The sequence below is a fragment of the Dermacentor albipictus genome, unplaced genomic scaffold (genome assembly GCF_038994185.2).
Source record: "Dermacentor albipictus isolate Rhodes 1998 colony unplaced genomic scaffold, USDA_Dalb.pri_finalv2 scaffold_15, whole genome shotgun sequence".
NCBI lineage: Eukaryota > Metazoa > Arthropoda > Arachnida > Ixodida > Ixodidae > Dermacentor > Dermacentor albipictus.
Genome location: NW_027225569.1, coordinates 12,379,347 through 12,451,435, shown reverse-complemented (window position 1 = coordinate 12,451,435; position 72,089 = coordinate 12,379,347). Strand labels below are relative to the sequence as shown.

Sequence of the window (72,089 nt, the reverse complement as noted above, 5' to 3'; positions counted from 1 at the left end):
CCTTTAAGGCCCCCCGGCAGAGGCAACACACCTCTTTGGCCTCTGCTTCACGTAGACGGCACCTCCAGGCTGACCCACCTGGGGGAAGTCGGCAGTCACCCTTTCCTGTCTCTCTCTCCTCAAATCTTCGTCTTTATCTATCACTTTCTGGCCTTTCCTGTCTTCTCTCCTCCATGTACTTGCTTTCTCCACGGCGGCAAGGGTTAAACCTTGTGTGGATATCCTACCTTGGGTACACCATATTTGGTTATAGCGACAGCGTAGCTGGCGTCGTGCAGGCTTGTGCACAAGCTTTGCCGCGTCCCCTCGTTAGGCTCCGTGGTGGACGGTCGGCGCTGTTGCCGAATTTTTACGTATTTACATGGAAACTTCTTTCCCCAAATTTCCTGATCGCCCTCAGAAACGAGGGTGCACCGAAGATTTATTCCAGTTTTCGGACGCCAAATCCAGAACTTCCCTCGATTTCACGTTATTCACTCTGAAAAGTCAAACAAAGCACTGCGAACCATATCACCGTTCCTTGTTTCAAAGTCCATGACTGATGTTTTTGCTGCTGGTTACAGGGTGTCGACGATGGAAAGCGGTGACCTCCTCTTGGAGCTACGCGATCAGAAGCAATATGACAAACGATGGAAACTAGTGTCATTTGGGGATACTCACATAAGAGTAACCCCGCACCGTACAATGAACACCACCCGTGGTGTTGTGTCGGATGATGAAATGCTTGAGCTGACTGAAGCGGAACTCTTGGAGGGATTTAGTGAGCAAAATGTGATAGATGTCAAAAGAATTAAGATGAGGCGAGATGGCAAAGAGATTTAGACGAAACACCCAATAATTACCTTTGGATCAAGTGCATGAACCAAAGAGCATGTGTCCAGAGCCTCACTAGAGGCAATGGACACTACACCTGTCATCAAGGCGCACCAAACGCCTAAGGAGTGGCGATGCTCCCTGGAACGCTTCAGGGAGGGCAAAACCCCGATTTCAGGGCCTCGAAAGAGCTCTGTAATCGAACGCATAACTTCCGTTTCCGTACACACAGCACCTATTTACTTCCAATATGGATACACAAATAATTCAATGGAACGTCAACGGTCTTCTTAGGAACCTTGATGATGTGCAGGAACTCGTCCAGAAACACAATACAAAAGTGCTGTGTCTACAGGAAACACACATAAAACCACAACACACAAAATTTCTCCGACCGTATGTAACATTTCGCAAAAATCGCGAATACGCTGTCGCATGACCAGGCGGTGTTGCCATTTTTATTCATAAAAGCATTTCGTGTCAGCGTTTACAGCTACGAATGATCCTTGAAGCAGTGGCAGTTCGAGTTGTTCTCCTAAATAAACTCGTCACCATTTGCTCGCTTTAAGTGCCCCCACACTACAAATTACACAAACATTAATTTCAGTCGTTTATAGATGAATTGTCAGAACTTTACGTTGTTCTTGGCGATTTCAATGCCCACAGCTTCCTGTGGGGCGACTCTCGTATAGATGCGCGAAGTCATTTTGTTGAACAGTTCCTTTTTTCTTCAGGCGCGTGCTTGCTGAATTAAGAAGGAAGCCACATATTACTGTCTTGCAAATAGAACTTTTTCTTCAGTAGATCTTAGTATAGTTCCCCGCCTAAACTGCCCGAACTCGAATGGGAAGTTACGAACAGTCGTTACGGGAGCGACCACTTCCCCATACTGCTAAGAACATCTAAAGAAAACGAATATCCTCCACAAGCTCCTAGGTGGAAGATAGATACAGCCGACTGGGAGAAATTTCGACCTCTCACTAGCCTCTCATGGGCTGACATGTGTTCCTTAGAAATTGATGCTACTGTGGAGTATCTTACAGCATTCATAATAGCCCAGTTGAAAATGACAACAGAGGTTGTGTTCAGTACTACAGAAATTTCTGTTGTACAACAGGATTTCTCTGTAGTAACTACATATTCCTGATGGAGCGACAGACTTTTCTGATGTACAACAGACATTTGTTGTTGCTACTACAGAAGTACAGTCTGTCGTATGTCTGTTGTTACATCAGAAAGGTGAAGCTCTACAACAGATTTTTGTAGTACTACAGAAAACTTTGTCATCACTATAGGCACCCTGTTGTCCCAACAGAAATGTTCCTGAAGTAACCCGAAAAATGTCTGTAGTGCTGCAGAGAGCTGTTGAAATACTACAGAAACCTATTGTGGCAACAGGCCCCCAATTGTCTCAACAGAAGTGTTCCTGAAGTAATGCGACCAACTTCTGTTGTACTACAGAAAAATGTTTTTGTACGACAGAAACCTATCATTGCAACAGGCCCCCAGTTGTCATAACAGAAGTGTTCCTGAAGTAATGGACAAACTTCTGTTGTACTACAGAGAACTGTTCCACAACGGAAACCTATCGTCGCAACATGTACCCAATGATGACAACAGAAGTGCACTGAAATTGTGCGATGCGACAAGCTTCTGTAGTGCCCAGTTGAAAAAGACAATAGGAATTCCTGTCGCAACTACAGAAATTCTGTTGCACGACAGAAGTTCTTGACATTTCTGACGTTACGACAGAAATTTCGATGTCGCAACAGAAGCATTCTGTCGCGAAGGCCGATAGTTATGAAGTCGCAACAGAAACGTTCTGTCGCGACAACAAGAGTTCTGAATTTGGAACAACAGCTTTATATCCTGACAGCGACTCCGACGTTACGACACCAATTCTGACGTCGCAGCAGAAACATTCGGTCGCGACGGCCAAGAGTTCCGAAGTCGCAACAGAAGCGCTTTCCGTTGCGGCCTTTTAAAATTGTATGTAAGTTTCGCATCGGTGGTGTACACTGTACTTTTCTCTTGCGCTGTATTCAATCGCGCTTCTCTGATGCCGGCAATGCTGATGGCGCCGACACCGGTATTAAAGTGGACGTGGCGAATAGCTATAATTGTGCCGTGACGACGCGGCACCAGCAACGCCCTACCGGCCTCCTCAATATCGGCCGCTGATCAAAATCATACCATCTGCGGGAATGGCTGCGTATCCGTTTTTTTTGGTAAGATGTGGCACACAGGCCTGTGGACTTACATGTGCTGTTACACTGACACATTTGTTAACCCTTTATAGGGCAATGGGACATATACATCCCACTTTTTACGCCGCCGAAAAGGGCTCTTCAAAGGCATTGGGAAGCATGCATCCCATTTTTTACTGTGCTGCCATCTATCTGCGAATACTGTAATTACTTTTGAAAGTAGTTTTGCTGCTTTCTGACAAGTGGTACTAGGCGTCCGTGGTTTGGAAAATTGTGTCTCCGTTCGGGAAGGCGAAGGAATTTTTTTCTTGTTGTGTCTCCAAACAAGAATAATTCGAGATGTCAGGTGAGCATTTCCGTTTCTCTGCTTCAAAACAAAGCCCACTAGCTTGTATGAATCGCGTTTTTTGAGGAATACAAGCAATATTTAGCCTGAAAATCTTGTATAAATAGGACCACCCTTAGAAAACAGCATGAGTTATGCTAGGACTAACTTCCCGATTTTCGGGGACGATGTGTTGAGGAATACGTTACTCAAACTTTTATATTTTGTTTGTTCTTGAAATGCAGATAATCGATTTCTGACGGCAGCAGAAGCGCTTGAGCTATATTTTAGCCTTCCGGACGACCCCACGTCGAGTGACTCGGATGGGGATACAGACGTCGACTTCGTACCAGAGCTCACTCCGCCAGACTCTGATGACGAAAGCGGCGACGATGTAGCAGCAGCTTCAACAAGCAGACCTAAAAAGCGCAAGGCTACTTACACGAGAAAGACAAGGAAACGACCGAAAGCGCCTGCAGTTTCTGCTGAAGAAGAAGTCGAAGAGGAGCCTGGAGTCTGGGGTAGCAGCGAACCGGAGCACGCCGTCCGCGACCCGAAAATTTAGGACCCACAGTTCTCATCAAAATCACCGACGAGGCCGTGTGAAGCTTTTGCTCTATATTTTCACGACAGTGTCATGCATACACTAGTAACAGAGACAAACCGGTTTGCAAAGCAGAAAAACCGCAAGCACTGGAAAGAGCTGACAATTGATGAACTTTGCGCATATTTCGGCATACTGCTGCTGATGAGCACGAATCCCAGGCATCAAATGTATCTGTACTGGAGCAGCGACAGTTTCTTCAATTGTCCCGAAATATCAAGGGTCATGTCTTTCCGCCGTTTCCAAAACATTATGAACTGTTTACATATCAACGACCTAAGCAAAGAAAAAAAGAAAGGGGAAGACGGGTACGACAGACTGTCGAGAGTACGCCCTCTCATACAAGCGCTGAATGCCAGCTTCAAAAGGCAATACACTCCGTCAAGCCATCAATCCATTGATGAGAGCAAGGTGCGCTTCAAAGGACGGTCTTCGTTGACGCAGTACCTCCCTATGAAGCCAATAAAACGGGGATATAAGGTTTGGTGCCACGCTGACTCCCAGACAGGATACCTTATTGATTTTCAGGTTTATGAAGGGAAAGCTGCTGACCGCCCAGCCAGCATGGGTCTTAGAGAACATGTTGTGCTCTCCCTGCTTGATGGTGTGGAGCCTGGTACACAACTATATTTTGATAACTTTTTTACATCCACACGGCTAATGGAGGCCTTGAAAGAAAAGGAAATTCTGGCAGTGGGGACCATTCGAACAAATCGCAAGAATCTCCCTGAAGAAATCAGACATGATAACAAGCTGCAGAAGGGTGACTATATATGGCGGACAAAAGGAAGCATCACGGCTTACCAGTGGAAGGATACGAAAAACGTCCACGCACTTTCCAACTTTCATCACCTGAACGACACTGCGGACGTTGTTCGAAAGCTTGCCAATGGCTCGTCCGTGTCTGTCCAATGCCCAAAGGCCATCTCAGACTACAACACCTGGATGGGTGGAGTCGACAGGTTTGACCAGAGGAGAAATGCGTATCCGGCAGACAGAAGATCTAAAAAGTCCTGGTACCGAATTTTCTACTTTCTGCTGGATGCAGCAGTAGTGAATGCTTTCCTCCAAATGAAAGAAGACAATCAAATGAGCTACCTGTGGTTCCGGCTTGTCCTCGGTCGCCAGCTGATAAACGGCCAAACCTTCAAAGGCTCTAACAATCGGCCTCATAAAGCCAACAAAAAAGGCAACAAAAATGGCCAAAAAATGGTAGGAGTTCAGGACGAAGTCCGATTTCTGGGAGATGGACACCACCCTCAGAAAGTCGCGAAAAGGAGGAGATGTCGCTGGTGCTCCAGTGCCAAGAAAGAAGCCCGCACCAATTTTTTGTGCTCTGCATGCAATGTGCCACTTTGCGCAACATGTTTTGGGCCTTTTCATGCTGGTCGAAAGTGAACTGAAAGCCCTTGAGAGGCGATGGGACAAATACGTCCCACTTTCTGAAATTTCATTGAGTGTCAGTGGGACACATCTGTCCCACTTTTTCTGAATAAACTACTTGTTCTTATGGCTTGAAATTTCGTGCAAACTATTTCTGTTGGCTTCATTTAGTCAGATAACACAACATTTTTCTTAGTTCTTGAAAAAACTATACCTTGCCTTACAAAGGGTTAATTTCCCAGGAATATTTCACAAGCTTATGCGAACCGGAAAAGAAGGTTTGGGTTGTTTCACAAAATTACGTGAAAAGCTGTCTCGCTCGGGTCTCATTAATCTGGTACAGTGCTGCCGTGAGAAGCCAGTATGCTGTCAGAACGAACTCTCATCCACGAATGTTTATGTAGCTATTTTGCATTGAACACACGAATTATATGCGCGCTCAAAAGTGTAAAGAATGAGAGACAACTGTCGAAACTAGCAGTAATAACCCTAAAAGTCAACGATGTCTATTTCTGAATTTCTTATTTAATATGAATATCGTACATCAAAATCGATGTTCTAGCACTCCACGATGTACCTGTCGATGGTACGAACACTCTTGCTCTTCTAGAGATGCGGCACTTGACGCGGTGGAGTGATAGCGGATCTTGGCTCTTAAAATGCAAATGTAAACATCAGCGCATCAGAACGTCGTACTATTGACATGGCCAAAATGTACACTCGAAAAGCATGGCAGGGGTGGTACCAGTTTAATTGTTAGTGGTGAACTCTCACAACGCATACAAGTACTCTCTTCTGTTCGACGGGGTTGTCCGTTAAGTCCTTTACTTTTCGCTTTATTTTTGGAGCCGCTCTGTAGAAAAATAGTTAATAGTACAGAAATCAGGGGTTTTAAGATACAGTCCAGTGAAGTACGTGTTCTTGCTTATGTGGATGACGTTGCCCTATTTGCTGAAGATAGGGAGAGTCTTAGCGCATTATTAAGAATTACTGAAAGGTTTTGCGAGAAAAGCGGTAGTGAAATCAATAAGCAAAAGTGCATTGGTCTCTGGCATGGCCACTGGAGTGCCACGCCCGGTGTTTTTGAATATATCCGGTGACTCACGACACCTAGCTCTTACCTAGGGGTGCCTTTGGATGGGTATCGTGAAAGCGAGTCACTCTGGCGCGAAAAAACGGATGAAATGCGTGCGATGGCCGATGCATGGGGTGGCCGCGAATTCTCGATTTTTGCACGTGCCACTATTTGTAATGTTTTTCTCGCTGCGAAAATTATGTATCTTCTGCAGGCACTGTATTGTACACGTAAGCACATTCAAAAATTTCACCGAATCTTCGCCACGTTTATCTGGTGTTCTACATGGGAGCGAACATCAAGGACAAATTTATTTCGTCGAGTAAAGAAAGGTGGTCTGTCGGTGTGCCACTTGTTTCTTCAGCAAGTTGTATCACGTTTTATATTGTTAAGGGACGAAAGAGACCCGTTTTTGTGCAGTTTTTTTCAAACTTTGTTAGCAGTTTCTATGCCTGATTTTTTTGTTTCTTCAGCCATTGGCCCTCATTACACAATTTCAAGGTTCTTGCGTGAAGTTGTAACGTCCTATCGTTTCCTTAGGGCGCGATTCTCTCTTGAGTACCTCTCCAATGTAAAAAGAAAGCATCTTATGAAGGATCTCATTGAAAGTGTGTTCCCTGTTCCATTGTATCGGTTAATGTTTCAAGAAGGGCCTGGGCAAGACGTACTTAAAAGGGTTAAAAATATGTGGATACCGGCAAACGGTAAAACATTCTTCTTCAAGCTTCTCATGGGAACCTTGCCTGTGAAAACGTGTTTGGAGGAAAGAGGAATTTATGTGGCATGGGGAAGCAGATGCTTTCTGTGCAACACAGCTGAAATGATCGAACATGTTTTAATTGATTGTAATAATGCCATATTCTTTTGGGATATGTTACAGAGAACGTTAAAGATAGACCTACCCCTCAATCCACATGGCATTCGTTTTTTACCACCTGAACACGATTTTGAACAGATGGATGTCATCTTTTTACTTGGAATGCACGCAATCTGGCGTAGTCTGTTAGCATATAGACTTTGTGATGTTAAAGGCCGATCTGTGTATGAATAATTTGTGGAAATGGTTGTGAATGTACGTGACGTGTACAAGACGAAAGACTGTGATGAAGCTGTGGTGTCAATGCTTGACACTTTGACACATATAAAACGAGTGTGGTCTAGGATCACAAACTCTTTTGAAGCTTGTAGCCAAGCTGGAAATGAAGGGAAAAAAAAGGCACGGGTGGTGCAGTGTAAGATGCCGGGCTCGAAATCGTGAGGTCGCAAGTTCGAATCCTAGGCGGAGACGTTTTCTTTTAAATTGTTTTTTACTTTTACATTTTTCTTTTTTGTACTAACAAATTTACATATCCTTAAGGAGGTCTATGGCAATTTTTAATTAAATATTGATCAAGAACTACAGAACTTTCTACTACAGGACGTCACACTACAAACAACAGAACTACAGACAACAAAACTACAGGCAACATAACTACAGAAACAACGTCCCAAAATACGACAGACTGTGAAAATTTCCTGTTGTGTTTTTCAACTGGGAGATGCCCCATCTAAATGCATATCTGAAGGAAGTGGCTCGGCATGCAGACGGCGTGTCCCGTGGTGGAACGACGAATGTAGAATCGCTCGTAAGAGACAGCACAAAGCGTATACCCGCACAAAAATGAGTGTTGATTAACGATTGATATATTGTTGGGATATTGTTGCAACAGCGGACTTCAACAAATTTTCAAAAGCAATTGAGTTCACTCAATGCTTGCACAACAATATTACCGTTGAGTGCTCTCAATAAAAAATTTATTGGGTAATTTGTGTTGATTTTTCTAGCTGTTCTTTTGTTGTGTAGCAGTTGAGTCCAGTATACAATAATTAGGACTCGCATATGAAGACATTCCAAACATGTTTCGCGATGCGTTCCAACCTCATTCCTGTCACTTTGCGGCAGATAGGTTCTTCTTTCGCCTCGCTTTCATTAATAGAAAATTATGTGTCCCCGATGGGGTGGAGTCGAACGTCGGCCGTCGAGCCCGGTACTCTAACCAACAGGCCACGAGCGCGCGCATACTCCTCTCATTCGAAAGCCAGTAAGCTCTGGTGGTGGTGGTGATAAACTTTATTGAAAGGGGGAAGGGTAAAGAGGGACGTGGCTGAGTGTTATGGCTCAAGTAAGGCCCTGGGCCTGCTTGGCCTTTTCCGCCCAGTCCACCAGTTCAAGTTGTCGGTCGACGTCCCCGTAACTGAGCGAGGCTGTCCAGTCCAGTCCAGTCAGTGGCACGCGGCGCGTGTGCGCGCGTGCCACTTCCTGGTGCTGTCGCTACAGCTGGCGCTTTGAAGCGCCTATCTCCGGGACCGCCCCACTTTCGTAGCCATTTTCGCTACGTAAAAACTGCAACGTTAGACTAGATTCATGACCGCCCAAGTTCATAACGATTTATTTCTTCGCCGGTGTACAAATGCCTCGTGAGGCTTATAGCGCGTTAAAAAGACAAGGACGAAGGTGAGACGTGACACACACAGGCGCTAACTTGCAAAAATCTTTATTTCGAGCAAGGGACCCATACATATATACAACTTTTTCGCGTACATCATACATTCGCTGTTTACAAAATACCTTTACACACTATTGCGCAGGTACGATATCTCTTTGTGGGAAAGGGAAATGGATGGTTTGGACACACAGTTATCGCCAAGCCTATCAATCAATTCCGCTTCTATAATTTCGCGAGTTAACCTACCTCGGGCTTTTACCACAATGAAGCAGTCTTTGTATGCTGGAGCACACGTCGAATAGTCGCCATCATCCACCCCGGCAACAGTGTAGCTGCAATGCCTGCAGTGGGCATCAAGAAACCCGCCCCGCTTTTCTGCTACATTGTACCGGTGTTCCTTTAAACGCTCGTTGAGGCACCTTCCGCTTTGCCCGACGTAGTTTTCCCCACACTTTAAAGGAAGGTTATAAACAACTTCTTCCACACATTCAACAAACGGTTCCTGCTGTTTCTTTTTGCACGTGCGCTTATCAGAGAGGCCTGGTCTGGTCAGTCTGCACAGGCATTGCAATTTTGTAGCAGCTGAAAACACAACCTTGACATTCGCACGTTGGCCTACTTTTTTTAAACGATGCGACAAGCCGCGGATATATGGGATGACAGCAACGCTCCTCTTATCTACACAAGGCACGCTATCAGCCTCACGATGTCTTACCAACAAGCCCAAATCACTGCTTTACAGTACAAATGCCATCGTCGTTTTAACATACACTAGATGACATAACCATTGGTACGATCCGAAATGAGCACGTTTCGGGGAGCAGAAGAATGCGAAATTCACTTGCCAACACGGTGACTACGCGCATGTGGAGTTCCCCAAAAGTAGACACGGCGGCAGCGCGGCCGGCGATAAGACAGGTGCCGACAGGCGACGACGCTACCTTCGAGCACCGGACGCACTGTGGGAACCGTAGGATGCAAGCGCGCACACGCTACAAACATACACGGGTGAGGTCTTCGAATTTCCTGTGACGTACCCTCTATCCGTAAAGCAAATATAGTTTTTGTCCAATGTCCGTGGTACTAGAGATCAAAGAATGAAGGCGCTTCGAGATCGCAGCGCGCAGCCGCTATAACCATTGACTTCAAAGAGCTTCAGATTCAGCAACAGCCGCTGCAGTATCACAGCTAATCGCTGTGTCTGCGGCTGCTCCCGTTTCTCGCCTTGCAAGAAGCAAGCGATTTATTTGAGCCTCACCGAACTGTCGTCCTTTCCTGTTCCAAGCCTGCAGGTCTCGTATGTTCAGTTAAGAACACCAAAGGGAAATGAAAGAAATACAGGTAACGGACTCTTATTGCACCTTACTTGTCACCTCGTCATCTGCAAAAACGCTACAAACTATTTTAGAAACTTTATTTTTGTAAAAATAGCAAAACTAGTAGTAATTTTTATTTCTAGGTGGCGCGACAAACGTTAAGGTAGCGTTCGGGTGTGTATGTGTGCACGCAAACGGGCGCAACCTAGCTTCGTTTTGCGCACACTTTTTCAACAGTACACATGGTTACCGCTAGTTTCGTAGTCGCATTTTTTGGTCGTAGTATTTATTGTTTACACTATAAATTAGGTAGTTCTTAAAAATTTATGAAGGTTAGTTGATGCAAAATTATTGCTAATCGATTAGAGGTTCTTAAGTGCCGTTATTTTGTGTTTGAAAGGTTTTCATAACTGAATACGATAGTGAAGCCATGTGAAGCTGTGACCGGCTTTCGGACTCAGTTATTCGGCTGCAGTTGTGCGGTGGTTCACGCCTCGTGCTTCTTGATGAAAGTCTTTTCTTTTCGGACATCATGACGCACATTTTAGTGAAATGCTTTAACGACGATAAGTGGGACGTTTATCCGGTGAAGTGGTTGGCTCACCCAACAACTAGTCTTATACTGATGTGCGAGCCTGACGAAACGTTTTGATGAGTTGGCGGCAGAGGCCATGATGCCTGTTGGAGAGAAGGCACCCCGAAACAGTCGCAGCCGCACTTCTGAAGATAGGTAAGTAATCTCGTTTTCTTGGGCACGTAGCCTTCTTTTCTATTTTGACATTGACGAGTGAGTGAGTGAGTGTCAACTTTATTATTAGAAGGGGTAAGGGATAAGGGAGGCTAAGCTACGTAGGCTTCCAGGTTGTGCTTCACGATCGAGTCTTCAGCTCGTGCCAGGACCCGTGTTTGGATGTCTCGGTCGGTGCTAGAGAGGAGAGCCTCCCATTGTTCGTAGGTGGGGGGTGGCGAGACGAGGTCGGCGGGCGGGGGATCTTCCGGGCAGCCCCAGAGGATGTGGTTCAAGCAGGCAACGTCGCCGCACAGGCAGCAGCGTGGATCAATGACACCAGGGTGGATGTGCGAATACACTAGGGGGCACGGAAAGGTGCGGGTCTGGAGGCGACGCCAGGCGATCTCGGACCGCTTGGGAAGACTGCCATGTGGAGGTGGGTAGGCGTACCGTTCGAGGCGATAGTGCTGGGTAATGTCGTGGTAGGTGACCAGGGGCTCCGGCACCGGGGCGTCCAACGCGGAGGGGCACACCGCTCGGTCGACGAATCCTCGAGCGTGTTGGTGAGCCGACTCGTTGCCGGGGTGACCCGAGTGGGCGGGGACCCAGACCAGTTCAATGTGACACGGCTCGTCCTCCAGTAGAAGTGGGCGAAGGAGCCGTAAGGTGGAAGGCGAGACGAGACCTCGGGCGAAATTGGAGATGGCGTGCTTGGAGTCGGAGAGTATGACGCTGGCGTTGGTCGAGGTGGCGGCTAAAGCGATTGCTGCCTCCTCAGCCTCGACGACGTAGGGCGTTCGAACGGTGGCGGCCGTGATTGTCGGCCCCGAGGGTGCCGAGGGTACCGAGGAGGGCGAGACGGAGACGACTGCGAAGGCGTCCCCGGGCGAGGCGTATTTGGCCGCATCCACGTAGGCGATGGCCGGGTGGTCGGCGTACTTGGCGTGAAGCATGGCCGCACGGTCTTGGCGACGGGCGTCGTGGTGTCCCGGGAGCATATTCTTGGGTAGTGGCTTGATAGAAAAGGCTGCCCGAAGAGCATGCGGTAGTGAGACCAGGTCTGGCGGGTGAGAAGAGGTGTCATGACCGAGGGAAAAGAGGATGTAGCGAGCGGTCGGCGAACGATGAAGGCGTTGCACCTGAGCGGTGCGGTGAGCTTCGATCAGTTCGTCGAGCGTGTTGTGGACTCCCAGGCGGAGGAGACGTGCCGTGGACGCGTTGGGGGGAAGGCCGAGAGCAGTCTTGTATGCACGGCGGATGAGGACGTCGACCTTGTCGCGTTCCGATTTGAGAAGACGAGTATAAGGAAGGCCGTACGTGAGACGGGAAACGACGAAAGTGTCCACTAGGCGGAGGAGATCGTGTTCGCGCATGCCCATGCGCCGCGCTCTGACACGAGCAAGCATGCGCGCGGTTTGCTGAACCGAAAGCGAGAGCTGGTCGATGGTGTGAGCATTATGGCGGTTTGACTGTACTATCAGCCCGAGCACCCGGAGATGCGAGACGACGGGAACGGGAGTGGAATTGGCGTGAATCGTGATGGTGGGGTGAGGCGTCTTGTGGCGACGCCGGTCGGGGGGCCGCATGAGGAGGAGGGCTGATTTGGCCGCCGAGCAAGCGAGACCGGCCGCGTGTACGTGACTTGTGACGACGTCAGTTGCGCGTTGCAACGTCTGCTCAATGTGCCCGTCGGAGCCAGACGTGACCCAAAGAGTTACGTCGTCCGCGTACAGGGTGTGTTTGAGATCGGAGATACGGTCGAGCTTGTCGGGAAGTGAGCGAAGGGCGAGATTAAAAAGGAAGGGCGACAAGACAGCGCCCTGAGGGGTACCACGAGATCCAAGCGCATACGTGGGAGACGAGAGATCTCCCACGATGATTTCGGCCGTGCGGGCCGTGAGGAAGGAGCGAATGTAGTGGTAGGTGCGAGAGCCGGGGTTGATGGTGGCGAGTTCGGTAAGAATAGCCGAATGGGAGACGTTGTCGAACGCCTAGTGATGGTCGAGGCTAAGGAGAGCCTTAGTGTCCAAGAAGGTGGGCGAATCGAGAAGGTCGTGGTGGAGTTGCAAGAGGACGTCTTGTGTGGAGAGGTGGGGGCGGAAACCAATCATGGTGTGGGGAAGGAGGTGGTGAGCGTCGGTGTACGTTTGCAAGCGAGCTAGGACGACGTGCTCCATGAGCTTGCCGACGCACGATGTGAGTGAGATGGGCCGGAGGTTCTCGATTGTGAGTTTCTTGCCCGGCTTCGGGATGAAAGCCACGCGAGCGTGTTTCCACGACTGGGGGAGGTTGCCGGAGCGCCAGCACTCATTCAGGAACGAAGGGAGGGCAAAGACCGAAGGGGCATCAAGATTTCGGAGTAGTTTGTTGGGAATGCGATCTGGACCGGGGGCAGAGGTGGTGCGGAGCTTGTGTAGCGCCGCGTAGACTTCAGCTTCCGTGATATCGGCATCTAGTTCGGGGTTGGGGGCCCCGGAGTAGGACGCGAGAGGGGGAGAAGAGGTGCCAGGGGGTGTCAGCAGGAGGTATTTGGCGGCCAGGTCTGCTATCAGCGACGGTGTGTCGCCGGGGTAGGCCCGGACAATGCGTTGTAATTGTTGCCGAGCGACTGACTTGGCGGAAGCAGGGTCGAGGAGGTGGCGGAGGAGATGCCACGATTGCTTGCAGCCTAACTGACCTGAGATCCCTGAGCAAAGCTGCTCCCACTGTTGGGGGGCGAGTACAGTTGTGTGATGCTCGATCTCGCGATCGAGGTATGCGATGCGGCGGCGCAGGCGACGGTTGTGACGTTGCTTATGCCAACGGTTGGTGAGGCTCGTGCGAGCGGCTAAGAGGTGGGCGAGGCGGGAGTCAATTGCCGGATGGTCCTCCGTGGTGGGGATCGAGGCGGTGACCCCGTCGAGGTCCGCCAGTAGCTGGTCGGTCCACATCAAAAGGTCCTCCATGTCGGGGGTGGCAGAGTGCAGCCGGCGGGCTCGGAACGCATCCCAATCCGTATAGCGGGTCGTGTGTGGGCGCGGCTTGCACGGGGAGGTACGGGCATGGATGGCGAGGACGTAGTGGTCGCTGCCCAGGGACTGATGTGTATTGGACCAGCGCGCGTCGTGCACGTAACGGCAAAAGCTGAGGTCCGGAGTGGTGTCGCGGCACACGCTGTTGCCGATGCGCGTGGGTTGCGTAGAGTCGGTAAGCAGGGAGAGGTGGAGGTCGTGTGCGAGCTGCCACAGCCTCGCGCCGGGGCCATCGGCCTTGGAGTAACCCCAGTCCGGATGCCCGACGTTGAAGTCACCGAGAACGAGGAGGGGGGATTTGGCTGCTCTCGCTGCAGCGGCACGGAGCAGAGCAACGAGCGACAGGTCTTTGGTGACGCGTGGGGGGGGGGGTATAAACATTAAGAATAAAAAGAGAGGGGTCTTCACGTCGCTGAGGTAGGACCTCGATAAAGACATGGTGGACCGTAGGGAAGGGCAGATCGGCTCGATTGACGGCCATCCTCACTCGGCGGACGGTCAATTGACATTGACGAGCGTGACATGTTAAGCACACCGTTCACTTTCTTGAAGCAAACCGCATGACCCGGAGCAAATGCGCGCGATACTAACTCTCGCTGCCGTCGTCACTTCGTTTGAAACAATGGTAGGCGAAGAGGCAGCGGCGCCCCATGTGCGTATAAATGCATTGCTTCATTTGTTCATGTCTAATAACGTTTCCTTCATTTGAATGAGAGAACACAATTGGAACATAAGGATCGGCTTCTCTGCGCAGTGATAATTTTGTACAGTGGCCACGTCATTTTTCATGGGGGCTCACGTATGCCGTCTAAGCGCTTGTTATCGCGTTCCGATACGTGAGAGGCGCGCTGCCTTTCAAGGTATTTAGGCAGGCACTACGAGTTTAGGAGAACCGCGACAAATAATCGTGCAGCAGGTGTGCAGCTGTGCTACACTTGTACCACACTCGTACGGAAAACAGTGTTGCACTTCACGCTTACGCATTTCGTAACTATGGCGGCGTCCGTGGCAATTCGAGGATCGAGGTCGTGGATACGATCCCTGCAGCGGCCGCATTCCAAAGGAGCGGAATGCAAAAACGCTCGTGCATTGTGCATTGTATGCACGTAAAAATTTCCAGGAAGTCAAAATTAATACGGAGTCCCCAACTACGACGTGCCCCATAATCAGATCATTGGTTTGGCACGTGGAACATCAGAATTTTTTTTTCCGTAGTGGCTCATCGTATACCATACGGTTAGTGTGATCACCTTTTGTGCCGTAGGGGTTAAGCGCGCCTCGATTTAGGTTGCGGTTAATGATGCGGCGCACCGCGAAATATATTTCGCCTCTCTGGGATTTTCGGAGAACGGCCAACCGATTAGTCACAGCTTCCGCGCGGTGACTGTACACGGATACACCGCGCAAATGAACAGAGGTGTGATGACGTGGTCAAAGAACACAGCCGCCGACGGGCTCACCTTATCGTCTATCAGCGCCAAAACTACCGCAGTAAGCATCTTTATCTAGCGCGGCGGTTTGCCGTTGAAGGCGTACTGTACAATTTTAATAAGCGATAACCGAAACATGCCACCGTTCTCTGCTGCCTCTTTGAGTTGGACCGATCCGAATATGCGTTGTTTCCAGAAGCGAAAGGAGCGCTAATCGGCGCGTTGTCGCCTCGAGCTAAGCGTCGCACTCGAGCACCGTTTGCGCGGTGAAGAATGAAGGCTGTTTCACATGCTGCGACTGCAACGACGAAAATCGGTGCTGTCGCACGCGTCGCAATGCTATTTTTAGAGGGCTCATTTCACATGATTGCGATTTCAACAATGCGACTGGTGCGACGCCCAGGGTTGCTTAGTGCGAGTTATCGGGGCACACGCTGCATAATTCTTTTATTGTAGTGAATAAAACGTTTACACTATAATATTATTGACTTCTCTTGATTATAAGCAAATAATATGTACGTTTACTCATTTAGAAACGTTAGTTAAGATTTGTCTTGTAGTGCGCGACGGAAGTTTCTGTATCTCAGTGCGACATCGCGCACGTAAACAGCTGTTCGCAGGTGGTTCAGCGATGTGTGTTGTCTTATCTACCTTCTATGACCGTTTCGTTCTGCCTGTGCTACAACAATCTGCAAGATGACCTATCGACAAGTTCATATAGCTACCCTCACCGTATATGCAGTATTCGGAATTCGGCTGTCACGAAATTGTCGTGTCAGCCCAACAAGATCCTCGCGCTACCCGTGCTCGGCGTCAGCGTCTAGAGAAATGATGCGTGTATATTGCCTGTCATTGCGCATATGTGGTGCCTGCTCCTAGCCAAACGCAACAAGAAGCACCAACCCGAACGTCCGCGTGTGCCCCTGAACGAAGCCTCAAACGATCTGTGTGATTACGACGTGGAATGAAAATTGTGTTGTGAAATTCAACCTTAGCGCTAGCCTGGTTCGTCCATCGCCGTGCTTGCGCTGCGAATATGTATATGGGAGCCCCCTCTTAATATTTCTAAAGGCACAAAAGCCCACGCATCAAATGTTTCGAGCAGTTACCGTCACTTTTGTAGAAACCTGTACGTTGTAACATAGCATTCTAAAAGACACGCTTCTCGTCCACTTTGTTGTCCCGTGTCTCGCGCTGGTAGTATACTCGGAACTTCTAACAAGAATACCATATCAATACGCGCTATTCATAATGCAGGATCGTAGGCCCACGGCAGGCGCACTTGCCGTAGAATTTTTCAGCTTTCTGCTCAGCCTCGCACGCCTCTCACGGTTAGCCTGTTTTGTGGGAATAAATATTATGATTATATTATTAATGTTAGATATTATAGTTTCTTCACTGTAATTTATAGCAATCATCCAGATTTCTTAAGCTAGTCATGCATTTAACCTGTATTAGATCAACATTGTTACGACATGCTTATGGGAGTCATTTCAAACTAGATTGCTCAGCCAGAGAAAGTACAAATGCAAGCCTCAATGTTTATTGCAATTTGGTATTCCTAAACATTATATTGGCAGAATTTTACGCCTGCTTGCATTTCCTGCAATTCAATGTTCAGAGCTGGAAAAACTGATTGCTTTTCTTGCTGTCGAATGGCTGCTTCAATGTCGATAGCAAGCTATAATTATTCATTTCTGAAGTGTTAAGCAATGACTATATGTCTAAGCTTATCAATGCGTTTTTGTTCCACGAACACAATTAAGTTTTCTCTAATTAAGTTTTCTCTCTCCCTCTCATTGACAGCCATGGAATGAAACCGTTCACTTTCATAAGTATCAGGATGCAAACATTCTGAAATTTGTCCTGAGCATTTGTTTGCGTCCTATAGTGTGCATGTTTGTAGTAAGTTCTGGGGTTACAATCGCAGTGATCTACACATATTGTTATATTGCAACAAACAAATTTATTTCATTTTGTTTTCAAATATACAATGTGGCCATGCAGTAACAACTGCATTAATAAGCAAAAAAGAAAACTGCAGATTCAGTGTACGTGTTGGAATCTATGCGAAGTGAAGTTTCTGTCAGGTGGTCAATTAAATGCTGGTAAAGTAACTGCGATGTATACAATTTGTCTTATTTTCAACAATCCAACATGTCATCTTTTGTAAGGTTTGCTTATGCACCACATAGGTCACAACCTTAATGTCATGTAATCTTTATGCATTACACTGTTCACAAACCATACCAAAACGCAAATGGCACTTAATGTAGATGCACGCTGCGAGACATCAACACAGTGACGTTTGTTGAGCAAGGAATGGTGCGAGGTGTATGCAGATGAATGAATGACGTGCTTATGTACTTATTTATTTATATACCTCGCAGGCTGCAAGGTTGGAGTATAATGCAAGGGGGAATAAAAAAGTTGTTACAAAAGGAAGAAGGGCACAGCATTAAGAAAAAAACCAGCAAAAAAAGCAGTACCACTACATTGCACCAACTAGCCCAACGTGTTTTACTGGCACAACATTATACAATACTTAACAAACAATAACAGAAAAAGTTACTGCCCATGCACTCTGTACAGACGGTAAGCCAGCGAAGCTAAAATGTGCAGCCCCAGTTTTTATCACTGGGTTAAATCCAATGGCTTATTCAGGTCTTTCTATATTATTGGTTATGTCTGTGTTTCTTAATGAGGTTATGCACATGTTTGGCTTGGGTTTATCACATTGTTTATTTGGAATGCCGCACATTGCACTTTGCAAGATCATCTTCGAAAGTGCGATGAGCAGCAATTCATTGTGTTAATCCAGGTGGTCCATCGAAGTCTTTCTGAATTATGTTACGCATTTGTGTTGTGTAATGCGTTAATCATAATGTTTATGATTCAGTTCTGCACTGTAGTTACGAAGTGACACACCGGGACTGCACATTTCATTTAATTAAATACAGGGACACATTTCTGAACCTATAGGGAAGTCTGAGAGAGACTTCTGCACGCACGCTCTGCTGCTAGAGAGAAACGACGCCACTATCGGTGTAGCCAATGGCCCACCACACCTTTGCTGCAAGGTAATTATGACATCATGATCTTGTCTTAACCCCGTTCCACTCTGTGTCCCTTCCTTGCAATAATGCGTAGATAAATGTTTATGTGTTAAATGCATAAGCATTTCTATGTCTACCCAACAAGAAATGTCTCCGTCCCTCATGTAAGATGAACAATGACTCACAACCCCCGAAACAATGGCTCAAACCCCTACGCTAGGGTTCTTGTGATCGGACCATGAGTGTTTCGCCTAGGCATATACAGCTTCACTGTAAAAAGAATGAACACCTTTCTGCTAGATACCAAGATAATCTCATGAGGTGTACTAACAAATGAAAGTTTATTGACCATGCCGAGTAAATGCTGGTCGACAAGCAATAAATCGAATTTACACAAAAAGCAGAAGCAAGATCTGATGCGTGTCCATACAGATCCCAACAGGAAACGCATCCATCTCTGAAAGTGTAACAGCGGCCATGCTGACACAAGATTCTCCCAGTGTATTTGCATCTACAGCATCCATAATTTCTCTAGGCAGCCGATCTCCACAGAATGCTAGCTTCTTCCTCTACAATGCACTCTCCACATCTGAGCGTGCATTGTAGAGGAAGAAGCTAGCATTCTGTGCAGATCGGCTGCCTAGAGAAATTACGGAAGCTGTAGATCTAAAAATGCTGGGTTAATCTTGTCATCACGGCCTCCGTTAGAAATAGATGCATTTCCCGTCAGGAAATGCACATGAATTTTTGCTTCTCCTTTTTGTGTATGTTCAGTCTATTGCTTGTCAGCGAGCATTTACTCGGTGTGTACATTAAACTTTTGATTGTTAGATCATCACGGTTTTCTTGTTTGTCCTATGGGTTCTTTGGTGCCATTTGCAGCCAGGCTATTCTTTTTTTTTTATGCGAAGCATATTACGAGGGCTCAACCCAGCTCCTCAGGCGCGGCGGTGACCATGAAATCACGTGACACCGTGACGTCACGACAGAGGAGAAGTGGCTTTGGCTCAACTCTTGCAAGACGGGCTGGGTGGGAATCGAACCAGGGTCTCCGGAGTGTGGGACGGAGACGCTACCACTGAGCCACGAGTACAACGCTTCAAAGCGGTACAAAAGCGCCTCTAGCGAATGCGGTGTTGCCTTAGAAACGCGCTGTTTCTAAGGCGCGCGTCTCTTGCTCAGGCGCACATTTCGTTGCCGCGCCGAACGCTGCTTTGCTCGACGCTCACCGCGTCCAATGCGGGGCGCGTAGTCGCTGCCCTGTAGCCCATTGTCTTACACCCCTTGGCGGGTCGACGGGAACGCTGTCGCGTTCCACTCTTGAAGGCGAAGAAGTAATGCATGAGTTGTTTCTTCGTCTAGCCGAACCAAATATAGCCAAGCAACAGCAGTTCACCAGGCTAAACAGTGGTTCAACAACTAAAATAAAGGCTAGTATGCTTCGCATCCTGGGCTTAACCTTACCTAAGCCACAGCCATTTTTTTAGACTGCAGCAAGTCACTTTAATGGCCCTCATGATACCTTATAAAATCTTTTATTCGGCCAATGTAGAAAGAATGTACAGTGTGAAGCAGTAAGAATAGGGTATGCTAACTTCTAATTAAAAGGTTTATTGAGAAAATGCAGTGATCTATAAAGGTTACCACAAAGTAGTACAGCAATAAAACCTGATAAAGACTAGTGCTTGATGTAACCAAGCATAAAAGCAGGAAAGGGGGAAAATACATATAGATATACAAGTCCAGGGAAAAAAAACAGTGATCACCAAGTGTGCAAGTGGCTACCTTCCAGGAAACTCATTTTTTTCCCAATGGCATGGAACTGGAAGAATGTGCTTGGATTGCATAAGCAAGCAGTCAGTCTGTCTATTGGAATAACAACAATGTTTCTTGAAAGGTGCTGGCATGCAGGATTGGCAATTGTAATTATTTTTTCCTGCACTTGGAATTTTTCTCTATTTTCTTTCTGTAGCATTTTTATTTATGTTTGGCTGCATCAAGTACCAATTTTTATCTATCCTTCAAAGATGTCTTTCTTTTTCTGGGGAAAACTCGGGGAAGGCAGGAGATGGAAATTCAAGACGATGAGCAACATGAGAAAAAGGTGAAAGTAGGAGCCAACGTTTCCACACGTGGACCTTGAAGAAGACAAGTCCACTTGTCGAAACGTTGGCTCCTGCTTTCACCTTGTTCTCATTTTGCTCATCGCCCTTTTACAACTCGCCACATTTTTACAAATGAACCTCAGTTGAAAGTTAGTCCTCATCCATATCTAGTGTCATCCTGTTGATACTGCTTCATGCTATGCACTCTTGCAACATTTGTGTTTGTGTGTGTGTGCACACGCGTGGATTTGGATGCGAGATCGGGCCCTTGGGCAGAGGTATCGTTCTTCTCCTGTGCAGCCTTATGAATTCATTAACTATACTGCAACAGAAATGCGATGGACAGGAACGAAGTGAACACACAGAGCGCTTCGTTCTTGTGTGTTGTCTATCTGTTGCACTTTAGTTAATAATGAATACACACAAACTCATCTAGTTTTCAGTTATTATGTCAGGCTTATAAGCCCGCTTGTGTCCTGGAATATCTGCATGGCTATGTATCCTGTAATTTAATTTCTGGCCATGTGCTTGCAAGTCGCGTGTTAATCTCCTGATTTTCCTGACAATCTTGTGTGATGTGCAGGCCCAGAAAGTTTCCGGTGAATCCATGTAGGGTGTTGTGCAGGGTGTAATCTGCATTGCAAGTGCTGCTTTGATTGCGTTCCGTTCAGCTTTTTTAGGTGTAGGATGACCTGGAATGGTACTCACTTATATGGGGTTTAGTTTTATGTAGTGTCATACTACTGCTACACTGCTATTGCCAGATCAGTGTACTATATGTGCCTTATGTTTGCTTGTATCTTCATGACTAGCAACCTCCTCTGTGTGTTTGGCAGTTGCATATAGTCTCCTGGCCTAATTGTTTGCCCCCATATTCCATGGTATGGGCCTGTTGTGTTTCAAGTTCAGGTACTACCGAGGTTGTGTTTCTGAAGGGAGGGGTAGTCGTCTTTGCATCTCATATGCTAGCTGGCATAGTATCTTGGGACGAGGTTCTGTGCTCTTGAGACAAAGAATTTGTACTGCAGGCTGCAACTCTACTCTGTCTAGGTGCTTGTTCGTTAGCCCTTTCTCATAGAGGTCTTCAAGCATGGTACAGTTGGAAAGACCTGTTATTACTACCCAATGCCTGTATTCGATGAGTTGTCTTTTTTGTGTGCTGCTGGTAATTCATACCGTACCATACCTTGGACACAAACACAGCATCTGCGATTTTCTATAGTATCCGCTCGCCCACCCCTGTTATTTTGAGATTATTCTTTTCACCAGGTGTGGAAGTTGCGTCCAGGCATTGCGTAATTGTTTCACCCACATGCTGGCTCTGCCGTCATGGGCTTACACTAGCTGAGGATTTGTGGATGTTGACTTGCAGGCATGTTTGTCCAGCTATGTGGATCACGATGTGCAATCTGGGGTAGTTCTTGATTCTAGTCTTTCTTTTTTTTCTGACGTCGATATGAGCTGACTTATCAGAAAGCGAGAGGCCAGACTAGCCAAGAAAGTCTGCAGTGTTGTCGAGGGCTTGTTGCATCATTCTTGATTTCTGTATAAGATAGCTTTCCCACAGACTGTAATACACCATAGGCTGTAGTGTTTCTTGTAGTATGCCCGTGTTGTTGGTGTGTGTGGGCTAAACGTACCTCCAACTCTCACCTGGAATTTTCTGTCTTTCAGAAAGTTAGTTTAAGTGCTCTACCAGAAATGTTTTTGCTCATCGTTCCTCTTATTAGAGCAGCATGAGGTACTGCTGTTAAAAGCCTCTTCACTCTGTTCATTCTTTCATAAGCGGTATTACACAATGTCCTGCAATAAAGTTTCTGCTGCTTATGGCCCACTCATATCTGCCAGAAGGGACAACTCTTGAAAAAGGTTTTCTTTGTGCTATGTGTGCGACGTAGTATGAGCATTCATGCCTTGACATTTATACATCTGTAGAACCAGCTTCTTGACAGAGTACTTGCTATACCTGATCATGCTTACTTGTGCAGTGCTGTTGAACAATACATATTGATGCAATGAATATTTACATTCTTGAATTATCACGAAAGATGGTTGTTTTACAATTCTGCGCTTTGTTTTCTATTGGTGTTAGATTTTGAATAAGCATGCCCCCGGTGCAATAGCATTTTGAAGTGTAAGGGTTCAATAAAAGGTGATGAACTAAATCTAAGTGCAAGAGCTTTTTTTAGCACCTATGACTCCCATCGAAATGCAACTTCCATGGCTGGCAAATCAATCCCTTGCCTTGTGTTAGCAGCAGAATGCTATAGCCACAGTGGCAGGTGAACAAATTGAAGAACAATATTTCTGTCTATGATTTTTTTTCTTGCCTGTATGTAAGTAAAGTTTGGAATAAGTTTGTCATTGCAAAAAAGCCCAGTTTGTGTTCTTTTATTGAATAAACCACATATTGTGTATAGTTGAAATGCAGAAATTTGTTCTAAAATGCTCAGGTGATATATGTTCTTGCAAGTAGCATGGTATTTCATTACTTATGAAGACAGTAATCGCAGCGGATATCGTTATATGGGTTTACACACTAATATATGTGATCACAAACTTATTAGAAACTTACTAGAAACATGTAAGGCATGAATGTTTCTGCACACTTGATCAGCTGTGAACGTGCAAGAACTGCTTGTACTGCCTGACTTCACTGCACAGTTTTGATTTACTTTTCTTCAGCGTGTCGTTTTATACTCTTTTATCCCCACAAGAACAGGCCGTTTGCCTGCTTTTCGCATTGTTGCACGAGTTCTACATAATTGTGCTGGAGGGTACGTTGTCACTGTATTTACTTAATCTACTAGCTGTACAGTTAATTACCTTGCAGAGCAAGTGTTCATACAGATGCAGTAAGGAAACAAAGTCCGCAACATAGTCAATGTTTATTGGTTTCTGTGCAAGAAAAAAAAAATTCTCCAGAGAAGAGGTGCAACTAAACGTGCATGTAATATTTTATTCAAGCCACGGATTTAATGCTATCGTTGCAAATTCATTACGATAGCCTACACTGTTGCTCTGTCAAATTTAATAAGAGGCAAGATAAGCTTTCAAGATGCATCGGGAAATTCGTGCTTGAAAACCGACAAGAAAATGCAACTGAACGGTACCGCGTTCAGCGCAACGTTGAAACTTCGGGTACTTTGCTGTCTTGTCATTTGCCCTTGCCGAGGTTGAAATAATTCAAACTGCTCCGTAAGCGCGGTTTTTGCATGCTACTCAACAAAAGAAAATTGTGACGACCTCGTCGTCTGCTGGGGATCGAACACTTCTTAGCACTGACAACTCGCAAAGGCGTACGAAGCAAACGTGTAAATGCACTGCATTTGCTGTGTAGCGTGTCAACGAACGCATAACAATCGGAGAATGCAATCTGCGGTACAAGTTTTTTATTCTCCCTTCGCGTACGTACCGAATTCGACGATCCACGTCTCCGCGCATTGCACTTGTCGTGCGAGGCGCCTTTTTTCAAAACAAACCGTCGAAATAGCTCCGTTGACAGCTCTCCGCGCAATTTCGACGGAAAATCGCAGCGATCGGTGCGACGGTGCGACTGTGCGACCAACCGGTTGGTCGCAGCCGAAAATCGGGGGGTCGGCACTGCGACTGCGATTTTCATCGCAAACGACGGAAATCGCACTTCCGGTGCGACGAAAATCGCATCATGTGAAACAGGCTTGACGCGTGCATGAAGCTAGCTCACTGCGCGGACGCTACCGCGCAACGCAAGGGCGTGTACGCGACGTTCTGCACACAAATCGCGCGGGATGATCGGAGCCACGCCGGAGCGGCTAGCTTCAAAGAAGTGGTACATGTTCTCACTCGTACAGGCACGCTCACGCTCGCATCGCTCTCGGTGTATGATTAGGTCATTCCTTCTACTGGACTTCTACCCAAAGATTCGATATCTGTTTGGTATGGGCTATGCACTGTCGCGTGGTCTTTGGTTCTGCGAGAGAGCCTGGAATATTTTCCCCACTGTGAAACATCGCTGTGCGTGTTTTAGCAAACATTTACCGTAGCAACCCATTCCTTGCTTTCTCGACGGCACTCGTAAAGAGTCGCAAATTTTTACTTGCCAGTATAGTGTGTACTTCTATTTCGTGCGTAGTTATGTGCAGTGTGTGGCAGATTCTTAATCCGCGCAATCTCATTTTCTGTCCACATTCCCTTCTCACAGGTTACGTATTCAGTAAATTCCCAGATGCTAAATTGTTGTACGCCAAGAGCACCTTGGCGTCGTGCAAGAGACACCCATTGATATGTGGCTGATTCACTAGCAAGCTCGCATCTCTGTTGCCAATCTCCATCAAGTGGGATTTTCAACTATTTTTTCTGTTGCTCTGTGGTGTACTAGCTGCTGCATGGACGCTGTGAAGGCTTACGTTCGATTTGCTCTGGCGTCTAGTAGTAAAGGATGGGCTACCTTTTGAGGGGAGGCATTTACTTTTGCTTGTGAGAATATTTACCAGCCTAACCAAGTGATACGTGGGTACTGTAAACAGCAGCACGAACAGAGGCGGACGACAAATTAGGTAGGAGCACACACGAGCGCAAGCTCTACTAAATGTTTGCTTTTGATGACAAAGCCCAGTTGAAAAACGCAACAGGAAATTTTAACAGCCTGTCGTATTTTGGGACGTTGTTTCTGTAGTTCTGTTACCTGTAGTTCTGTTGCCTATAGTTCTGTTGCCTATAGTTCTGTTGCCTATAGTTCTGTTGCCTGTAGTTCTGTTGCCTGTAGTTCTGTTGCCTGTAGTTCTGTTGCCTGTAGTTCTGTTGCCTGTAGTTCTGTTGCCTGTAGTTCTGTTGCCTGTAGTTCTGTTGTCTGTAGTGTGACGTCCTGTAGTAGAAAGTTCTGTAGTTCTTGATCAATATTTAATTAAAATTGACAGAGACATCCGTAAGGTTATGTAAATTTGTTGGTACAAAAGAGAAAAACATAGAAGTAAAAAAATATTAAAAAAAACATCTTCGCCGAGGATTGCAACATGCGACCTCACGATTCCGAGCCCACCATCTTACCACTGCACCACCCCTGACACGATTTTCGATTGTACGTTTTGCCCATGTGAATAGTACGACGTGCTGATGCGCTGATGTTTACATTTGCATTTTGAGGGCCAAGATCCGCTATCACTCCACCGCGTCAAGGGCCGCATCTCTAGAAGAGCAAGAGTGTTCGTACCATTGACAGGTACATTGTGCAGTGCTAGAACATCGATTTTGATGTACGATATCCATATTAAAGAAGAAATTCAGAAATAGACAACGTTGACTTTTAGAGTTATTATTGCTAGTTTCGACAGTTGTCTCTCGTTCTTTACACTTTTGAGCGCGCATATAATTCGTGTGTTCAATGCAAAATAGCTACATAAACATTCGTGGATTACAGTTCTTTCTGACAGCATACTGGCTTCTCACGGCAGCACTGTACCAGATTAATGAGAACCGAGCGAGACAGCTTTTCACGCAACTTTGTGGAACAACCCAAATCTTCTTTGCCGCTTCGCATAAGCTTGTGAAATATTCCTGGGAAATTAACTAATGTGTCAGTGTAACAGCACATGTAAGTCCACAGGCCTGTGTGCCACATCTTACCAAAAAAAAAAACGGATACGCAGCCATTCCCGCAGATGGTATGATTTTGATCAGCTGCCAATTTTGAGGAGGCCGGTAGGGCGTTGCTGGTGCCGCGTCGTCACGGCACAATTATAACTATTCGCCACGTCGACTTTAATACCGGTGTCGGTGCCATCAGCATTGCCGGCTTCAGAGAAGCGCGATTGAATACCGCGCAAGAGAAAAGTACAGTGTACACCACCGATGCGAAAACATACAATTTTAAAGGACCGCGACGGAAAGCGCTTCTGTTGCGACTTCGGAACTCTTGGCCGTCGCGACCGAATGTTTCTGCTGCGACGTCAGAATTGGTGTCGTAACGTCGGAGTCGCTGTCAGGATATAAAGCTGTTGTTCCGACTTCAGAACTCATTGTCGCGACAGAATGCTTCTGTTGCGAAATCAGAATTTCTGTCGTAACGTAAGAAATGTCTCCCAATTAATAAATGTCAACAACTTCTGTCGTACAACAGAATTTCTGTAGTTGCAACAGGAATTCCTTTTGTCTTTTTCAACCGGGCACTACAGAAGCTTGTCGCATCACACTATTTCAGTGCACTTCTGTTGTCATCATTGGGTACATGTTGCGGCGATAGGTTTCCGTTGTGGAACAGTACTCTGTAGTACAACAGAAGTTTGTGCATTACTTCAGGAACACTTCTGTTATGACAACTGGGAGCCTGTTGCAATGATAGGTTTCTGTCGTACAACATTTTTCTGTAGTACAACAGAAGTTGGTCGTATTACATCAGGAACACTTCTGTTGTGACAATTGGGGGCCTGTTGCCACAATAGGTTTCTGTAGTATTTCAACAGCTCTCTGTAGCACTACAGAAGTTTTTCGGGTTACTTCAGGAGCATTTCTGTTGGGACAACAGGGTGCCTGTAGTGATGACAAATTTTTCTGTAGTACTACAAAAATCTGTTGTAGAGCTTCACCTTTCTGCTGTAACAACAGACATACGACAGACTGTACTTCTGTAGTAGCAACAACAAATGTCTGTTGTACATCAGAAAAGTCTGTCGCTCCATCAGGAATCTGTAGTTACTACAGAGAAATCCTGTTGTACAACAGAAATTTCTGTAGTTCTGAACACAACCTCTGCTGTCATTTTCAACTGGGAGGTATTAAACAAACTGGTCAACTTGGCAAAGGTAAAAATCCGTGCGTGCGTGGCAGAAACAGCCACGTGCGACAAGAAAAAGATATGATAAAGCCATGTCATGTAGAATAAACGTGCGTAAAAAACGAGAACTATCGGTCAAATCTATTGAAAAAGCGAAAGATTTGTCCGATAAGTGATACTACCCAACGGGAAATACTCTTGAGAACAACTTTTTCGCACTAAGGGCAACAGATAACTTGGTTACGCAATTGTTTCGTTTGTGATCAATAAATATTGCATCTGGAACTCCTCTGGTGTTGCGGTATAGAGCATAAAGAACGATTGTTTCATCACAAAGACCAGAATACAAAAGGACTTATGGAAGCATTATTTATTGATCACGAAGAAATATTCACAAGCAAGATTTCTGTGACCCTTAGTGGGAAAGAGTTGCTACAGTACTTCTCGTTACTATCGCTTACAGGAGAAACCTTTCAGTTTTCATATTTTTGTTAGTTTTTGACGCACATGTTTATTCTACAGGACGTATATCGGTCCTTTTTTGTTGTGCCGAGCTGTGTATGCTGCGCCTCCATGGCGTTTTCTTTGTGAAGTTGGCCAGTGTGTTTAAAATCTTTGTCTTCACGAATAAACTTCTACTTGAGTCAGCGTTCATGTGTGTTCCTACCTTAATTCATCCTTCTCGTCTCTGTTTGGGTGGTTGTGAAATATACATGTACACCGAATTGGCGGAGTGTTCGTAGAATTGATGAAGTTATTTGCGCTGTTTATTCAGGAAGAACGCTATAGGGTCTTATCTTCTCTTTGTTTTTGACACTGAGTATATTTTTCTAGTTCAATTTCAAGGAGTCCCCTGAGGAAGCCAATAAGAGTGATGGTAACTTCCTTTGTGTGTAAGATTTATGAATTTCATCCATTCAAGGCATGACATGGCACATGCCTGATTGTAGGTGTCAAGCATTCGTAGTAAGGTCTACTTTTCGGTTCTCATGACGCTTCTTTGTACTGCGCTGTCTCCAGGCACATGAACCTTTTTACGCTCCAAGTGCATGCGTTCTTTTTCTATATGTTGGAGCGAAAATTGTAAACTTAAATATGCGTATATATAATTTTCCTTGTAATCTAACACCATGCTCACCCCACGTCTATTTCTGCAGATGCTCGTGTGCTGCCTATCGCCTGGTTCGTGCTCTTCCCTTGAGCTTCTGCCACAGCCCAGCACCCTGTGCCTTCACGAGGCAGGCGACTGCATCGTTGAATGGCCTACGGACCCGCCGACACCCCCGGAAATCCCAGACCCAGCCCGGATTCTTCTCCTGGCCTGGCAACCCCTATCATCGATTACGTCACCGGTCACGCATTCCGAGCACAGGCTACTTAAGGCGCAGCAACGAATCGACCACTTGGGGCACGACACCGCATGCAACACCATGCTCACCCCACGTCTATTTCTGCAGGTTAGTTACCTCCGCTACTCAGCCGAGTACCGGAGTGACAACCGTTATCTTGTTGCGGTGTCGTGCCCCTACGACCCCGATTGGGGCCGCGCTATTCGCATGTGTACGGATGCTGTTGCCTTCAATTTGCTATACCACCTGCTATTGATTCTTTCCGGTGACGTAGAGCTGAACCCCGGTCCTACCAAAGAAATTCAGGCTGTCATAACTAAACTCAGAGAATGCCAAGATACTATGCGGACCGAACTTAATGACCTGAAAACCGCTCAGTTAGCACAGGACAAAATGCTCACAGAAATTAGCAACCGGCTAGCCGCACTGGAAATCGCAAACCCGAAAACCAATCCCGATCCAGCTGCCCACGAGGCAATTCAAATTAAGCGTGACATCGCGGTTCTGAAAGCGGCTAGCAACGACACTAACAATCGAATGCGCAGGAACAATCTTCTATTTCTTGGTTTCGATGACACAGAAAAAGAAACTTGGCAAGAGTCTGAAAAAAAGATCCTAAAACTTTGCGCTGACACTTTGAAACTGCAATTGGACGGAAACGCCATTGAACGTGCGCACCGCCTAGGCAAATATGGTAACGAAAAGAAGAGACCAATTATTGTAAAGCTAAATCACTACAAGACTAAAGAAAACATTCTTGCTTGCGGCCGCCAACTGAAAGGAACTGACTACGCTATCAGAGAAGATTTCGCTCCCTCTACTCGCCACGCGCGCTCCAAATTAATCCAATTCATACGCCCTCAAAAATGTGCGTTTAAGCTTTTTGTTGACAAACTTTACGTAGGCAATAAGTCATATTTTTATGACACTGCAACCGATGCTGTCCTAGAATGCGCAAAACCCCCTTCATTAGTATCTTCCGCACATCCGTCGCGTGACAAGGCTGATACGTACACCGAATGACACAAACTAAACAACACAGGTCGTTCAAGCAACCGTTCATCTTTGTCAATAAATGTAAACATTGGGTTCACAAACATCAGAAGTGTAATTCCGAAACGTGAACAGCTACACGGTTTTATCACAGACATCGACGCAGACCTAATTCTTCTCACGGAGACATGGCTGACTGACAACATCAAAGATTGCGAAGTTTTCCCCTTAAATCAGAATTTCACGCTATACCGGCATGACCGCAAAGAAAGGAGAGGAGGCGGCGTCCTTATAGCAGTGAACAATAACCTATCGTCCTCACTCATCTGCCATGATCCCAATTTAGAACTAACATGGGTATGTGTACATAATTCCTCGGTAAAATCAATATACGGCATTTGCTATAGACCACCAGACAGTCATCCGCTTTTTTGTGATCACCTTCGCAGTTCCCTTACAAACATAAAAGACAAATTCCCCGATGCGCCCATTTTTCTTTTCGGTGATTTTAACTACCCTCACATCAATTGGGCCCTCCTTTCAGTAACTAATCAATCGCCATTGAATGAATCCAAACAATTCCTAGACTTGGCGCTAGACTTCAACCTCCATCAATCAATAACCAGCCCCACTAGAGGCGATAACACAATTGATCTTTTACTCACCAGCTGCCCTGATGATATATCAAGTGTGACAATACTGCCCGGAATTAGCGACCACAACCTTCTTCATGTATCCCTTTCTATACCACTAAAAAGAAGATCACCTACGAAGAAATTAATCACTGACTATAATAGAGGAAACTTTCAGCTAATCAATCATGAACTCACTCACTTTTATGAACATTTCGAAATGTCCTACGCAACCCGTTCTGTAAATGCTAATTGGGAGCTCTATAAAAACACGTTGCTAAGCTTAAAAAACAAATATGTCCCTACAATAATTATTAAGTCCGACTCAAATAACCCATGGTTTAACAAACACTTGAAATCACTACTTAACCGGAAAAAGCGCCTCTACAGAACCGCCAAAACTACAAATAGTCCAGAAGCATGGGAGCGACACCGCCTCTGTGAGACTGAATATATTAAAGCAATAAATGAGGCCAAGGACAAATTCTTCTCTGTTGACCTAATTACAATGCTTCGCTCAAACCCAAACAAATTCTGGCGTGTCATCTCCACGAAACAACAAACTAACGAAATAAATCTCGTTGACTCAGATGACGAATTAATAAGCCCTACTAATTCCGCAGCAGCCCTAAATGAGTTCTTCACGTCGGTATTTCACGTCCCTAATCCCTGCACTATGGAACCTTTACCTAGCTTCTCGGCAAAAACAATGCCTGAAGTGCAACTAAACCCAGATGGCATATCTAATCTAATTCGCTCTCTTAAAATATCATCGTCAGCTGGCTGCGACGACATAAACAGCAAATTACTTAAAAGTACTATAACTCTTTTTACAAAATTTTTGTACCTTATATTTAAACAATCTTTAAACACAGGAAACGTTCCCGACGATTGGAAAAAAGCGAAGGTAATTCCCATTTTTAAAGCAGGAAGGCGCGATAACCCCACTAATTACCGTCCGATCTCTCTAACCAGTGTCCCATCTAAGCTCCTTGAGCACATTATAGCATCTAACCTAATGGATTACCTAGAATCAATCAATTTTTTTTACCCTTTACAACACGGTTTTCGTAAATGTTTGTCTTGCGAAACTCAACTTGCCGAATTTACTCACGACCTTCTAGTACACATGGACGATCACCTTCAAATAGATGCAATTTTTCTAGATTTTTCTAAGGCCTTTGACCACGTGTCTCACAACCATCTCCTTGCAAAGTTATCCTCTCTCGGTATCCGCCCCGAGATTATCAAATGGATTGAAAATTTTTTAACAGGATGCGTTCAGTTTACGTATGCTAACAATTTTCAGTCAAGCCTTACCAGTGTAACTTCCGGGGTTCCCAAAGGCGCAGGTTTATCTCCTCTATTGTTTTTGATTTACATAAATGACCTTCCCACTAACATATCAACGAAGCTGCGGCTTTTCGCACACGATTGCGTTCTTTATAACCCCCTTCATACATCTAACGACACAATCGCCCTACAACACGACCTTGATACTATCGCTTCTTGGTGCGAAAAATGGCACATGCCTCTTAACCTCACTAAATGCAAGGTAATATCTTTCACGCGCAAACACACCACCGTACACCACACTTATCGCATTAACTCTGTTCCTATTGATCACACGTGTACTTACAAATATCTAGGAGTTCATATGACGCCATCACTTTCATGGGTGAAACATATCCAAACAATTCGCTGCGAAGCTTCACGCACACTAGGGTATTTACGACGTAACCTAAAATCTGCATCGTCTGAAATAAAAAAACTAGCATATTTAACGTATGTGCGACCCAAACTTGAGTACGCATCATCCATCTGGCATCCCTCACAAGCTTATCTCGCCGATGACTTAGAAGCCATACAAAACCGCGCTGCTCGCTTCATTACGTCACAATATTCTAGACATATCAGCGTAACCACCTTAAAACAAACTTTGTCTCTCCCATTGCTTAGTTCACGGCGCGTAACTTCTCGTCTTTGCCTTCTTCACACTTTCTTTTATTTCACCCATTCAGGACACGCCCTCTTAAAACGCCCGTTTAGAACATCATCCCGTTTATCTCATAGTCGCCCCTTGGCGGCGATAAAGTGCCAGACGACGGCGATGAGCAGCTCATTCTTCCCCCATGCCATAACACTTTGGAACGCACTCCCGGATCACATTGTTTCGTGCAGTGATCGCAAAATATTCCGCGAAAAACTAAACGATTTTGATAATACCAACATAACCACATGAATACCACATCTATTTATTTATCGCCTTGTTGTTATTGTGTATATGTTCCGCCTTCTTCTTTTTTGAAATTTTCTTTTTATGTACCTATTACAACTAATGTGCACTTTATTATGTAACTTTCTTATGAAGCTGTTTTACTTTGATACACGCCCCCCCCCCTTATGTAATGTCTTCGGGCCCTTAAGGTTGAATAAATGAAATAAATGAAACATGGGTGCGCTGTAGCTCCCTCTGTCTTTCAGTTACTGCTTTCTCCCAATTTTTATGCAACCTTTATGTATTTTATGCAGCAAAATTCTAGTGCTATTTTAATAACATTTTACCTGCGAAATTGAGGTAATTGGTGTTTCGTATATGATTTATTTGCGTTTTTCACTGTCTCAGCAATCGGGCTGTCGTTTCATTGGAACCTTTTCTCATACTGTGAGACTATTTCTGAGGTGCTTGATACTGAAAGTGCAGGTGACCATTTATTTGGCTGTTTGGAATTGTGTTAGCCATGTGTTACTACCAATTTTCTGTGCTAAATATTTATTTTTTCTCTTATCGTTCAAGGTATTAGCCTTTCCTTATCTCTTTATTGACTGAGGTAGCACTTAGTTGCTGGGTATAGGAAAAAAGGCCCCCAAAAGTGCTTTAATTAACTTTGTGCAAGTATAGAAAGCTTACCTGCAAATGAGCTCACTAAATTGAGGAAATGCCACTAACCAACTCCTCTGTACCACAACTTAACATATTCAAATGGTGTACTGTTTGTTCTTGACTTGTGTCAGGGAGATACGCTGCTTTCATTACACAAAAGCTTTACAAGTTTATTTCTGAAGAAAGCAATCCTGGCTTGTCAGAAACACGATTCAGGTGTTCATGCCCGGCAACTTTCTAAATGATGTCTCGTTAAATAATAGCTATGTTGAGTGATGTTATTTTATAAAATAATTGGGCAACATGAAAATATATATATCTCGAAGACAAAGCTCAGGCAAGTTTACTTTGGTGCTTCATTAAATTTTAATCGCGGTGAAAGACGTGTGCTAAAGGTTGTATATATTTACGTGAAGTCATTTGTTTCAAGTTGGTTATTTTGCCTACTCACCGTCAGCCGTAGCTCTTCCTGTGATGTGTTAGTGTGCGCAACATTTTAATGTAACATATTCAGATGTTTTTTGTGTATTCACATGCAAGCAGCTCCAAGTGTTCATGTCTTCAAATTTGATTGTTACAAGGCTCTGCTTAAGCCCTGCCTTTTGAGTCGCTTTGCCTTCTAGTCATAAACGTAAGTCGAAAGTGAAGAGCACAATGATCGTTTTGATTGGATTCATTTGTATAGGTTTTTTCAGATGTATTTACACTGGTAGAGTGCTATAGGTACTAGCCTCTGTCTCAAGGTTCGATGTAGTGGTGCCTTATGTACTGTAATAATGTTTCACGTGCACGCATCTTTAGCGTAAATAAAGGTGCTTCAAGTTGATCAGTCTCTCCTTTGATTTTGTTTGTGTTTGGGAAAGTTATGAGCAGGCACCGGGGCATGCAAGTGTGAACAGCGAAGCAATTTCAATATATGAATAAAAATACACTAGCCCAACGAAACGTCAATCATATTTCAACGGCGACTTCTGAGATCTCAATGGCATCTTGCCTGTGCCACGATATACTTTTCAAGTGATGGCGGCATGCGTGATAGCAAAAGATGTGTTATGTTTACCAAACCACAATGGCGACCCTGGAATTCCAATTTTCTGGGGATGTCGTGTCGTTAAAGAACCAATGTCCACTTTCAATATTTCAATTTAATGTGCGAAGTTTGAGAAATAAGTTTGATGAAGTCAGTTTGTACCTGTCTGAGCTGCAAGACTGCTTCGATTTGCTTTGTTTTAGTGAAACGTGGTTTACATCAGAGAATGAATGCGCTTCTATTTTCGGATATGACTGTATTTGTGTTTACCGAACGAAAAAACTAGGAGGAGGAATTGCTATTTATGTCCGTTCTGGTTTGTCGTACAGTATAATCCCCGCGCTCAAGATTGTTAACGAATGCTATGAATGTATTGGTCTTCACTGCATGAACACCTTGATTTCGCTAGCGTACCGCCCGCCATCTGGATCCATGTGCAAGTTCTTAGACTTTACTGAAAAATTATTAGAACTCAGCACCGAACTTAAGCTCGAAACAATATTAATGGGCGATTTTAATATAGATGCTTGCCCAGACAACCTAGAATATACGCGTTTTCAGGAAACTTTTGAATCATACGGGTGTTCAAATGTCATCAACGTGCCTACTCGCATCACACCTACAAGCCAGACAACACTTGACCTCTGTGTGACGAGTTTTTCTGCTGAGTATGTAAGGGCAGGAGTCTTGATGTGCGATCTTAGTGATCACTTGCCTATATACTGTCTGCTACCTCATAGACAGCCATCCAATATATGCCCTGAAAGCTTAAAAAGAATTTATTCAGAACAAAGTGTTAAGAAATTGAACTAGTTGAACTAGTTGAACTAGTCTCTGGTTATCGGTGGGACGAAGTGACCGCGGAAACTGATGTAAAGAATGCTTACGATGTTTTTATATCTACCTTCGCGTTGTTATACAACAGATGTTTCCCACTTAAGAAGTTTAAAAAAACACAACAAAGCTAGAAAGCCTTGGATAACTCGTGACCTCTATAACAGGATAAAATGTCGTAACAAGCTCTTCCAAATCTTTTTGGGTAGCAGAATCGAAGATGACTTTCGGTCTTTCAAATCTGAGCGTAACAAATTGAATTCCGATAATAAACGCTCTAAACAAGAATATTACGCGAACAAGTTTTTTGCTATCATGGGAAATTCAAATCTCATGTGGAAAGCGATCAATGAAGTAATTAACAAAGGCGCTATCGCAAGAAGAGTTGCATTTCAGCATAGTGAATTGTCAGATATTGAGGTTGCAAATACTTTTAATTCTCATTTTATTCATGCTGGAGCGTCCTCACAAAATGATATACCAGTCTCTTGCACGGAATATATATTAAATCGATGTTCTTCTACGCTGTTCTTGGCGCCTACTGAGCAGCACGAGATACAGACAATAATTTTATCGTTGAAAGACAGTTGTGCTTCAGGTGAAGATGATATAAAAGTGAAGCCGTTGAAAGCCGTCAGTGAAATTGTAAGCACGCCTCTTTCACATATCTGTAACTTAATTCTTTCTAACGGTGTGTTTCCAGACAGGATGAAGCTAGCCCGAGTGACTGTCATTCATCAGAGTGGCCCAGTTAACGACATGAATAACTACAGGCCAATATCCGTTCTTTCTGTCTTCGCGAAAATTGCTGAGCATGTAATTAATAGAAGACTTTGCGAGTTTCTAAACACGTATAAAATAATAGCTCAGGAACAATATGGTTTCTGTAAGACTAAATCTTCAGCAACCGTTTTACTTGAAATAAAAGAACAAATCCTTGACAACATAGAAAACCGAATGGTAACTCTAGGTATCTTTCTAGATTTTAGGAAGGCCTTCGATTGCGTGCATAACGATGTCCTTTTGAAAAAGCTACCTCTTTATGGAATTCGTGGTGTCGCATTATCCCTAATCAAAAGCTATCTGACCTCTAGAACACAGTACACAACAATAAATGGAGTTAGTTCCGAAATTCAGCACATTAAGTACGGCGTGCCGCAAGGATCCGTCTTGGGGCCTGTTTTATTTTTACTCTATATTAATGATATTGTCAATATTCAAGGCTGTTCCAATATTATATTATACGCGGATGATACTAACGTGTTCTTCTCAGGAAGGGAAATAGGAAATCTTTTTGAGCAAGCTAACATCTGGTTACAGCAACTAAGCTTGTGGCTAAATGCGAATAAACTCCAATTAAACATAACTAAAACTAAGTATCTAGTGTTTAAATCAACAGGAACAATAATCCACCCTCAGATAACACTCCAGTTTCAGAAGGTCAACCTCGAACAGACAACAACAGCCAGATTTTTAGGAGTTATATTCCATGAATATATGTCCTGGTCACCGCACGTAGACGTTCTTAGAAAAAATATAGCTCGTGCTGTCGGTGTGCTAAATAGGTTGCGATATTTGCTACCGATAAATGTGAAGCGCAATATTTACAACGCGCTTATACATTCTCGATTAACGTTTTGTTTGCTAGTTTGGTCAACCACTACACAAACTAACTTAAAATCAATTCAAACACTCCAAAACCGCGCACTGCGCGCGATAGGTAACTTAGAATGCACTGGTACCACTAAACTATACTATAACAAATATAAAATATTAACAGCATCAAAACTTCACACTTACAAATTATTCCTCGAAATTTCACGGCAATTCTGGGAAGACAAATGTTCCTTCCAAAGTAAATACCATGGCAGAACGACAAACTATAACATCAGGAAAACTCTGATAGGAAAACCACGTTGCAGAACGAAATACGGAGATCAAAAACTAGCAGTTCAACTTCCTAACCTTCTAAACGACTACCCCTTGGTATTGGACCTGCTAAATTCTGGAATTTCAAAGCAAAGCTTTAAGAAAACGGTAAAAGAATTGTTACTATCCGAAGACTAATAAAAAGTTGAACTACAGGTATAGAAAATTTTGTTCATGTTTCTTGTTGTTGTTTTTAGAAAACTGTGTATACTTTAACCTTTCAGCTACAGGTATGGAAAATTTCGTACATAATTTTTTTTCCTGTCGTTGTTGTGCTTCAATTGATTAGAAAACTGTATAAACTTTAACCTTTTTTTTTCTTTCTTCTTACGCGAATTGTGTACTCAAGTGTTGAAAATGTGTACTACTTTAATTTCATGTGTGACCTCCTGAAAGCCTGCCACTGCCATGTTGCTCCCAATGTACGGGTGGCACGGCCTAGTCAGGCAAATGTTTTGCCTTTAGCCGTGTCCCCTAAGACAATCTGTTCATTGTCTTAAATAAATCAATAAAGAAAGAAAGAAAGAAATGCTGTGGCAATTATAACTCAACAACAGGTCAACCGAAATACCACAACGTTAGTTCAACGCAGAATCAATGGTAACTCAACAACTATTCAACAAAACAAACACAACGGGCCGTCTAAGCACAATGGTCTTTCAATGGTAACTTAACAATTATTCAACATTGAGGTATCCAATGGTGTTTCAATTCGATTTCAGTGGCCAATATTCAAGAATGCTCAACACTCAACCCAACAATTCTCCAACATACTCTCAATAATTTCTCAATAAAAAACTCAACATTGATCAAAATATATCAATGCCTTCTCAATTATTTTTGTACGGGTAGGGGCTGCTACGTGCTTCCCCCACTGCAGAGAATCTTATCAACTTTAAGAAAGTAAAATCCCAAGGCAGGAGAACCTGTAGGCAGGCCAGAAGAGAAAGTTTTCAGAAGTTTTTAATGATTATTAACTCGTTTACAGATGAGGCCAAGGTCTGGAACAGGGTAAATAGAATTAGAATACACTGGGTGATACACTGCAAGATCAGGCAGACTCACATGTGGAGCACTTTCAGAGCGTGTCAAGTTCAAATCAAGTTTCTGAAACGTTGCACTAGCGCTCGTTTGATAACCTTTTGACTGTGGAAAGCGCACCTTGGTAGCGCAGCTATGTTATTGCATTTCTCGTAGGGTAGCTTCTTTCGTCACTTAACGCTCGCTTGGTAGGTGTTTCGCCCATCCAGAGCCGCTCGGCACGCGACCTTATCAACGCACCTTGATATTTTTCTGCATCAATATTCTCAAGTTGCCTTTTGACTTCTTTAACTTTGTTTGCAAGCAGGTGAGGAACAGTACTTTTCGCATTTAGGAGATAGTCTAGAGTACACTGCAACTCGGTTTCTTTCTGTCTTGCCTTGTAGCGCACGACACTAGCTCTTTCGATTGCGCTCATCTTAATTTCACACTTTAAGTGCTCCCACAACTCGACAGGGCTGATGAAGTCGTTTTCCTGCATTTCTTTATTTCTTGCCGTTATTACTTCGATAAAGATTTCTTCTTGCAGGAGGTTATCATTGAATTTCCAGAGGTCCCAATTAAAGGTGCTCGTTTTACGCTTTGTGCCTATTGTAACAGTTATGCTATGTTCAGACTACGTTCGTAAGGCGCCCATTTTTCGTAACATACGTAAGCGGAAGCGCAACAAGCGTATGCGTCTAGTTCAGACTGCGAACGTAAAGGTGCCAACGTGCGCAATTCTCGCAAAAATCGTGGGTGAGAGTGTTAAAGGGTCGGCAACATTTACGACTGTTATGTTACGACCGTTGCTACACAGCCAATGATCGATAAGCTTTCGTCTTTCAACAACCGGTGACGACACTTCCGTCCTTCCGTCTGCAGACAGCTCCGGGCGCGGGAAGTGCCATTCCACCATTCCGTGCGCACGATTGGCTGTGTTCTTAAAAATTTTTGCAGTGCGCCTAGCGAGACTGTTTTCAGTTCATCTGGTTTATCCGCCGAGGAAATCGATGGCCGCAGATGCGTGCTCCGAACTTCGATGAGTGGTCTCACTAGGTTTTCAAGGAAGCGGAGCTGCTGGGGCGACATGCGCATGATGTTATAAAACATCGCAGCGTCACCAAGTCGGAGCTTGGCGATAAGGTTGTGAAAATCGCCGTCCACGGCCCTGTCGAGAAATACTTGTCGCACCCAAACCCTTCTGCGTCGCCTTCGTCGTCTTTGGGCGATTGAATACATGACTATAAGTTTGTTTTGAGCGTGAATTTCTTCGATCTCGGCCAGCGCTCGCATGTTGGCAGGAGCCATATTGGACCGCTGGTGACGTCGATTCTGCAGCTCCAAATTTGATTGGCCTGTTGTAAAAGCCGTAATTTAACAGCAGTAAATGTGAACAAAGGTACCGGCTTAACTGCCGTAACGTTTTTTACAGCCGTTACGTTCGATACGCCAAAAGAGCTGTTACGCGCGTTACGACCGTAGTGTGAACATAGCAATACTAAGCTATGATCGCTAAAGCTTACGTGCTTAACGGCATATGTTGTGCAAAAAGATAAGAGGCTTGCTGTCAGATACACTCGGTCAAGTCGGGCGTGGCTTGTGCCCTGGATATGCGTGAACTGAACTTGCTTGCTTTTCTCGCAGTACATCGCCTATATCAATTAGGTCGTATTCCTGAACTATTGCGCTAAGTTGCAATGCGCTCTTATCATATATCGGTAGGTTCTTGGCGTTGTCTTCAGCCATGCATACACAATTCAAGTCTCCTAATAGTAACACATTTCTTTCGCATTTCAAGAAGGTTTCGATGTATCGGAAAAAATCTAAACGCTCACTAGCTTTGTTTGATGCATAAATGCAAATAATTCGCCATAGTGCCTCTTTAACATAAAAATTGCAAACAACTAACCGACCACTTTCAGAAGCGATGACAGACTGTTCTACAATTCCGACGGAGTTACGCAAAAAAAATTTCGCACCCCCCTGATTTACCCACGGCGTGGCACAAAGAGATTATATCTTGACCGAAACATTTCCACCATCACATCAGTTTGTTCCTCGCTTTCAATTTTTGTTTCCTCGATAGCTAGAATGTCGATATCATTTTCTAATAAGAGGCGGCTCAGTTGAAGTTGCTGCCTTCGGGTTCCAAAGCCGCGTACGTTCAGTGTTGCAACACGAAGGGCTATTCCAGGATTAACGGCCAGTGTAAGTAAAGTTTACACAAACCGACACAAGATACTGTTCAGATGAGTGGAAACTTACAACGCTAGACCAGTGACCACTGCGGTCTTTGCTGCACCCGATGCAGCCCGTCGCTTGGTTGAGTTGCCATCCGTGATTGTCCATTGTAGATGTAAGTCTTTCACCGGTCCCGCAACGAAGTGGTTAGCCGAACCATGCTCCCGCTAACGCGGGAGCATAGACTACGGCGTTGGTTTCCTGTCTGGTAGCACGGTAGGTTTTGGCTTGAAGCTAGACCTACGGGTGGACGCTGTTGTGGAGGGAGGTTCTTCTACACACTTTGAGTCAGAGCGCTGGTCGTCACTGCTTGCTTTTTCTCGCGGGCGCTTAGTAACTGCCGTAGCCGGCATTCCCATAGTGACGTCGGTGCACATTTCTTCCTTCTTGCCTTCCCGTGTTTCGCTGGGCCCAGGCTCTTTGACAGTAGTTATGCTTACGGTATCGTTTGCAGGGGTAAGTTTTTGCGGTAGTTCCTCAGTGGCACTCTGAAGTTTCTGCGCTTCCTCTACATCGGGGGGCGTGGCCTCAGGCGTCTTGTCCTCGCTGGGATGTGTTTCGCTTGCTGCTGCTGTCTCTTCGGCGTCGACCTGATCCATCAGGTGTTCGTCTAATATGTTACTACGACCCGGCCCAGTGAGGATCGCGTAGCTACCCACGCACTGGGTCTCTTCGTGGCCGTAGCGGTGACACAGCCCACAGAGCGGCACGCGACATTCGCGACGTATATGGCCAGTACAATGACACCGGAGGCAAAGCGGAGGCCTTCCTGGCACGATGACTAGAGCATGATCCTCCTTTACTCGCACCTGGTGAGGCAGGTCTTCGACTGACGTCCCTGTCTTCAAATGCAACGACACTAGGCGTGTATGTGACCCCTTGTCGTTGCAACCGGTAACACGCCATATTTCTCTGGAGATTTCGGTCACGGTTCCGAATGTTGCCAGGGCTGCTTTGACATCTTCATCGGGCGTGGTGTGGAGAAGCCAGTACAACTTCATTCTCACATCTTAGTTGCAGGGGTCAATCACAGCAGAACGGTGGTCATTCACGCTAAAAGCTTTGGTAGACAAAAGCTTCTTGTTGCCTTGAACGTCTTTGAAGGTGATGGCCCAGACGTGGTTCATTTGGTAGGCCCCGATGGCAACCACTTCCGACATGAGCTGATGGCGGACTAGTGCATCGCGAAAATGCTCGACGCTATTAGGCCTTGCCTTCAAGTCACCGTGTAAGAACACAGTTGTAAGTATAGTAGTTCCTGATGGCAGCTGTGGCAAAACAAGTTGACAATCCTGTTGGGTCGTTTCCGAAAACCGGATTCCTAGGCCCGAGCGGGCCGCAAACTAGACCACGCCTCATTCCAGATGCGGTCAAGCAGCGCGGCTGTCGCTCACTAAGCACTGGAGGTGAACTGGGCGAATCAAAAGAACAAACAAAAGGTCTCGCTCCGTTTTGAACTCGGGTTACTTCAATTCAGAGTGCTAACCGTTACACCATGAGCCTGTAAACTTCCGACGCCGGGCATCGAACCCGGGCCTCCTGGGTGAAAGCCAGGTATGCTAACCACTAGACCACGCCGGATTCGAGACACAGTCTAGCAGCGCGGCTGTCGCTCACTAAGTACTGCAGGTGAACTGGGCGAAGCAAAAGAAGAAATAATAGGTCTCAGCGAGATTTGAACTCGGATTGCTGGATTCAGAGCGCTAACCGTTACACCATCAGACCGCACACTTCTGACGCCGCGAATCGAACCACTAGACCGCGCCAGATTTTTCCTATTTATTCCATGTTTGCAGCACAAACCAAGTACACATTTATATTCTCATATATATACGTGAACCACACTTTGGCTAACACTGAATATTAAAATCGCTTCAGCTTGATCAATTTATTGAGTATAGCCACCGACTCAGGAGGCTCGCTCTAGCCAGGATATATTTCCTGTATATACGCGACACTCTCGATGAAATTGATTGCCGCTAGACGGGCATTGACAGTATCCCGTGGTAAGCACCAGTTTTACTCCAGGCAGGCACGTACCCAGGGGGGGGGCCCGGGGGGGCCCGGGCCCCCTCCGAAATCAAGTGACATACCCCCCCCCCCTCCCCACCCACGCCACCACTCCTCACACATTCCTAAAGCGCCGCCAGATCAATGTTGACACTTGGCAGCTGTTCATCGGTCAGCATTATGCTGCCTTGTTCACTCCTTTTAGATGGCGGTGGTTATCGGCCTCTCTTGTAAGTGAAGGACAGTTTTCTCATAGATTCCGCACCCGCGCGATTAACTCGAGATGCGTTCAGTTGTCACCATCTATTCAACCGTCACGCCCATAGCTGTTGCTTTTGTTAGTTCAACCTTCTTTGTTTAGGCTGATCCTGGGACCAGGAGAGGGATGCGGCTGTTACTCAGCTGGTCTGTACTCTCATGGAACGAGTTGCGGCCGGAGAAAACGCCAATTGCGTTGAACTTTTCCCTTTGCTTCATTATTTCCTTGAGTTACGGCTCACCGCGACGCTGGCAGATGCCCGGAACCATCTACACGTGATATGGGTAAGATAAGGTGGGAAATAACATATTGTGAAAGAGAGTCCATCATGAAACCCTGCAATAACCTTAAACCCATAAGCAAGATGACTGTCGCCCGTTACCTCGTCTGTTTTTCCCTAATTGGATAGCACTTTTCCTGCAAAATTGGCAACTGGAAACAAAAATAGCAAGGAGTTGAGAAATCAAGCGATCTACTAAGGGAGAGAGCCAAGGCAACAACCAAACTGCAAGCAAAAGCGAATAAAAAAAAAGTTAACCGTTGTTTATGAGAATATTTATGGATCAACACCTTCTTATTTAAAAAGGAAGTAGAGAAAACGCCGCCGGAAGTGGAGAACAATTACTTGTTTTGAAAGACGCTTCTACAGTTATCGGTAGAACCGCCTCAGTAGCCACTTCTCTGCTGTGCTTATGTGGGTGTTTTTCTAACCTTTCGCGGTGAGCGCAGTACGTCTAGAATCGCAGAGTCCTGGGCTCTACGCTGTTGGATGGGAATGGCGGCCGCACAGCGTTACGCAATTCGCGGAACTGTAAAAACTGATCAACAAGGCGGAAATAACATATTCGAAACTATAACATGAGAAAGATTGAAGAAGCCGTAAAAAATGAACGCAGCCTGAAATCAGTAAAAAAGAAACCTGGCATAGGACAAACCATGATGTATGGACTAAAAGCTAAGAAGGATAATATCATCAGCAATCTCGAAGATATAGTAAAAGCAGCGGAAAAATTCTAAGCTGACCTGTATACAGTACCCAGAGGAGCCATGATAGTTCACTTAGAAACAGTAATGAACAGGATACAGAAACTTCTATAACTAGCGATGAGGTCAGAAGGGCCCTGCAAGACATGAAACGATGAAGATCGGGAGGAGAAGGTGGAATAACAGTCGACTTAATCAAAGATGGAGGAGACATAATGCTTGGAAAACTGGCGGCTCTTTATACGAAGTGTCTATCGACTGGAAGGGTCCCAGAAAACTGGAAGAATGCGGACATTATACTAATCCACAAAAAAGGAGACGTTAAAGAATTGAAAAATTACAGGACCATTAGCTTGCTCCCAGTATTATATAATATTTACCAAAATAATCTCCAATAGAATAAAGGGAACACTGGATTTTGTCAACCAAGGGAACAGGCTGGCTTCAGGAAGAGATACTTTACAATGGATCACATCCATGTCATCAATCAGGTTATCGCGAAATCTGCAGAGTGCTACTGCAATGGATACGTTTGCCTAGGTCAATTAATCGCAGGGATCCCTGATCATGAGAAGGAAAATCACAGAATAAAAATAGGTTGGAGCGCATACGGCAGACATTGCCAGCTCCAGACTGGAAGCTTACCATTATTACTGAAAAGTAACGTTTGCACTCAGTGCATTTTGCCAGTGCTGACATATGGGGCAGAGACTTCAGAGCAAGTTAAGGACCGCGCAAAAAGCGATCAAAGGAAGATTGCTAGGCATAACGTTAAGAAAGAGAAAGAGAGCGGTTTAGATCAGAAAGCGAACTGGTATAGACGATATTCTAATTGGCATCAAGTGGAAAAAATGTAGCTGGGCAGGTCATGTAATGCGCCGGTTAGATAAGCGTTGGACCATTAGGGTGACAGAATGGGTAGCAAGAGAAGGAAAACGCAGTCGAGGACGACAAAACACTAGGTGTAGCGATGAAATTAGGAAATTCGCGGGTGCTTGTTGGAATGGGTTGGCGCAGGACAGGGGTAATGGAGATCGCAGGGAGAGGCCTTCGTCCTGCAGTGGGCATAAAGCAGGCTGATGATGATGATGGTGATGATGATGATGGTGGTGATGATGATGATGATGATGATGATGATGATGATGATGATGATGATGATGATGATGGAGGTGTTGCCCCCCCCCTCGAAAAAAAGTCCTGGGTACGTGCCTGACTCCAGGTGGGAGGTATCCTCATTGGCTCTGGCAACGAGGCATCCTTGGTGCTCCAGGTCTTCGGAGACGAACTTAGTCTCCCACGTTTCGATGAGAGATAATTTTCAATTGGCTTCATCTCTTTCAAAAATATAACAAAATTGGTCATGTGTGTATATTTAATAGAGCGAGTAGCAAAACTCCAGTAGAACAGTCTATCTAAAGTGGAATGTGTAGACAGATAGTCAAGGCACAGGATGAGGTCACGAGGCCCCCCCATTGCTCTAGGACATAAAACAGAAGTATGATGTCCGGCGACACTCACGCGAGCCGGACACATGCCAATAACGGATGGTGTTCCACCCTCGTCGACTTGGACCACTGGCGACGGGGCAGGAGTGAGGACGGTTCCGAAGCAGAGCATTCATCACGCATACGTGCACGCCAGTGTCAATCACAGCCATAACAGGTGCCCCATCCATGTTCTCGTTAATGAGGTTCCGATGTGTGGGCAAGGTCAGGTCAGGATTTCTGCGTCGGGTCGGTTTGGCAGCAATATTGTAACTGTGCATGGTGTTTGCAGTGTAACGTTAAAACAATGTTGAAGTGAGAAAATACGTAAGAGGCAGCCACCGTTAGTGCTTCTAATGCGCTTGACCTCCTATTGGTAGGATTCGCGGAAATGAAGCGAAAGCATATATTAAAAGCCTGCGCCTCCGCACCAACAATGATGCCGTAAGCTACTAGCCACAATAAAATTTTAATTGAAAAGGTGGAGGCAACAGAAAAGAAACCTTAAGTGATGTGGGCGACGAAACTGTGGCAATGCCGTTTTAGGTGTGTGGGCGGGGGAGGGGGGTATGATTCCGCATAGCCGTGAGGGGGGGTGGGGGGGGACTCCCTCCCCGTTGGCAGCGCCTATGAACCGTCTCGGTCGGTGGCTTCTGACGGCAGTGCTGACTGAAGAGGTGGAACATCATCATCATCAGCAGCAGCAGCCTGGTTGCGCCCACTGCAGGGCAAAGGCCTCTCCCATGCTTCTCCAACAACCCCGGTCATGTACTAATTCTGGCCATGCCGCGCCTGCAAACTTCTTAATCTCATCCGCCCACCTAACTTTCTGCCGCCCCCTGCTACGCTTCCCTTCCCTTGGGATCCAGTCCGTGACCCTTAATGACCATCGGTTATCTCCCCTCCTCATTACATGTCCTGCCCATGCCCATTTCTTTTTCTTGATTTCAACTAAGATGTCATTAACTCGCGTTTGTTCCCTCACCCAATCTGCTCTTTTCTTATCCCTTAACGTTACACCTATCATTCTTCTTTCCATAGCTCGTTGTGTCGTCCTCAATTTGAGTAGAACCCTTTTCGTAAGCCTCCAGGTTTCTGCCCCGTAGGTGAGTACTGGTAAGGCACAGCTATTATATACTTTTCTCTTGAGGGATAATGGCAACCTGCTGTTCATGATTTGGGAATGCCTGCCAAACGCACCCCAGCCCATTCTTATTCTTCTGATTATTTCCGTCTCATGATCCGGATCCGCCGTCACTACCTGCCCTAAGTAGATGTATTCCCTTACGACTTCCAGTGCCTCGCTGCCTATTGTAAATTGCTGTTCTCTCCCGAGACTGTTAAGCATTACTTTAGTTTTCTGCAGATTAATTTTTAGGCCCACTCTTCTGCTTTGCCTCTCCAGGTCAGTGAGCATGCATTGCAATTGGTCCCCTGAGTTACTAAGCAAGGCAATATCATCAGCGAATCGCAAGTTACTAAGGTATTCTCCATTAACTTTTATCCCCAATTCTTCCCAATCCAGGTCTCTGAATACCCCCTGTAAACACGCTGTGAATAGCATTGGAGATATCGTATCTCCCTGCCTGACGCCTTTCTTTATTGGGATTTTGTTGCTTGCTTTATGGAGGACTACGGTGGCTGTGGAGCCGCTATAGATATCTTCCAGTATTTTTACATATGGCTCATCTCCACCCTGATTCCTTAATGCCTCCATGACTGCTGAGGTTTCGACTGAATCAAACGCTTTCTCGTAGTCAATGAAAGCTATATATAAGGGTTGGTTATATTCTGCACATTTCTCTATCACATGATTGATAGTGTGAATAAGGTCTATTGTTGAGTAGCCTTTACGGACTCCTGCCTGGTCCTTTGGTTGACAGAAGTCTAAGGTGTTCCTGATTCTATTTGTAATTACCTTAGTAAATACTTTGTAGGCAACGGACAGTAAACTGATCGGTCTATAATTTTTCAAGTCTTTGGCGTCCCCTTTCTTATGGATTAGGATTATGTTAGCGTTCTTCCATGATTCTGGTACGCTCGAGGTCATGAGGCATTGCGTATACAGGGTGGCCAGTTTCTCTAGAACAATCTGTCCACCATCCTTCAACAAATCTGCTGTTACCTGATCCTCCCCAGCTGCCTTCCCCCTTTGCATATCACCTAAGGCTTTCTTTACTTCTTCCGGCGTTACCTTCGGTATTTCGAATTCCTCTAGACTATTTTCTCTTCCATTATCGTCGTGAGGGCCACTGGTACTGTATAAATCTCTATAGAACTCCTCAGCCACTTGAACTATCTCATCCATATTCGTAATGATATTGCCGGCTTTGTCTCTTAACGCATACATCTGATTCTTGCCAATTCCTTGTTTCTTCTTCACTGTTTTTAGGCTTCCTCCATTCCTGAGAGCATGTTCAATTCTATCCATATTATACTTCCTTATGTCAGCTGTCTTACGCTTGTTGATTAACTTCGAAAGTTCTGCCAGTTCTATTCTAGCTGTAGGGTTAGATGCTTTCATACATTGGCGTTTCTTGATCAGATCTTTTCGTCTCCTGCGATAGTTTGCTGGTATCCTGCCTAACGGAGTTACCACCGACTTCCATTGCACACTCCTTAATGAGGCCCACAAGATTGTCGTTCATTGCTTCAACACTAAGGTCCTCTTCCTGAGTTAAAGCTGAATACCTGTTCTGTAGTTTGATCTGGAATTCCTCTATTTTCCCTCTTACCGCTAACTCATTAATCGGCTTCCTATGTACCAGTTTCTTCCGTTCCCTCCTCTGGTCTAGGCTAATTCGAGTTCTTACCATCCTGTGGTCACTGCATCGCACCTTGCCGAGTACGTCCACATCTTGTATGATGCCAGGGTTAGCGCAGAGTATGAAGTCTATTTCATTTCTAGTCTCGCCGTTCGGGCTCCTCCACGTCCACTTTCGGCTATCCTGCTTGCGGAAGAGGGTATTCATTATCCTCATATTATTCTGTTCCGCAAACTCTACTAATAACTCTCCCCTGCTATTCCTAGTGCCTATGCCATATTCGCCCACTGCCTTGTCTCCAGCCTGCTTCTTGCATACCCTTATGAAAATGACTGTTGAAATGTTGTTGGCATATTGTTGACGAACTATTGACTCAATAGCCTTTCAACAATACCTCAATTATTATTGAAACCACAGAGCACTAATTCAACAGTAAAGTTGTTGGGCAGTTCACAACAAAAAAGTCGTTGACTAAATTCTGTTGGTATAGTGTTGAATAGTATTGAGTATTATTGAGCCATTGTTGAGTAGTTTTCAACAATAAAGTCGTTGACTAAATTCTCTTGATATATTGTTGAATAGTATTGAGTATTATTGAGCCATTGTTGAGTAGTTTCCAACAATAAAGTCGTTGACTACATTCTGTTGATATATTGTTGAATAGTATTGAGTATTATTGAGCTAATGTTGAGTAGTTTTCAACAATAAAGTCGTTGACTAAATTCTCTTGACATATTGTTGAAAAGTATTGAGTATTGAACCATTGTTGAGTAGTTTCCAACAATAAAGTCGTTGACTAAATGCTGTTAACTTATTGTTGAATAACACTGAGTCACGAGCAATATTGAGTTTCGAAGTACATGTTAAAAACACACGCACATATGTATGTGTGCGTCTTTTGTACATATATGTTGCTTTACTGATCACTTGATCACCATTGCATATATACAGGGTGTTGTTTCACGTTACTTGAACCATAGACGTATATACACGTGTTTCAGCTAACTTTACTCAGAGTTTAAAAATATGCCGATGCACCATAAGACGATGCGACCAAATGCATGTTGCTCACTCTTGTACGTGTCACGCTATTCTTGTATTTTTCCTAAGTAGCTAATTAGTCAAGAAAATTAGCCATTCTGAATGAACAAAGGCGAAAAATTCCAATTAGAAAGTTCTAGAGCACTTTGCAAAACGTCCGATTAGGAAATTTCCAACTTTCTATCTATTAAGTGTTAGTGTTTTTCAGCTTACTGCGGATGCCCGAGAAATACAAAAAAATATCACCTGACATACCCGCTTGCGCGCCGTGCGTGCAGCGCTCCCAAACGAGCATAGCATCGAGCAGGGTGTGTTGCCGCTTAAAAGGCGACAGGGCAGTGACGAAGGCTTTGGCTGTGGTATTGATCGCCAGCGACGTGCTTCCCTCGCTGCGGTTCATGATGGCGGCAGACGGGTGTTCACACCGGTTAAATGGTATGTTTTCGTTTGTGCGCAGAAGGCTTAGGAGCAGTGCAATCATGACTCGCAGGCGGGCATGTCACGTGGTGCTTTTTGTATTTCGCGAGCATCCGCAGTAAGCTGAAAAACACTAATACTTAACAGATAGAAAGACAGAAACTGCTTATTCGGACGTGTTGCCGACTGCTCTGCAACTTTCTAATTGGAATTTCTTTCCTAACTTTCTTGCTACAGAAGTTAGTTAATTATTCTTGACTAATTAGCTAATTAAGCAATATATAGAAATAGCGCGACACGCTACATACCAAAGGGAGCAACATGCATTTAGTCGCGTCGTCATAGAGGGCATAGAGTTTACACTCGGCCTAAAGTTAGCAGAAACACCCTGCATATATATATATATATATATATATATATATATATATATATATATATATATATGTATATATATATATATATATATATATATATATACACACACACACAGTTTGAGAAGACAAACGTCGCTACAAGCAGTGATGAACAACCGATGATTGGACGCATCCTGCATTTCTATCAGCGTCATTATAAGGGGCCAGTGCCCTGGCTGAGTGTTAAGAAACGGCATTGCATGCCTCCATGTTAAATATGGTCAAGGTGGCGGGGAACGTTAAGAAAATTCAAGTCTGGGGTTTGACGGGCCAAAACCACGCTTTGATTATGAGCCGCACTGTAGTAAGAAACTCCATATTTATTTTGACCATCTGGGGTCCTTTAACCTGCACCAAACGCACAGCACACGGGCGTTTTTGCATTTCAGCCCCATCGAAATGCAGCCGCCGCGGTCGGCATTAGATCTCAAGCACTCGGGTTAGTAGCGCAACACCTCAGCCACTATGCCACCATGGCGGGTGCGGCGGAGAAAGCAGTGAACATCGTTTTTACAGAGTGCGTTTCGCTTAGATGTTACCTGTTAGCGCGCTACAGAACGAAACGAAAAGCTTGGCGGATATGTACAACATGGTGCTCATATTTCACATGGAGGCCAAATTCTTTTCTGTGACCTAGACGGAGTGCTGGCGAATGTGTTGGGAATGTGCTCGGCCCACAAGCACAATCTGCGCTGCTATACGTTCTCGGTGACAACTCGCACAGCGCAGAGGCACACGCACAAATGTTTAAAGAATGGGACGACAGACCGCCTGCAGTTTGCCATGACGTCGAAATAAGAAGCACAAATAGCAACGTTTCTGTACTTTTGTGGTGAATAGTTCAATTCGCATGGTTGCGGCACGCATTACTTCTTCTAAAAAATCCAAACGACGAAAACTGTGCGCGCAAGAATTAGCACGGCGTTTGCGACGTTTGAATTTGGCGCCTTTTCCCGCGCACTCCATTAGCTCCGGCCGGTGCACCGCGTTACTGCGCTAAAGAAAGTAGTTCATCAAAGAAGTGAAGCAAAAAACTTTCATACACATGCAAAGCGCAACAATTGTTCTGTAATAACATGACATCACAGAATTTGTTATCAAATAGTACAATTTATGATAATATAAGCATGTATTTGTATGAGTGTACATGTATGATTGCGCGTTTGCGGTGTTGATGCTTGGAGCATTCCGGCGAGTTCGTGTACGCTGTTCGCTTGAAAGCTTCCTGCTGTTCTGCGTTCTTTGTGTGCTTCGCTGTGACATCTTTGGAATATTCCTGCGTGTTGCTCGCTTTTTATGGGCTTGTTGCCTCGAAGATCGCCATGATCGCCTCCGACTCGGCGACATTAACGGTGAGTGAGTGTTTCGAATTTCCCTTGTTTGTGCATTGCGATCGACGCGGTGAACGGAAGCGCGGGAATTATTTCAGCGCTTGTGCGTGTCTTCCGCGCGCCTCTTTTCTAGTTTTCATTCCTAGTACTATCCTTCCGCTGCCAGAATTGGTTGTACAGCACTAGATTCGTGGTATATAACATGGAGCTTTGTCCTGGTTTAACTTTGCACTCCGCTTGTGGTGACGTAAGGCAGCTATGTGGTGCCAGCTAAAACAGGGCATGTTGTACGCCATGATTTCTGATACGGTGTTCGAGCACCGATTGAGTTAGCCTTATTAATGAGCGCGAAACAATGCGACGTGAAACCATCCGATCTGTACTGTAATCGGAAGGTATTTCGTTTGCGCCACGCTAGTACAAGGCGTATGAGTGACCTGTAGCAACGGAGGGGGGGGGGGCGGTGGGATCAGCGAAAATGTATTCTGTTGCGCTGTTTCCTTCAGGATCGAGTGACTCCGCGGTGCTTCAACGTCACTATCAGACACGCCGTGCGGCCGATGTTCGCGCTATCGGAAAACACAGGAGGCTGTCGCGCAATAATAATAAAGAATTTGAAGGGTGTACATGTGATTCTATGCGATACGTGAGATACAATAGAGGGGGATGCCACAGATTGCTGCGAAATCATCGAGTTATACGCCTTGCCAACCGCGTGTGTTTTGTTTTCCACCAGTTCGCGCGCATTCAGCTTTCTTTTTTCATCTTCGTTCGACGCCATCGAGTGCTTCGCCCAAACGGCTTCGCGTAGGCGCTCTTAGCATTCACGGAAAGGCAGATTTCATGGCACTCCAGGTCCTAGAACATTCAAAATAATGTAATTTCGAGAAATTGCAGCTTTTCGCACTTCAGTAAGTGATTGATTTAACAAAATTTTAAAATCAGTAAAGGAACGAGATGCCTGGCATATCTGCCTTGTCGTCCCACTGTGTTTCGAGGCGGCATGTATACGTTATCGGCAACATAAACATCAATAATTAGCATTGTTTCTTGTGACCATAGAAGTAGCTAGTTATGTCGAAAAGCTATTTTTGCTTTGAATCCGAGCACAAAAGAGTGAACAGATTGAAAGGGGAGCGCATAGTTGTGAACTAAATGACAACGCTTTGCAAGCTTGGAATAATGCATTGTCGAAAGAGCAGTTCTGTGAAATTCTTTCTTTGAGAGTAAGCAAAACTTCAGTAGCATCAGGTAGACGGGGAGTAAAAGAATGCAACACTCTGGTTTTATATGAAGGAGCTGCCTTTAATATGTGGCCATAACAGTTCAGTAGATGCATGGAAATAATTTTTAAAATAATAGAGGGATGTGAAATAAATTATTTGACAAGCTCACACTTCCATTGGCAAGAGCGGCCACACTTTAGTGTATTCAATGACTAGTCATTTGTATCCGTCCATTTATGTCAGCCTAATGGTCCATGTAGCTCTTTTGATTGTTGCTTTTGCTGCATCATGGCTTCACATTTTAATACTGACACCTTTTTCAGATTCAAAATGAGCTAAGAGACACCCAAGCTGGAATGCTAAAGGTGAATTCTTTGGCCATCCATTCTGTAGCGTCACCATGATCAAATACAGTGATGCAGTGAAAATGTATTGCAGGAAGCAGAAAAAACAACATTGCTGATGCAACTGCAAGGCATTTGCTCCAGTGATCAATTGGTGCAGAGTGCCTTCATTAGGAGACAGTGCCTTTAAGCACTCAGCTGAAAGACTGCAACTGCACCGGGACTGGGAGTGAATTTCAATGTCACTTGTGAACATATTAAAGATAGAATGTGCCTTCTTCAGGGTATATGCCTGATATGAGAGGGGCGTTCAGAAACTTAGTGTGGACATTAGTGGTCTACGTGAGTGCACATCTTTCTAGTTTTACCAGAACGAAGGTACGACCTATGTCATGCAGCAGTGCACTGCTAGAGGTATCAAACCAGAACAGCAGCACCCTTTGAGAAAGTTGGGTGAAGAACGAGCAGTGATCAGGGCTTTCTGCATTTCAAGGGCCAAATTCCAAAACGATTGATGCTGAGCTGGACGGTGTGAAGTGCCGGTCACCACATACTTTAGCCAGCATAGCATGAATCTCCTTGGCATTATGCCTCGTTAGGATACAGAAATTGCATCACTGCTCATAAAAAAAATTGGAAATTGGGAGGTTGAGGTGAAGTGGCAGGGCTCCCCTCTGGAGCAGCCAGTGCATGCCCATTGCTATACTGATAATCCTACCTTAATGAGAACCAGTGATGCATGTTAACCTATTACGCAGCTAAGTGCATTCCTTGTTTTGTATTAAGGGGACACTAATGACACCCTAAATTAATTTAAAATAAAGCATCATTTTAAATATCTATTTCTGTAAATTTCTTGGTAATTGCTTGATTATTAGAGAAAATAAAGCTCAACGTTCAATTTTCTGAGTATCGCTGCAAAATCTTTGTGCTAACATCTCATTGTCACATCGTGGATTTCAAGTATTTTACAACTTGGGTTGCCAGCAACATTGCTATTCGCAGCAGCGGAAAATGCGCGGCGGCAATGCATGTGAAACGAAACTTCGCGAAAAGCTTCGCAGTGCCGCGCCGCTGGTCGCTCCATTCGCTGAATCGCTTGCATGTGAAACAAGCTTAAACATCAGATTGTCGTTTTGGCACTTAAAACGCCGAAATTTAATTAATTTAATTTTACTTTAGTGCTCCTTTAAGCGGTAGAATTCATGATCTCTGCAAAAACTCATGCTCAAAGTATTTTCCGTAAAGATTAAATAAACAGTAGATATAAGTGTCTATTTATATTTTGAATTCTGTGATACGTGATGACTATTAGTGGTACAACGAGACAGAATTGTAATACAATGTGTGACGGCACGATGATGCACATCGAGGAAATGACCGATTCTCCCTAGAGGTCCCTGACATGGACATCAACTGACTGTCCACAAACTTCTGAGTTCACTCCGTGATCTTGTGCAGCCTGTGCGTTGCGAGTAGATTAATTTAATTGAGATTTAATTTAATTTACTGTCCTTGCGGCTTATGTACATTTCATACAGTGGAGTGGAATCTCGCATTACTTCTGGAGCACAGCAAGTGAACCTGATGTGTAGTGGTAATCTTAGTAATGATCGACAATCATGTCCCACTTCGAGCTCCTAATGCTGCTTGCCAACACAAGCAGCAGCATATGCTCAAGATAGCGTGAAAGAAATACATTGAAAAGTGGCATATGCCCAGGGTCGCATACCCAGTCACCTAAGCTGTTCCAACGGTTGATATTGAACTCTTCCCTAAACATAGCAGCCCAATCTCCCCATTAGACCATGGGCTACATATTCGCACAAATGGATGGGACAATCGAGACAAACACCTGAAAATATGAAGTATACCAAGAATGGTAATCACAATAAATAGTACTAGATGTGCATTAACGCAAGCTCTTGGGCCAGTTGGTGCATGATGAACTTGATAAGGGGGGGTATCAGCAAAACAAAGGACGCGCACACATGGAAAAGGCGTTAGACAGGGACGAACGCTGGTCCGTCCCAATGTCCGTCCATGTCTAATGCCGTTTCCTTGTGTGCGTGTCATTTGTGTTTCGCTGGTACTCCCCTTTTTCAAGTAATAGATGTTTGGATACTTTGGTTTATTATTCTTCTTTGTGCTGGATTGTTTTTTTTGAAACGTGGCATCCAGACAGCATCAGAAGCTTGTAAGAAGTCAAGTTTAGCGTTCTAGATTTGCAACAGGTACTTTTGTAATTTATTTGCAGTTGGGCTGTTGTGTGAATGTACTTGAAAGGCTTAAAACTGTTTTGCTAACATTTACTTAAACATGCAGGTTCACATAGGCTGTAAGAGTGCACATTCAGAAGGTTATCCTGGCCCAGCTTACTATGGCCTGCCATGGTGGACCAGGAAAGTTTGCAAGGGCCTTGCTTCACCATGTGTTCACAGAGGAGGAGCTCATGGGCCATTTGGGCTTTGGAAATAACACCAAGAGGCAACAGAGGCTCTTGACCCCATCAGGGTCAGTGCTGTTATAGGCAAGTACCATATATCCTTTCCGGTTGCATTTTTACATTCACATTTTTTTTCTAAAATTATGAACTTGCCATTGGCATAACAAACGACTTTCATGTAGCCCGTGTGTGCAGTTGTGTGCTACAATAGCCTACCATTTGGAATGACTGTTCATATGATCTTAAGTGCCTAATGCCGCCATACTCAAATGCTTCTAAAATTTAAAAGCTGCCTTCACTGCTGAAAGTTTTAACATCTCCACCAAATAAAATGAGCTGCATTTGTGCATTAGCAGTGCTACTTGGCTGTCATTGCAAGGAATAGTTGTCTGTGAAGCACGCTCCAAATCTTTTGGCATGGAGGACATGGTTAAGTAGCCTGAAAGTGTTATTCTAATACACGAATTGTGGAGAAACTATGCTCAAGTGTGGTTACTGCTCAGCTCGAGCAGGAGCACGTTCACCAAATAGAAATCAAAACAGCTCTCCATGTTCTGAGATGTGAAACAGTAGTTTCACCAATTTTAACAGACCACATCAAATCAAAGTTGCTCCTATCTTGAAGGAGGTCCCTGTGATCCGACACAGAAACCTTTCAGCAGAGGGAACCTGAGTGGTGTGGCAATTTTCTTTTGGTAGTTTCAATCAAAGAAACAACAGGGACAGAGTTGCCAGCTTCACTGTCAACAGTACTATGTTTAGTGGATGCTTACTTATTCTAAGCACCTAACCTATGACTCGTATTTATTAACATGCACTTTATCACTTTGCATTCTAAGATATGAAAAAAATATGTGGCTTTTCCCCATATACTTCAATAAATGGAGAATAGGCTCTTGGGGCCTAATGTATAAAGCTTCTTACAGACCATCGGACATGTCCACTACTCCCATTCTGAAATTATTAGAATTGTTTCCTGCTTCCTTACTTCACCTACCTGTTAACAGGGTTATAACAGGGTTATGAACCATTGCCAAGTAGATTATGGGCTTAAATTTATCAAAAAGATGAATGGGCTTTTCTGTCGCTCTTGTTTAGCCCGTTGAGGATCACATTTTGGGGAGAAATATGCCTCTAATTTAGGAGTTATATATCTTTTGTGGTGTGCACATACTCAAAACTTTCGAATTGAATAGTGTCCTATTCAATTTAGTCTTTGAATGGTCACTATTTGTAAATGTGAGTATTATACCCCTGTCACACTGGGAGTTTTAATGTCATTCGAACCGAATGGCATTAGCATCGAATAACATTTTCCGGTTGCTACACAGCGATATTTAATGTCATTAGCACCGAATGACTTCGGCAATCGAATGAGTTCGAGAAACTCATTCGGCTTCGCACTCGGAGCGAATGTGTACTCTCAACCCCAGAAACAAAGCAAAACAGGACACAGTATTTGCAAATTGAAAACCGTACTCGTATAGAAACAATAACGTTTGCGTGTTTTCATGGACTTGTTACTCTAAAGAGACAAAATTTGTGCGGCAGGCTGTCGCAAAATGTTGTTACTCTCCAGCTCAGTAGCGTCTGGCCGCCGTCCATGCCGCCGCCACTCTGCTCATCGGTCATAGAACGTCTAATCGCTTCCTCTGATTATTACGCCTTGCTCGTAATGCAAAGTACGCAGCAACTTATCGCTTCACCTCCTGCAACTTAGCGTCGTCGTCCAGCGTCGACATGTCAGCCATTTTGCTTGTTTTCAATTTATCGGCTACTCAGGTGGCTAAGCCTTGTTTTGGCTTATAGTGGCCACATAGTCTGAAATAGAACAACTTTTTTTATACGCATTACTAAAATATTTTTTTTTCAGTGAAGTGACGTTCCAAAAATATATTTAAAGTTATGGAATGCTTATGCAAGCACTTTAAACCTGCCTCGTTCTACTTTAGTTGCGACGTTTTTTTCGGAATCATCGCCATTGATATCGCCACCGAATGACATTAATTTTTCGAGTGTAGCAGCTCCGGGGGGCGAATGACATTCGTTGCATCGAATGCCATTCGATTCGAATGACATTAAAACTCCCAGTGTGACAGGGGTATTATTCTAATATTTTGAAACACCAATAAAACATGAAATTTGAGCCAAAGTACGGTAAATTTTCACCTCCAATAACATAGTATAGACATAAAACGTAAGAACTTGTAAGAATAGCAGACCAGGCTAGGTTACTAAAGTAGCTGTACTTTAGAGGCTGTACAGCAATCATTTATGCTTACTGAAGAGTCCTGTGCATGTGAAGAAACTTTTTGCTGCTCCATTTGTGCTTTTAATAAACAGCTCTTCATAACATAACAATGACAAAAACTTGCTAGCTTTAAGAATACTAGTATGTGAACCTCATCTTACATTAATTGTGATATCAGCTGTTCATTATTCAGAAGCTATCCAATAATTGATTTGCTTCTGGCATTATTTGGTTCAGTCTCAGAAATAACTTTTCGCGCATCCTTAATATTTTTATTGCAGATTTAAGTTCTTCAGGTCGACTTTCCGAGAAAATAAACTTGTAAATTTTTTTTTAAATAACAATAAAGTGGCAATACCATTTCAGTATTTGCAGTTTTACATGTTTTATTTTTTATGCAGGATAAAGCAGCGTAGTTTTTTGTGTAATGAAACTTACAAAAACTTGTGGCAACACTCCCAAATTAGTGCAATGACAGACACCAAGGAGCTAAGTGAAAAATCAGTTTGGGAGAAACCCAAGGAGCGACAGCACTATAAGAATATTTTCTAGAAGTCTCAGAAGGTTGCAGCACCTCCAGTGGGATGCTAGGCAACACTTTGTTCTGAAAAGGCAATTTTTTTCAGAATGTTCCGTCACAGCCACAGATGTATGGCAGTGAACTCTAAAAGGGTTAAAGAAGTCAGTCCTATGGCATATGGCTCTTAAAAGACAGCATTTCTTCGTATCTGTCACATTCTGCATGTGTCATGCTAAGCAGCTTGGTGCACAACTACACGGAATCCTCATTATAACAGTAATTCAGTCGTTGAGGCAGAAAACATACTTCGCTGTAAGCAGTGTCTTCTTTAATGTAGAAAGTCCTAAGTCATTGTAAGGCGAGAAGTACGTTCCGATTGCATGTGAACTCAGGAAACCTAACATCAAATGAAGCTACACTCAATTCTAGTGACATGACACTATTGTATTTGGAGCATGGAAAAGCAGTGAAGTGCTGCACATTTTAATTATGAAGTTACAAGAAATAATTTTAGTTGTCAGTTCAGGTTTATTTATGAACGACATGAATTTTTTTCACCATTTTGTTTCTCAGCAAGCGAAGTTCACATCTTTGACATTGAAGATATTCATAAAGTTATATTGCTACAGTGTTTTGTTCCTCTTTGCCCTTTCCTGCATTTGACACTTAGTGGAGTCCTGTGCCACACTAAATAAATTTAAATAGTCATGCTGTAAAGCTGTACCCGTGGAAAATTGGAATAAAGCAACACAAATACATAAATCAATTTCATTATAACGAGGGCATATTGCATGCCATTATTTTGCATGTGGAAGTTGCTTTTTAAAACTTGTTCTGGCTTGTTTTTGCAGGTTTCACGTGTCGCAAATTTCCTGGTACCAACATGCCCTATGTAAAGAACTCTGGCCTCGCTTCTCGCATGGGACCCTGCCCCTGAAGCAACTGCCCCTGCCCCTTCACCTCTGAAGAGCCCAAGTTGGACAGCTCAAACCAAAACACAAGTGTTGTGCTCTTGTAACTCTCGACATTCTTATGTTTTATGTTAGTCTCCTGAAGGACCCAATTTGGATTTCTCAAATGAGCATACAAATGTTGTGCCTTTCTATGGCTTGACATTTTCATGTTAATATTAGGTATTTATGTTAATTATGCTAGTCTCCTGAGAAGCCCACATTGGATTGCTCAATCCAGAATACAAGTGCTGTGCTTTGTTATAGTTCACTACATTTTTATGTTAGTTTTTGATATGGTTCCAGTAAGGATAGTGTTTCCTTATTAATATATTTTTTAAGTATCTCAAGTCATTTCATGCCAAACCACCCAACAATTTTCTCAAGAACTGTTCCATTATGGCAAACCATTTCAAGTTTGCTTGATTTTGAGTAGGTACAGCGAGAAAATGTTCGAGAAAATTTGCTTTCATACATACTCTTAAGTCATTCCAGGGCAACCAACCAGCGTTTTTTTTTTGCCATCACAGATATAGTTGAAGCTCCGAACTCTTGCTCCCCATTTATTTTCCTTCACAAAAATTTTTTTGAATTTTGGCAAAAATTTATTGTTCGTGCCCAGCTAAGCTAGAAGCCACTGATACACGTTTCTTCTGAAAGGGAAATTGTATGATCCAGATATTCAGATGGTGTTCATGTCAAGAGACTGAAGTGGTGACTGCCAAAATTTGCAAAGTTTGAATTTTCTTCTAACGTAGGGAAATACAGAAGGCACAAAATGAATATAAAATCAGACTGGTTGACTTGGTATAGCTGCAAAATATTTCAAGCCTTGGAGGTTCAGTTGATCAGCTAAAAAAACTAAAGTTGAAATTTTTTGCAAGCTTCGTGTTGAAGGTAAAAAATTAGCTTTGGTGGTTGGCACAAAAATGTGTCACCCATCACTACACAGCCGTACATGTCTGCTATGCATGTGACAAGTAACAAAAAGTTATTATTCTTTAAGTGTGATAAATTATTTTTTATAATGTTCATTTGTGGATCACACATACAGCATAAATATATGAAGCCATGTCATCTAGGAAGGAAAGGTTGTTAATATATTAGCCACAAGAACTACTCAACAAACTGACTGCCTTTTTTATCATTACGAAAGCAGGTGACATCAAGCGCTGCAGCTGCAGTCTCAACTCTTATTTTTTTAACATGAACGCAAAAAGTGGTCGCCAATGGTGTCTGACCACATCAGACTGAACATGGCACATATGACTTTTATAGGTGAGCATGTTCCAGCTCTGAAACAGTGGTAGCAAACAACACCACAAGAATTTGTTCATACTCATGTAGGTTTTCAGTCTGAATTATGAAGGTGTTTTCTACTTGCATCATCATTGGGCTTCAGGGAGCAGGGTACAAAGTGTCCTGCTCCCTCTTTGTTGCATTGCAATGCGACAGGCCCTTTAAGATGCTTTGTATGAACAATATCAGTGCTCTTTCTGGATTTACTGTCTAAATAATAGCTGATATTTCTTTTTCTAAACTGCATGGAACATATCTTTTAGCACTGCAGGATTCCCTCACATATTTATTACGTACGAGGTCTGTTAGAAAAGTATTCGACCTTTTTTTTTGCGAACACCTGATGAATATGAAACAAGCACGTTTTCATCAGCCGCCCTTGAACCTTTGTGCGCATGCACGAATTTTTTCCCACCTGCCAATATCGTGAATTGCTGAGACGCAGCATTTGAATGAGGTAGTACAGTGCTCTCGTCGGTTTTTTATTGCAAGGAAAATGGCAGAGCGACTGGAGCAGTGCTACTGCATCAAATTTTGCCAGAAACTGGGCGACAGCCAAGTGGAAACCATCCGGAAGATTCAGACTGCTTTCGGTGACTATGCTATGAGCAGCACACAGATTAAGGAGTGGTACAACCAGTATAAAGACGGCCACACATCGGTGGAGAGCGAGCCACGCTCCAGTCGGCCATCAACATGCCGAAATGACCAGGTCATTGCCGAAGTGAACCCCGTGGTGATGCGGGACCGTAGTGTAACTATCCAAGAAATTGCGGAAGAGGTGGGCATCAGCACATTTTATCCACATTCCATTATCACCGAAGATTTGGCCAAGAGAGTTGCGCCGAAATTCGTTCCCAAGCTGCTCATGGTGGAGCAAAAGCAACTTCGTGTTGAAGTCTCACAGACATGCTGGATTCCACAAACAGTGACCCCAACTTCATGAACACCATAATCACTAGTGACAAGTCTTGGGTGTATGTTTACGACCTGGAAACCAAATCCCAGTTGTTACAGCGCAAGCATTCCACACCATAATCACTTGTGACAAGTCTTGGGTGTATGTTTACGACCCGGAAACCAAATCCCAGTCGTTACAGTGGAAGCATTCCACACCATAATCACTTGTGACAAGTCTTGGGTGTATGTTTACGACCCAGAAACCAAATCCCAGTCGTTACAGTGGAAGCATTCCACGTCGCCAACCAAAGACTGCTAAGTGTGCAGCAACGTCAAAGTGTTGCTGACTGCTTTCTTTGACTCCCGCAGTGTGGTACACCACGAATACACACCACAGGGTCAAACAATCACTAAAGACTACTACAGGGATGTCCTCCATGGCCTATGTGATGCTGTATGGAGCAAGATACCGAGGTTGTCAACAGGAAATTGGCACATCCATCACGACAATGCTTTTCTCGCACTTGATTCAGACTTTTTTGGCGAAAAACCAGACTCCTGTAGTTCGATAGGCCCCTTGCTCTCCTGATATGGCGGCCTGCAACTTCTGGCTGTTTCCCAAAATCAAGGGGCCATTGAAGCAAGCGTGATTTCAGACAATAGAAGACATTATGGCTGCAACAACAGCTGAGCTAAAGTCCATTTGGAAAGAGGCCTTCTCGGAATGCTTCTAACAATGGCAGCACCGCTGGGAGAAGTGGCGGGATTCCCAAGGAGACTACTTTGAGGGTGATTAAGTTTCCAACGCTTCAGTTATGCCAGTTTTTTTTCTTCAGCCAAAGGTCGGATACTCTTCTAACAGACCTCGTATTGATATTTTATGTGCAATGGCTGTATGGTTTGCCTGGCCCACACCAAACACAAGCCTCGTTGCGTTGGAGCATGTGTCCCTTGGCAATAATATGCAGACCCCAACACTGCTTCTCTGTCATCTGTGTTGCATACGAAGCCGGCTTTGTCGTCTGCATTCCCGGCCAGCAAGCTGTGCGCACCTTAGAGAAAAGTCGGTGCTGACAAAATTTCAAAAAAGAATTTCTTGCATTTAAAAACACACATGCATAGCAGACATGTAGAGCTATCCAATAATGTATAACATTTTTTCGCCAACTACGAAGGCTGTTTTTTCCTTTAACATGAAGCTTCTTGCAAAAGATTAGAATTTTTTTTTACAGGCGATCAGCTGAACCTTCAGAGCTTCATATATTTTTCTGCTATACTATGTCAGCTGGGCTACCATTCTGTATTTAATTTCTGTCCTGTGAATATTTTCTAACGAAAAAAAAAACTAACGGATTGCAATTTGACTCATTTTTGCCAATGCCAAAAGCAATTGAAGTATTCAAATATTTGAAAAATTGGCTATTTTGGCAGTTTCATCACTTCACCGTATTTCCACGCGCACCATTTGAAGGCCTCGATCAATACAATGTGCATTTGAAAAAAAAGTATTTGAAGCATTTGAAAAAAAAATGAAAAGCTAGAGGACATTTGATGTCCTCTAGCTCAGCTGAACAGGAAAACTAAACCGTCACCTAAAATGCTACAAAATATCTGGCAAAAATAAATAAAAGTGGGTAACGAGCTTCGAACTCTAGTAAACATATGGCAATGTTTCAGATATATGTGCGGTATCAAAAAAAATGCTTGTCAATTCGGCATGAAATCGCGTGCCTGCAAGTGCATCTGTGCCATTTTTAGAGTTCAGTAAAAACGGCATTTTACATAACTTTGTAAAAATGGCTTATTGCTATCTAAAATACATGAGTAAAATTAATAGGTATAAGTCGGCTTAAATTTAATATGCAACGAAACATCTCCAGTAATGGCGATGATGTGCCTTTCATGTTTACATAAAACCATATCTTCTGAATTCTTTCGTTATTTTTTGTGGCAGCGAATAAAATTGAAATGGAACTCGCACAAGGAGCAACTTTGCTGTATTCCAGCACATCTCTAATAGCTGTCTTTATTTCATATGAAAATCTGAAGCAGTTAATATGAATAAGTCGCTTGATATGGAATTACCTGTGCAGGAACGGTATCATGCAGAAAACACAACTGGATCATGCAACAGCAATGCAGCATAATAAACTGCTCCCATAAGCATCACTTATTGTGATTGCCATGTTTCAAAAGTATGTAAGGTTTACTGAAATTGGCGCACACCATTCAAGCAACATATAAGGATTGTACAGTGATCCTTTTTCAGTTTTACAGATATTTAAGTTGTCTGCCAGGTAGCATATTTCTTGTTCTTGAGCTGGATTATTCAGAGGTGGACATTACTAGCACAAGAAATGAAAACATTAAACTGATTGTCATAAATTTATTAATTCACTTATAACATCACAGCACATATTTCAGTTTGCAAATTGTAGCCAGTGAGTTTTCAAGACATTCACTTGAAATTAATTTCTAAGGTGACACCAGTTTCGAAATTTTCCCATAAATGTGAGAGAAATACATGGGCATTCCGGTTACTTTTGTGCTTCGATGCATAACAGTGCGTTTTGTTAAAAAAAGTAAGTGCTACAGCAGTGCATTTATACAGCCAGTTTGATGGCATGTGTCTCGTTACTAGTGTCATTCTGGAAATTCATTCTAAGTGCATACACCTTGTAAAATTACCGGCTACAATTCGTAAAAACTTTATTAGGAACTGAGTTTTTGTTAATCAGCTGACTATGGTGTCTTGTTTCTCATGCAAGTAATGTTTGGCACTCTGTATCTAGAATTATGTTAGCTGCAACAGTCTTCAATAAGTTCCATGAAACTTAAAGATAACCACCCTGCATATCAGGTCTCAGTTGAGTGCTGTGGGCACAAGCAAATTGTGCCATGGTTATAGTACCACTGGCTACCTAATAGAGAAAGCAAGTACCTTTTTTTAGTGTTCTTATTTACAGTCATGTCAGTCTGCTTGTACATTTATTTATTTAGGCATTTATTTTTTAAAATTTATTTCTTTTGGTAAATGTGTTTTACTTGAGAGCCACACTGACTACATCTTCAGTATTCAATTTTGTTATGGTGTCAAGCTGCAGGAAGTTTGTACTGTGCGATAGTTTTTAAGAAGTTTCTGATCTCAAACTACAAATGGTTGTACATTTACACAGATGTGTGGTTACAAATAAACAGTTCACCTAGAAAAATGGTTTTTGTCTGCATCAGTTCAGCACTCTTGATTTTTCGGAGGACCATTCACTCTGACAATTCAAAAAAGTGACATAACAGTACTGCTAGCAGTTTTACAATATGGTTTATTACAGGCAATCTAGGAGCATGCTTTTGAGCCCAGGGTGACAGAGGCCTGCGGTACAAAATGCCTGTATTTAAATTTTATCCCTATCCTCTCACAGCAGACATACCACCGTGACATCAAAGGTAATTATATGCAACATAGCTCAGCAGTATTTTAAGGTAAGTGCAGGTTTAAACTGCTAAATACCCAGTGGGGCATAAAGGGCTTTCAACGTAATTTGTGTTGATGTTCAACAGATCTGCAACAATTCTTCCATGGGGTTTCAATATTGACGAACTACACATTTCAACAATACCTCCATGGGCTTTCAATTTTGAGCTTCAACAATGCTTCAATGGGCTTTCAACATTGACAAACAACACATTTCAACAATACCCCAATGGGCTTTCAATACTGAGCTTCAACAATGCTTCAATGAGCTTTCAACATTGACAAACAACAAATTTCAACAATACCTCAATGGGCTTTCAGTTTTGAGCTTCAACAATGCTTCAATGGGCTTTCAACATTGACAAAGAACACATTTCAACAGTACCCCAATGGGCTTTCAACATTGACAAACAAGACATCTTCAACACTGCTTCAATGGGCTTTCAAGAGTGAAATAGACCATAGTTTCAACGATATGCCAATGATCTTTCAAATTGAGAGGCCACAATGATGTTTCGACAAAATGTCGCGGGCCAATTATCAACACTTGTCAACAATTTCCTCAATGATGTTTCAACAATTCCCCAATGATCTTTCAAGGTCATTTGTTGACGTTGACCAATGATATTTCAATAACCTTTCAACAATTTTTTTTGTAAGGGTACCTTGGCATTAAAGTCGCCCATTAGTATAGTGTATTTAGTTTTCACTCTACCCATTGCCGATTCCACGTCTTCATAGAAGCTTTCGACTTCCTGGTCATCATGATTAGCCAGGGCTTTGCGGAACACAATACTGTAATAATACAAAGAGATTGAAACTGAAATGGACCGAATCATGGGAGTGACGCTTATCGCCAAGCAGTTTTGTTTCTTTTTCTTCCTAGCGTCTAGTTTTTATTAACATTGTCCGAAGGTTTTAGGCTTCAAAGTATAAACATAGCTTTGTGCCTATGAACAGATAGATAAAGGAATAAAAAAGGAAGGAGGGGAAGGACCGCAGTAGCTATGTAGCGCAGTCTGCTGACACCTAAGCAGGGGAGAAGTTAGTATAGAGATAAAAAGGAATATTTACAACAGAGCGACTAAGTAAAAAGAAGAAATAAAAAGACCGTGAGTCTACAGTGACTTCGCCGAGACATTTTGTCACCGTCACTGTTAGGTCCCGCTGAACAGCCGGTTGTCGCGGCCCGTCTGCTAGAGGAAGTCAGGGTGTGTTTGTAAGCTGCCCCGGAACACGTGTACCTGCATAGAAATTAGTTGTTTGCACCACCGACACGAGTTTTGTTTTGACTGTAATACAGTACGAGTTTCGCGCATGTTTCGCGTGGCCCAATGCCTATGTCCTTGCGTTCAGAAACCGCCCAACCAGCTCATTTCCATTGCTTCCGTGCTAACAACACGCAAAGCCCTTTTGCGCACCTCGCAGTGCGCCAAAAAAGGTGTTTTTTATATGCATGCGCGACGGAAAGGCTTTGGGTATTGCCGAGTAAAACACTATGAGCCCAATCCATTTCAAAGTAGATGTCGCTTATCTACGGGGCGCCGCTTCCGCCCCTCCCCCCTTCTTTATCGGCCTGTTTGCAAACTGCATGAACATGAATGGGGATTAAGGTGACATCGGCCGTGCTTTGGTGCACAGTGAGGGCTCTTCACATCGCCGATGCTTAGCAGCGTTGACATGAGCTATTACATGAGAGGGAAACAACCTCCAAGAACGCCGACAGTGATAGATCCGCCTCCCGCGCAATAGTTCGAACGTCCGCTTTGTGAGATACATCTACGGTAATGGCGACGAGGGTTGTCCCCTTCCCCCACAATTGCAACAATCCGTCATCACCAAGAATTCACAAAAATGCAAGGAATTATTATTATTATTTCTTTTGAACACATACATACATACACATAGTTAACAGGAAAGGGAAAGCGAGGAGCAGGCTGGCAACTGCCACCCGAAGGGGCACAACGCCTGTCTAATCTTCTGAAGGGAGGTGACAGCTACAAAGAAATGGAAGGTAGGAAGGAGGGGAGGAAAAAGGAAAGAGGAAAGGAAGAGCAACAGGACAAATCTAAAGACTAAAGTAGAACTCTACAGCCGGAATAAAAGTGACGCCGCGTCAAACAGCCTCCACAATTATCAACCACATCCATGGCTAGTTCGCTATGCGGCTGATTGTATTCTCCACGATGAGACGCCAAGTAAAGCTGCAAGTAATCACCGTTTCACTGGTAGTCGGTTCACAATATACACTACAAAGTGTTTGAACCGGCCCCCTCCCATCTTCGAAGGTAGAAGCGTTAGGGCACAGTACTGATCACACAAAGTAGGGCCGGTCACTAAGGGCACGCTACTCCAGAATGTTCAATGTTCATGATACAAACGTGAACCTAAGTTAGTTAACTTTATTAAGGTTAGTAGGGCGCGATGGGCCTGACCACGTTTAGATGCACAACCACTGGGGTATAAACATTCCTCGAGTGTCGCACACCGCAGGCCAAGGAGAAGATAGTTTCTTAGTAGCGACAAGCGCTGCGCACTGAAAGCGGGACACTCAAATATACGGTGCTGAAGTGTCTCGTACCAACCACAAGACGTACACAATGAACGTTCCACACGCCCTTGTCTGTATAAACGTTCGCGCACGTTCGCGCAACCAACCCTCAGCTTGAGCAGTGGTGCTCTAGCGCGATGAGGCAAGCCTCGACCACGAACACGGGGCGGGAACGTTCCATTTGCGACGCGCTGATCCGGATGCTGCTTCAGTAGGTGGCGACGAATCAGCAGACGAGGGTCATCAAGCTTGCACAAAATTTCTGGGCAGGCACAGTTGTTATGAACGCTACTTGAAGCGAGCCTATCAGCCTCTTCATTACTGGCGTTTCCTACGTGTGAAGGTACCCATTGAGCAACGAGAGATATCCCACGTGATGTAATTTTGCTCGCAGAGTCAGTAATGCTACGCACAACTGGGCAATCAAGCTCACTGCTTTGTAACCTGCTAAGGGCAGCACGGGAGTCCATAAATATGAAACCATCGATGTAATTAACTCCTCTTGCACGTATTTTAGCGCAACATTAATCGCTGCTAGTTCCGCAGTTGTTGACGAAGTTGAATGAGGTATTTGAAAGATACGTCGTACTTGAGTTGAAGGGCAGTAAAAACCTGCAGAGGCGCCTTGCTGTATGTCTAGGAAGAGCATGTAGACGGAATGTTTGTTTTCTTTAGCAAATTCGCGTGCTGAGACAAGGTTTGATATGCTGTCCAGAGCCGAACTGCGGCGACGAAAGCCACTCATGACATCAGGGAAAAACGTCAGGTCCTCTAGCCTGACATCTAAGCGAAACAAGACCATTCACTCCATTAACTTGATGATGTCTGAAGTTAGGGATATTGGTCGGTAGGACTTTAGGTGCCTTGCAGGACGCCCGGGCTTTAAAATTGGTATTACCACGGACGATTTCCACTCAGCAGGGATTACACCGGTTCTCTATACTTCGTTATACTCGTCCAATATATGGTCATGGAAACTCTTATCAACGTTCCCCAATGCTTGGTACGTCACGCCATCTTCGCCTGGAGCAGTGCAGCGTTTGGAGAGGCTCAGCGCGTGTCGCAGCACATCAAAAGTGAAATCTGCCTCGTCCATCTGGCAGGCTGGACCGTAGGAAGCGGTTACGGTGCTCTGACTTGTCAAAGAAGGAAGGTCGCTAATTGTGGTGTCACTGAATGCTGGAGAGACGAAAATGTCTGCAAATGCCTCTGCTATTCCTTCTGGTGACTGGCCAGTCGCTATGCTCAATGTAGTCGTAGGATTCTTGCAGATTTCAGGAGTGCGGAGGGCCTTCAGTATGCGCCATACATTTCCAAAACCACTTTCAGTATGCAACGAACTACACAGAGCTTCGCAGCTCCTGCGACGAAGCTGTTTTGTATGCCGCCGTATAGCTGCATCAATGCGATTGTATATAGTCCAGTCAGTGCGTCGTTTAGAGCGCTGTGCCCGTCTATAAGCGCGCCATTGACATGCGCGGAGCAGCAAAAGCTGTAGATCGGGATTTGGTTTGCCTATATTCCGTCGTCGTTGTACTGTAGCTTTTTGTAAGCACTCACTCATAAGTTTAAATAGGCTGTCTTGAGATGGTGCCTCTGAGATCAGTTGTCGAAACTTGTCCCAATTAGTAACTGTATAAACGACATCCTGGCGACCCGCAGTATGTGTTGGTACTAACCAAATGGGTAGGTGATTTGAGCCACACGGGTCGGGTTCACATGACCAGGCTAAGCACACATCTCTCGATGTTATCGCAAGGTCTATAGTGGAACACTCCTTTCCTCTACCTATAAATGTAGGTGAACCGTCAGTCAGTATTTGGAGATCGTTCTTGATAATGAACTCGTTAATCTCTGCCCCACGATTGTCCTGGGGACGGCTACACCATCGTGGATAGTGGGCATTAAAATCTCCGCATAACACAAACGATGCACCACACCGTGACACTAGCACTCAAGTAGCGAGGTATCAGAAGAACGGGTAGGCCTCTTGTATATGCATGCCACCATCGTACACACACCTCTGAGGCTCACAGTAACAGCTACACACTCAAACGCATCGTCACAGATGCCGTCGGTGTCAATAACCACGAAGTCCAAGTCAGCACGAACGTACACTGAGGCTTTGGAAGCATTGCGCGTATGCGCCGCCTCCACACACAGTGTAAAGAGCCACAATCTGGATCCGCGCATCGAGTGTTACTGTGGACCCCCACGAAGAGTGGCAATCGATGTTCGTCTTTCCTTATGTTTGTTTCCTGAAGCGCTATAACGTCTGGTGGAGTCTTCATAGCGATTCGGTGAAGGACTAAACCAGCGTGCCCCGGTCGCATCGACGAGCAGAAGCTATCCACACGAAGATCGGGGCAAGTGGACGAAACCGCCAGATAGCGCCCCTACTCTCTGTCGATCGTCTGCTTCCCTTCTCGCGTGCGCGGGACGTTGCCTTCTCCCCTTTCGGAGGACCTGCGTTTCCTATCGTCCCACGTGCCGGCCAAATGGTTTTGGGCACTCGTCCGCATGTGGAATCATGCGGACAAAGCCGTTCCAACTTTAGTCACCAATATGTGTAGTGCTCGAGCACCAGACTTCAGATGTGATAAAAACGGAGAATTTTCTGTCTGTACGACCCACGGGCGAAGCGCAGAGGGCAGCACTCCATCATCTCACGTGATGAAATCGGGATTGCGAAAACATTACTAACCGAAATACGAGCCGGTTGTAACAATTCATGACGGTACTGACAGCACTATAGTGTTCCTTTATTCTGTCGGTGTCTGCGGATGCGGTACCCTCATGTATGAAACTGCCTGTCACTTCGTGACCCAGCAAGTCGGGAGAAATGTTTGAACCCACACGCCATTGTTATGAAATTTCAGGCTCCAGGTACGTTCAATAATGGTTCTTGTTCCCCAATAAGATGCATATATTTAATGTTCTTCCGCATATAATTAGAAAACCTTCAGCAAACCTTGTTTTTCAGGCACTCACTTTGCCAGGCGTCTGAAATCCTTGGTACCTGCAAACCCTTTTGCCAGTAATTCTCCGAAAAAACGAGACAGCACCTTGTACAAGAAGCATAGTGAAATCGGAACGTAAACGTGTCACTTGGGGCGTAGGACACAATGACTACATGATCCTGTCCCAACTGTCACCACCTTAGAAGGGTGATGGTTTGGGTTAGTTTGCTTTCCATTTTAGACTGTGGTAGAGCACGAAGCGGGACAGGCGCGAAGCGCTTGTCCTTGTTTTTTTTCTGTGTCCCCTGTCCTGCTTCGCGCTGTAACACACAGTCTAGAATGTCACCACTTGCCCATCCGCCTACTGTCCCCGCCCCACCCCTTTTGCTCTCTAATGATCCCTCGCCGTCTCAGCCACAAGGGAGAAAAGAACGGGTCGATTCTGTATTCGCGACCGACAGCGCCCTTGTTCTGTCGGGTGCCATTATCGCTGTTTTATGGAAACTGCCAGTTCCTCCGCAGGCTGAGAGGATGTGAAGAGCGCCGGCTCCAAGGAGTGCTCTCGCGCCACACCTTTCAAGATAGCAGTGCTCAGCGCTACAAAAAAAAACTTAGCTACGGTGCAGACACTCTTTTTTTAGCCTATGTGTGTATATATACAGAAACGGTACCCCGCGTAACTCTAGCCTCCCCCCCCCCCCCACAAAATATGTGGAAATGCGACGTAGCTGGACAGAACCAGACTGATCTTGTTTACCATCCCATGGATGCACACAGATTATTTTTTTTTTCATTTCTCCTAACTACACAATTCATCCTAATTTAACTCCTGAAATATTTGAATTAGATCAGAAGTGTCAATGGGAAAACTGTGGAGCAACAAGAAAAAACTGCAGGTACAGCTTTCTGTTGCTCAATACGTGCTACATAAAAGTATTTTTCCCATCGTGAAAGGAGACTGCGCTTACACGCAAAGTGCCTTGAGCGGCCAGTGGCGCCGCAATTTGGTGTGGCTTTACAGGCTTTTTTCACGCTTGGAAAACACTTTTATGCATCCCGTAGTGAGCAACTAAAAGCTATATCAGAAGTTCTTCATGTTCCTCTAAATATGATATTTGAAAATTGAATGAATAATGAAGACTAATTAGGTCATTAGGGGAAATTACAAAATTTGAGTATCTCTAAGCGACGGCAAACAACATTAGATCGAACGTATCCACGACTGAATGTGCAACTATACTGTGACCAGAGCCAATGACCACCTGTAAATGTTAAAATCACCTGTACTGTGACCAAAGACATAGCCAATGGAATGTAGGCAGGGGTGACAGTTGCTAGGAGAATTGTTCTTTTGTCCTTCACTGCAACTTTGGTGCGACATTGAAGATGGCCAATACATCCACACCTGGTTGTTTCGGACAACTGCACTGTGACCTACATTGACCTCCGAGTTGAACGAACTGCGTTCCATCGACGCGTTTGCACAAGTGGTATACCTTGTGTTTGCGGGCAGGCTGCTTGTTTTTGAACACGAAGTGTATCCATGTTTGAAGAGGAAAACAAAATATAAATGTAAGGATTATAGGACGAGGTGAACTATTAAGGATGAGAGCAGGGGGAGAAGCACTTCTAATAAATGATGCGGAAACATACATATTATTTCATAAACGTTCTATATAACAGGTCATATATACCCATTGATGAAATGCATTAGGCAAGCAGAAAAACTCTTCAATGGTGCATCAAATCGTTGTTGAGGCCGTGCAATTAAATACAAAATTAAAAACAAAAGAGGGAACCATGGCAGCTTGAAATGTGCATCCGCACATTTTGACATCATACCAACCAAAAGTGATGGGGATACATGTATATATAGAATATTAATAAGAGGCCACGAAACTTGTGGTGATTACCCCAGTAAATACGATATACATTTCAATGAGAAGACCGCCCACTGGGAATCACGTGTTCCAAAACTTCATTGGGCGTCGGAACCAGTGACATTTGGTTTTTTGCGCACAGCTCGCAATGCTACCGGTCAAATGGCCATCGCTCTTGTCACTGCGTGAAGTCGGGTAAATAAGGCTCGCTCATTGTTTCCTGGTAATCCTATCGTTCAAGAGTAGTCCCGTAGAATAGGGCAAGCACAGTACTACACCAAACCCATTGCACCTCACCGCGTGAGTAAAGCAAGCTTTAAGATATCGCCGGGCGAGCCCAGAAAATGAAAGGACATGAGGGAATGTTTTGTGTGCACTT

The 72,089-nt window shown here is 44.4% G+C and overlaps 1 protein-coding gene, 1 long non-coding RNA gene and 1 other non-coding gene across 3 annotated transcripts; 2 read left to right on the top strand and 1 right to left on the bottom strand.

Annotated features, from left to right (window-relative positions):
• Positions 1 to 4,609: 4,609 nt before the first annotated feature.
• LOC135916382 (piggyBac transposable element-derived protein 4-like) lies at positions 4,610 to 5,347 on the top strand. Its single transcript, XM_065449741.1, has one exon. It carries the CDS (start codon positions 4,610 to 4,612, stop codon positions 5,345 to 5,347), a length of 738 nt encoding a protein of 245 aa, XP_065305813.1.
• Positions 5,348 to 41,716: 36,369 nt separating this feature from the next.
• TRNAE-UUC (transfer RNA glutamic acid (anticodon UUC)) lies at positions 41,717 to 41,788 on the bottom strand. Its single transcript has one exon. It is a non-coding gene; the product is annotated as a tRNA-Glu (tRNA).
• Positions 41,789 to 50,771: 8,983 nt separating this feature from the next.
• On the top strand, positions 50,772 to 64,442 carry LOC135916413 (uncharacterized). The gene is made up of 4 exons (XR_010568929.2): positions 50,772 to 50,932; positions 52,461 to 52,502; positions 54,807 to 55,011; positions 58,550 to 64,442. It is a non-coding gene; the product is annotated as an uncharacterized lncRNA (long non-coding RNA).
• The last annotated feature ends 7,647 nt before the right edge of the window (positions 64,443 to 72,089 follow it).

Coding starts and splice junctions, on each gene's coding strand:
- LOC135916382 (XM_065449741.1), top strand. CDS start 4,610: ATGGAGGCCTTGAAAGAAAAGGAAATTCTGGCAGTGGGGACCATTCGA.